Here is a 55,064-nt window from a genome sequence, read left to right on the forward strand (position 1 = left end):
TATTCCCGACACCATTGCACCATCACCATCAGTCTGGACCGTTGACAAATGGCAGGTTGAGTGCATGGATTCACGCTGTTGGTACCAAAATCTTTTGTGTGTCTCAGCAGAAATCAAGATTCATTAGACCAGCCCACATTTTTCCAGTCTTCAACTGTCCAGTTTTGTTGCGCTTGTGCCCACTGCGGCCTCAGCTTTCTGGTTTTGGATAACAGGAGTGTAACCCGATGTGGTCTTCTGCTGTTGTAGCCCATCCACCTCATGGTGTGGCATGTTCTGCATTCTGAGATGCCTTTCTACTCACTACAGATGTAGAGAGTGGTTATCTGAGTTACCGTAAACTTTCCATCAGCTCAAACCAGTCTGGCCATTCTCCTCTGACCTCTCTCATCTACAAGACAGTTCTGTCCACAGAACTGCTGCTCACTGGATGTTTTTTTGTTTTTCACACCATTCTCTAGAGACAGTTGTGTTTGAAAATCCCAGGCGATCAGCAGTAGGTACAGAAACACTCAAAGCAGCCAAAAACAATTACACCGCAGCAGAAATAACTGAGAGCACATTTTTTCCTCATTCTGGTGTTTGATGTGAACACTAACTGAAGCTTCTGACATTTATCTGCTTGATTTTTGTTCATTGCGCTACTGACACCTGATTGGCTGATTTGATAATTACATGGAGAAGCAGGTGTATGGGTGTTCCTAATAATTTTCCAGGTGAATGTATATATCTTTATATTGATTTTTCAAAGTTTATTTTAAAATAGTAATATACTTAAATAAAATTCAGGAACAGCTGTTTAACTCTTTTAGGGCGGATGTCGACTTTTGTCGACAGAAAGGGTTGAGGGCGAATGTCGACAAAAGTCGACATCCAGGGATAGAGGGTGACAATCAGCTGTTAATGGCGACAAATCTCACTGTCACGTCACAGGCATTCCCTCTGTGCTTGGAGAAATGCTAGACTCGTTGACTCGGCAACTAATCCTTGCGTGTGCGTGAGTTGCGAAATGTAAACAATGGCAAGATGGCATCGACATGTGACATGGGAGCGAAGCGAGTGCAGAAAAGAAAACACTCGGCAGATGATATTTTGTGCATTATCGCGGAGTCGGACTCTGATTTTTCAGAATTGGATTTTATTGACAGTGATCAGGAGATCGAGCAAGAGAATGATAAGCAGGCATCAGCTGATCAGACACCAGCCGATGCCGCGCCAGCTGATCCACTGCCAGTTGAGCACCTTCGCGCAGCTGATGCATCTACAGCAAGGTTCGTGTGGGATAAATACACAGACATTGATCCGTTGAGAGCCGATCTAGCTACCGGACTTCACAAGACGGCATGGCTTGCTGTTGGACACGACAGATCACCAGCTGTTGAACTACTACAGGCTGCTCTCTCCTGATGCTGCTTTTCAGCTACTGTCAGACGAGACAAACAGGTAGGCAGAGAAATTTTTTGAATCGCGGGCTGCGGTTGCATCGCATTCTCGTTTTTCAAAGTGGAAACCCACAACAAAAGACGAGATGAAGCGCGCTGTGGCATTACAAATAGAGATGGGACAGAACTGGTGATATAACTTCAGGGAGCATTGGTCCAAACGTGCTTTGTCCCCTGGTGGCTTTGGACAGGTTATGCAGCGTGGTGATAGGTACGTGATGCTGCAAAGTTTTATTCACTTCTGTAATAAACAGAAGCAAATCCCATTGGGTGAGCCAGGCTATAATGCCATGCATAAAGTTCATAAAGTTTCAGAAGATGAAAAGAGGTGACAAAATGGTTTTCATGCGGGCAGAAAACTTGATGGCAGTGGCATGGCACAATGGCAAATGGGTGACTTGTCTCTCTACAGTACACACTAACAATATACAGTGGTGTGAAAAACTATTTGCCCCCTTCCTGATTTCTTATTCTTTTGCATGTTTGTCACACAAAATGTTTCTGATCATCAAACACATTTAACCATTAGTCAAATATAACACAAGTAAACACAAAATGCAGTTTGTAAATGGTGGTTTTTATTATTTAGGGAGAAAAAAAAATCCAAACCTACATGGCCCTGTGTGAAAAAGTAATTGCCCCCTGAACCTAATAACTGGTTGGGCCACCCTTAGCAGCAATAACTGCAATCAAGCGTTTGCGATAACTTGCAATGAGTCTTTTACAGCGCTCTGGAGGAATTTTGGCCCACTCATCTTTGCAAAATTGTTGTAATTCAGCTTTATTTGAGGGTTTTCTAGCATGAACCGCCTTTTTAAGGTCATGCCATAGCATCTCAATTGGATTCAGGTCAGGACTTTGACTAGGCCACTCCAAAGTCTTCATTTTGTTTTTCTTCAGCCATTCAGAGGTGGATTTGCTGGTGTGTTTTGGGTCATTGTCCTGTTGCAGCACCCAAGATCGCTTCAGCTTGAGTTGACGAACAGATGGCCGGACATTCTCCTTCAGGATTTTTTGGTAGACAGTAGAATTCATGGTTCCATCTATCACAGCAAGCCTTCCAGGTCCTGAAGCAGCAAAACAACCCCAGACCATCACACTACCACCACCATATTTTACTGTTGGTATGATGTTCTTTTTCTGAAATGCTGTGTTCCTTTTACGCCAGATGTGACGGGACATTTGCCTTCCAAAAAGTTCAACTTTTGACTCATCAGTCCACAAGGTATTTTCCCAAAAGTCTTGGCAATCATTGAGATGTTTCTTAGCAAAATTAAGACGAGCCCTAATGTTCTTTTTGCTTAACAGTGGTTTGCGTCTTGGAAATCTGCCATGCAGGCCGTTTTTGCCCAGTCTCTTTCTTATGGTGGAGTCGTGAACACTGACCTTAATTGAGGCAAGTGAGGCCTGCAGTTCTTTAGACGTTGTCCTGGGGTCTTTTGTGACCTCTCGGATGAGTCGTCTCTGCGCTCTTGGGGTAATTTTGGTCGGCCGGCCACTCCTGGGAAGGTTCACCACTGTTCCATGTTTTTGCCATTTGTGGATAATGGCTCTCACTGTGGTTCGCTGGAGTCCCAAAGCTTTAGAAATGGCTTTATAACCTTTACCAGACTGATAGATCTCAATTACTTCTGTTCTCATTTGTTCCTGAATTTCTTTGGATCTTGGCATGATGTCTAGCTTTTGAGGTGCTTTTGGTCTACTTCTCTGTGTCAGGCAGCTCCTATTTAAGTGATTTCTTGATTGAAACAGGTGTGGCAGTAATCAGGCCTGGGGGTGGCTACGGAAATTGAACTCAGGTGTGATACACCACAGTTAGGTTATTTTTTAACAAGGGGGCAATTACTTTTTCACACAGGGCCATGTAGGTTTGGATTTTTTTTCTCCCTAAATAATAAAAACCATCATTTAAAAACTGCATTTTGTGTTTACTTGTGTTATATTTGACTAATGGTTAAATGTGTTTGATGATCAGAAACATTTTGTGTGACAAACATGCAAAAGAATCAGAAATCAGGAAGGGGGCAAATAGTTTTTCACACCACTGTATGTGAGAAAGTGCAGCAACAGACAATTGAAAAGTAGGCACCAAAGCAACACGTATTGTAAGGAGTGCAATGTGGCAATCAGACTTTGTATGACTTTGCTGTGTAAAATGTATGTGATATGTATGTGAAATCATATAGTATGCAGGCTCATACAACATGCAAGACAGTAACATTTGTCAAAAGTAAATTTTTGTTGATTTGATATGTTAAACAATTGCTTTGCGTTCTTTTTTAAAAAGTGTTAGTTTTTGGAAAAATATTCAGCCCTGGGAGATAAGAAACAAAAAAAATTAGCCCTAAAAGAGTTAAAGTAAGTAGAGCGATAATTATGTGGTAGTCAAGGTCCACCAATAAACGATCACTTAAATGCTCAGATGATAACACTTTGTGCATAAATATTAACACATGTACAGTTTTGGGCCCACTTAGCATGTTTGAATACATGACAGAAGCACCTGCCTGTTATAGAATTTCTAGTCCTCCTTTACTTTTGTGAGGTTTTAAAAATCTGCAGTTACACTTAATTGAGTATTTCCTGCACATATTCCATTTCAGGTTTTTCATATTAAAGTCACTGCGGTGGGTTGGCGCCCTGCCCGGGGTTTGTTCACTGCCTTGCACCCTGTGTTGGCTGGGATTGGCTCCAGCAGACCCCTGTGACCCTGTAGTTAGGATATAGCGGGTTGGATAATGGATGGATGGATGGATGGATATTAAAGTCAAGGCTGTTATACTATGTGTTTTTTATTTAAGTTTAATGTCACTGTTCTCTGTGCCCACTGTTATGGATTCATTCATACAGGTACAGAGGGGCACAGTATCAGCAGTTAGAATTGCTGAGCCAAGCACAGGACTATAGAGAGCTACAGACAGCTGGAGAATTGAATAGTCAGCCTAAAGACAGACTAGTATATTTCTGGTTTCTGTCAGCACAAAAACCTTTCCTTGTTGGGAGAATAAGAACTGTATGTAGACATTGTGCTATTCCTGTATGTTTGAAGGTGGGGTTTGAGTACTTTCCTGTCCTTGTTTGGATTAAGAGAAGGAGCCTGCACATGGAGCAACCAGTATATAAGAATGGACGCCTACGGCCAACACTTTGAAGCTGCCAGGCGGAAGAGTATGTCTTCCGCCCGAGGCCGGGCAGAAGATTCTGTTTTCTGTCCGGTTAAAATCCTTTCAGCGTGGCGACGAAAGATGACGGACTGCGTAGGCCAAGACACCCACATGCTTGATATGTCTGTCATAAGCTTCCCGTTTGTAATACCACGTGAACCCGTCAGTAAAGAGCTAGATTATCCTTTTGTTCTCGTGTAATCTTTTAACCGTCGTATTGCATGCTGAGGAGGGATCATACCTTTTTATTTAAATTCAGGTTAATTAAAATGCCGCAATGGAAAAGAACACATTTCCAGAGAGCTAATGCCTCTAAAGGAAACAAAGGCGTTACCAAACTTCTCATTATTTTGGATAGATAGATAGATAAACTTTGGCTCCCCTTATCCTGTTTCAGTACAGTTCTGTCCCAAAAAGTGTTTTATTCTGCTGGCAGGGCCATGATGAGAGGGATAAGAAATTCAACAGGAGCACACCCTTGGCCTACTCTCTTGTGCTGTGTTTCCATAAAAAAGCCTTTCTGTTTATTGTTACATTTATGTTTTATTATTTATCTCTGGTTACCAACGCTGTGTCAAGGCTCATGCTATTTGTTTTTTTCCTTTCCAAACAGATCTCAATGCATCTGAAAGGTACGAAGGTAGTAAGACCCAGAAAGGCAGAACTATGAAGATATGCAAGCTGCTCAGGCGTCTCCGTTGAAGAAATTGGTTGATTGACAATATGGCTAACTAATGTAATGGATATATCTAAATTCTAATTCCAGAGTTTATGTTTGTTGTTGGTTGGACAGAAGCCCACCAAACGTCTTTTCTTATTTTAACTGCCTGAAGTAGTTTACAGCTTTTAAATGCCAGTTTGGAAACCTTGCTGTGAGAAAAGTATTCCATTCACAATCACAGATAGTGAGTGGAAAGCCACTCTTCAACAAATGAAGTTTTCAAGAATTTGCACAAAATTATTCACTGCATTCAGCTCCTTTATTTTAAGATGTATTGAGAGATGGAGCCAAACTGAGAATAAAACAAATCTCAGGCCTCCCAGAGCCTCGGGTTTTGAATCGACCATTGACTCAGCTTTTCATTGTTTCTTTACAGTCAGACGCATCTGGAATATCAATAGACCCTTCTTGTCTGTTTGATCGTATCCTCGGTAGATCCCCCACTTTCTCAGTCATAATTCTGATGTTATCCTTTATTACTTTGCTAGCTCGCAACATACTTTTTGTGATCCTTTTTCTTAAATATACAATATTGTCCTGAACGGGTGGCACAATGGCGCAGTGGGTAGCGCTGCTGCCTCGCAGTTAGGAGACCTGGGGACCTGGGATCACTTCCCAGGTCCTCCCTGCGTGGAGTTTGCATGTTCTCCCCGTGTCTACGTGGGTTTCCTCCGGGCGCTCTGGTTTCCTCCCACAGTCCAAAGACATGCAGGTTAGGTGGATTGGAGATTCTGAATTGGCCCTAGTGTGTGCCCTGCGGTGGGTTGGCACCCTGCCTGGGATTGGTTCCTGCCTTGTGCCCTGTGTTGGCTCCAGCAGACCCCTGTGTTCAGATTCAGCGGGTTGGATAATGGATGGATGGATGGATATTATCCTGAACTGCAGGAAAACATCAACTTTGCACAAAGAAAATTATCATAAGTTTTCTGTAAAATACTCACAGGTGGCGCAGTGGTAGTGCTGCTGCTTTGCAGTAAGGAGACTGTGGAAGATTGTGGGTTTGCTTCCCGGTTCCTCCCTGTGCGGATAGCGCTTTGAGTACTGAGAAAAGCACTATATAAATGTAATGAATTATTATTAAAATACGGCAAGCCACCTTTGGATACAACGTCCCTTTTTCAACCAACAAAATAATATTTACATCTTACACGTTTTTCTTCTGCTATTTCCTGATTTCCACTTATTATGATGAAATGTGATGAAAAAATATGCGGACAACAAGGATGATCCGCTGTGGCAACCCCTAACGGGAGTAGCCAAAAGAAGAAGAAGCAGATTGAGTAAAATGGAATATCAAAACGGCAGCAAATGGTAATGTTGTTTAAGCAATGTAGCCGTCATACCTTGCTTTTTATTTCTTGGACTGCTTTGAAAATCCCAATAAAAAAAAATGAAAAAGGCCGCTCATACAGTAAAAGGTGTCTAATCAGTCTATAACACTACATTATCACTGTGAATTACAGCACGGTATTTAACGTTTTACTCGTATTGCTGCCAACATGGTGTAATGGCAAGTGGCCACTGTTTAAGATATTAATATTGCTGGTATTTTGAAAAACAGATTTGCTTACAAAAGTGAGTGCATTTTTTGTACAATTCAGATTTATTTGGAGGTGTATACAGTGCAATGAGATTGGTACATGTGTGTCTCCCCCAGACCTGTTACAGTAATAAAATAGCAAGAACACAGTACTTGATAAATTTAATACAACATCTGACGACACACACAAGCAACACTCATGCAGTTGTCATCAGAAAGGATTTGTGCTTTACAGCCCCTACAAAAAGCCTTTGTGTTCATAGTTTATGGCTATTTCAATTTTACCTGTTGTTGGATTTCACTGTTTCTATGTGCTTCTGAATATTAACTTCTGATTTACTTGCCTCTCTGTACTTTTGATCTCATCCCTGTTATGTATCTTTACAATTAACAAAGTATAATACAATATTTTTCTTTAGGCTCTGGTTCAACCTCTGGTTTAGTCATGGATTAAACTTAAATGCACTCTAATACTGTTGTGAATGATTATATTGTTAATGTTTTTCTCAGATTTAGAGAGAATTTTATTGGAGCACTAGGGGCTTATTATGCATTCATTTTTTATATTAATTTTTAGTTATGCTTTCCTGTAGATAGAAAATATTTTCAACTTCTGTGTTGCCATTTTGTTGTTCTGTGGGCTAAGCAGTTTTCCAAAAATGTGTCTATGGAAAACCAGCTTGGAAGTGTGCTGTTCACGATGTCACCGTCGTGACGGTATAAAGAATGACGCCATGCACTTCCTGGTCATACAAAAAAACAGATACTTTTCTGTTTTTTTGCTTTCTTTTTTTTTTACTTTCTGATATATATATTTTTTTCTTTTCATTTGTGTCATTTCTTCTGTGACTTGATGGTATGCAATGTTCATTTCTTCAGATAAAATAAAACGACTCAAAAGACTTATTGCAGTGCATATTTCAATGTGTAGATTTGTAGTTTAAGATTATTTTGCTTTATTTTCCCAACTGGTATTTTGGTTTTGTGTTTGGTTTAATTGATCGGGGAATCCTGTGGGGGGTGCTCCGGGAGTATGGGGTACCGGCCCCCCTGATAAGGGCGGTTCGGTCCGTGTACGATCGGTGCCAGAGCTTGGTCCACATTGCCAGCAGTAAGTCAAACCCGTTTCCAGTGAGAGTTGGACTCCGCCAGGGCTGCCCTTTGTCACCGATTCTGTTCATAACTTTTATGGACAGAATTTCTAGACGCAGCCAGGGTGTTGAGGGGGTCCGGTTTGGTGGACTCAGGATTGGGTCACTGCTTTTTGCAGATGATGTTGTCCTGTTTGCTTCATCAGGCCGTGATCTTCAGCTCTCTCTGGATCGGTTTGCAGCTGAGTGTGAAGTGGCTGGGATGGGAATCAGCACCTCCAAATCCGAGACCATGGTCCTCAACCGGAAAAGGGTGGAATGCCCTCTCAGGGTTGAGAGCGAGATCCTGCCTCAAGTGGAGAAGTTCAAGTATCTCGGGGTCTTGTTCACGAGTGAGGGAAGAATGGAGCGTGAGATCGACAGGCGGATCGGTGCGGCATCTGCAGTAATGCGGGCTCTGCATCGGTCTGTCGTGGTGAAAAAGGAGCTGAGCCGTAAGGCAAAGCTCTCAATTTACCAGTCGATCTATGTTCCTACCCTCACCTATGGTCATGAGCTATGGGTAGTGACCGAAAGAACGAGATCGCGAATACAAGCGGCTGAAATGAGTTTCCTCCGCAGGGTGTCTGGGCTCTCCCTTAAAGATAGGGTGAGAAGCTCAGTCATCCGGGAGGGGCTCAGAGTAGAGCCACTGCTCCTCCGCATCGAGAGGAGTCAGATGAGGTGGCTCAGGCATCTGATCAGGATGCCTCCTGGACGCCTCCCTGGTGAGGTGTTCCGGGCACGTCCAACTGGGAGGAGGCCCCAGGGAAGACCCAGGACACGCTGGAGGGACTATGTCTCCCGGCTGGCCTGGGAACGCCTTGGAATTCTCCCGGAAGAGCTAGAAGAAGTGGCCGGGGAGAGGGAAGTCTGGGCATCTCTGCTCGGGCTGCTGCCCCAGCGACCCGACTTCGGATAAGCGGAAGAGGATGGATGGATAGATTAATTGATACTCTGGTTATGAGCACTGGCTGTTACTCTATTTTAGCAAAGCTTTCATATTTTGCTCCCCATTTTCTTCTTCTTTCGGCTGCTCTCATTAGGGGTTGCCACAGTGGATCATCTTCTTCCATATCCTCCTGTCCTCTTTATCTTGCTCTTCCATACCCATCACCTGCATGTCCTCTCTCACCACATCCATAAACTTTCTCTTAGGCCTTCCTTTTTTCCACTTGCCTCACAGCTCTATCGTTAACATCCTTCTCCCAATATACTCAGCATCTCTCCTATGCACATGTCCAAACCAACGCAATCTCGCCTCTCTGACTTTGTCTCCCAACCGTCAAAACCTGAGCTGGCCCTCTAATGTCCTCATTTCTGATCCTGTCCATCCTCGTCACACCCAATGCAAATCTTAGCATCTTTAACTCTGCCACCTCCAGCTCTGTCTCCTGCTTTCTGGTCAGTGTTTCTCCATCAGCCACTTCTTCTTCTTTTGGATGCTCCCGTTAGGGGTTGCCACAGCGGATCATCTTCTTCCATATCTTTCTGTCCTCTTCATCTTGCTCTGTTACACCCATCACCTGCATGTCCTCTCTCACCACATCCATAAACCTTCTCTTAGGCCTTCCTCTTCACCTCTTCCCTGGCAGCTCTATCTTTAACATCCTTCTCCCAATATACTCATCATCTCTCCTCTGCACATGTCCAAACCAACACAATCTCACCTCTCTGACTTTGTCTCCCAACCGTCCAAACCTGAGCTGACCCTCTAATGTACTTGTTCCTAATTTTCTTATATCTTTCTAAATTCAGTCAGCAATTGAATTATGAATGATCTCTTCTCCTATCAACATTTGTAACCTGATTTTGTATGAAAGTTTAAATGTGACATTAAAAATCTAATGTACTGTAATCACTTCATAGGTTACACAAAATAAAGCAATGCAGAATTCAAATGATACGTTTCATCACCAGACAGTAGCCTGAGCACAAATAGTCGACTTAAAGTTGACAGTGAAAATACTGATTCTTGCTGTACCGGACACTATTTTGTAACCACTTTTTATTATATCCCTGCTCACAACAAAGCTGACAAAGCAGGTTACTTCCATGTATACACTTTGCTTTATTTCACAGAAAGAGTGCCGATTCAATATAATACACTGTATCGTTCAGTGCACCATGGCTCTCGACTCCATCTTTTGGACAGAAAAGATATTACAGGTTAAGAGAAGAATATCCACAGCCACGGAAAAACGGGCAGCCCCTGCATTGGTCCCTAACTTCCCAGCTAGGTGATACTGTACCCTCTGGATGTGTAAACCCATTTAGGGGTGTGCTTGTGCTCTTCACACTCATTTCAACAAGTCACCATAGTGGCAAGGATGTTGTCCATCTATGGTTAGGAAAAGTCGAAACAAATGGTCTTGTTAAATAATTTAATAGACAAATACGAAAGTTCAACTGTAAGACACTCAAAAACTAACACAGAATCCTTCATTTATACATTAAGGAGTCCTGTTTATGTTTTCCTTGCAACAGTTCTTAACCACAGGATTCATTTCTGCAGAGATATTAACATTCATCTATGTGGAGAAATCAGACATAAACCCAAACATTAAGGAGAAACGTGGCCATTAGATTAAACATCTTAAGCTTAAACTAGTTGCCTTTACTAATGGGAGACTCCAAGTTCTGTGAGAAATGTCTTCCAAGTAACAAGAAAGAAAATATTGCAGAGCTTTCAACTGATTGTGTTGGAACAGACTGCATGATGTATGCTGGTGCTTGTGTGTTTTAAATTACAGTAATCCCATATTGTCCACTTTGTATGAAAGTTTATTTACTTCTACTATTAGTGCATCGTGGGATTCTTGATGTTTCCCTTCAAAAGCTATGTTTAGGTCTAATAAACTACAGATCTACCACTCCTCCACTCTTCCCTCAGCCATTAACGTCAGCCTGCATAAGCTTGCCATTAACCTTCATCAGTGACTTGTTTGCTTGTTCCTCCTGTTATTGTCATGTTCATTAAATATCCTGACATTTTCAAAACACATTATTTGTCCTCCTCTATAGCAATTTGACCTCATCTCTTTCCTTTTCCATTACGGCTCAATTTCTGTGTCTTGTTATTCCATTTTCTTTATGTCACCCATTTGATGCACTAACTGGTGTTGCTGAACACACTGCTGTAAGTAGAATGTGGCTGAGTCAGAAGATTCCAGAATACTCCCCTGTTACTGATAGGACGCTTCTGAAGGGAGAGAAAAGGATAAAAAAAAAGAGACAGGTAATAAGTACTTATAACTATAAAGCTTCAGGCACATTATATGATCAAAATATTTGGAGCCTAAACAAGAGTGTTCACAATTATCAAGTGGATCGAGACAGACCGTCAATTTAAAATGAGTTCAGCATCAACACGGGGACAGAGTTGTAAACTGGTTAGGGGTCAACTTCACACAAATATTAGGGAGATTCTCTTTATACAGACAACCATAGACTGTACGACTTTAGGGACCTTCAAAACTCGACTTGATATTATTTTGGAGGAATTAAGTGGACAGAACTGACCAGTTTTATTGGGCTGAATGGCTCCTTCTCATCTAAATCTTTAATGTTTTAAACCTGAAAGTATTTTACAGAACGGACTGTGTAAGTTTAGCTTCTAGTACTAAAATAACAATGTCTTGTTTCAAACATTTGTGTCTATTGTGTATGTTTCTTGTCTTAGTATCAAGTCAACAATAAATGCTGAAAACCACAAAATAAAGTATTTGACCTTATTTTGCCCTAATATACATTTACTGCTGCAATACTGAAAGAACCATTTGGGGTCAACTTTTGCATTTTCTGTAATTTTCCTCTTTCAACTTTAGCTCTGTGTACTTTTAAAACTCTGCCACTTTTGATCAAAGGTGCTATATAAATAAAATGTATTATTATTGTTATTATTAATAGTTTTGGAACTTTTTGTCTATTGGAGACCTTGCCATACCTGCTCAGAGTTTGCCTTACCTAAGTTGTCTTCTAGTGACTGCTTACCCAGACGGTGTCCCACTTTGTAATACATAATCTGGCGTACAAAGCGTGTATTAGAACATGTCTGCCTGTGACTGTTTGCCATCACCTGCTTCTTTCAAGCTTGGCACCCAGTCACAGAGCAATCTTAAAAACTAAATTACTGCAGAAAAAGTTCATAATTATTTATAACTTTGCAATAATATTAATATTTAGTTCACGTAAATTCTATATTGAAAGGTATTCAGTTATCTGTTCTTATAACCATAAAGAGTGCCAAAAAATCATTGAAATGAATTCAAACTTCCTTGTAGGCAATAAAATGTTAATAACTTTTTAACATCAAAAATCTGAATAAACATTTTAGTGCACAAAAAAAAAGATTCCTAAATACATTTACTTGTAAATGTAACAATTCAACTGAAAAGTGTACTTCTGTTTGTTTTGAACAGAAAGTCAATCAGATTGCCTAATGCATAAAACACATTTCAATTGCCAGTGATCACCAAGTATAGTGTAATGGCAGTGCCCAGCGTGCCCGCCTGCGTTTTCCTGCTCATCACAATAGGTTTGGACTGTGCTGAGGAGCTGTGAGCTCTTACTGAAACATTTAATGCACTGTAACTCTAATTTTAATTAGTTATTTTTTTTCCAGTTTGGAATGGGCCGATACTCCAATCAGGATTGCTTTTTTATGTTGTGCCCAATGCTGCCAGGATAGGCTCCTTCTGCACGGCCACTGCACTGAATTAGAGGGTTTTAGTAATAGGTGGTGGATTTTGCTTTTTTTCCTTACAGTTTTCCCACAAGCGGCTGCACCAGACTTTTGCTTCTTTCATTGTTACCAGGTCCACAACTGAAATTTTAAATTAAGTGACAGTGCAGCTCATGTAATGAAGAACAGGCTAGGATTAGAGTGAGAACTGTGTTAGTTATTACCAAAGTGATTTAAAATATACAAGTGACATGTGCTGACAGCTAATGAAACTGCAACGTGGCCAATGAGGATTTATACACCTGTACACACTTCACTTTCAAGAGTTTAGTTTATTTTAATTTAGTTTAGTTTTGTATAGCGCTCTTTACTGAGTGCAGCTTCAGAGTACTGTAACAAGTTCACAGGTAGAACTTTACAAATTGCTAATTACATGATGAATGCAAATAAAGACACAAATATGTTTATACTGGCAGGAAAGAAAGTGGTTTGAAATTGATTCACATAAATGCCAAGAGTGGCGTTTGGGGGTGGCAAGTGGGGCAACTACCCCAGACCCCGCGCCTAAGGGGGCCCCACTTTTGAGGTCTGCGTGTACCGTTCGAGTAGATTTGTCAAGTTATATTCTCCAGTATATGTATATTTCAGATGCTTCTAAGAGGAACCCTTTTAAAATCCCTCTTCAAGGTCAAGTTCCGTACATGTATGCATTTGAAAACATTCCATAGTCCACCTTCATCGCCCGAAAAGGGTCGCCAATATAATCCCTTCCTAAAATCGGTATAGCCCATTAGTCACTGAATTGGCTTCTGTTTTGACTTGGTAACAATTGATGGCTTGTTGCTTATGAGTCATTCGTGTCCGGAGAGCCTCCCATCGTTTCTTAGTCGAGTCTTTGGTTCAGTTTGCTACAGTAGGCCAAGTTGAAACAGGGCGGGAAGTGTTTGGTAGTGGAATGCGCAGCAACATTTGATTACTGGTTTAGCCGTATCGTTGTTGATGCCATGAGTGAAAGAGATCATGGCGCACCTTCTTAATACATTATATATCGCTATATTTTGATAAAGTCCGCGTGTTATCTTGCAACAATTTAGCTGAATACTGCAATAAGAAAATATGGTGTATGTTAACATTATTTTTATTAAATTTGTGCGCAGGTTTATACAGTCCACACATAGCGGTAACAGCATTTGACATAACCAGCCCCGTGTGGGGTTGGTCAGTCCTAGGCCCCACACACGCCTAAGGCTGCCTCTGCATAAAGAGAGTCGAACAATATCTGTCTGTGAATTAAGTGTTGAACTCTGGACAGATGACGATAGAGGAGAGGAAGGGATGCTCTTTCAATCTGTGAATTAAATTTCAAACACTGTAGCACCACATACTTTGATTTATTTATGTAAAAATGGTGTCTATCAGCATTGACATCTCATAATGCCACTGCTGCTTTGACCAAGCAACAAGATGTCCGAGTATTTGAGAGCCAGAAGCACATTGTCAGACATGGAATCAGTTAATTATAATATTAGATGCAGGACACTATATAGATGTTTATAGGCAGGCAGTCTGGAGTAGTGGTTAAGGCTTTGGATGTCTGACCTTGAGGTTGTGGGTTCAGATCTGACCCTGTGTGACCCTGAGCAAGTCACATGACCTGCCTAAACTTCCAATTGGAAAACCAAATTAAAGACAGACCTCAGTATGTGCGTCTCGGGAACTGCAGGTCTGACATTGTGGTCAGCAGCACAGGAGAGCCGCACGGGAACTGTACTTTCTCCGGTCCTGTTCAGCCTATATACATCAGACTTCCAATACAACTCGGAGTCCTGCCACGTGCAAAAGCTCGCTGACGACACTGCTATCATGGGCTGCATCAGGAGTGGGCAGGAGGAGGAGTATAGGAATCTAATCAAGGACTTTGTTAAATGGTGCGACTCAAACCACCTACACCTGAACACCAGCAAAACCAAGGAGCTGGTGGTGGATTTTAGGAGGCCCAGACCCCTCATGGACCCCATGATCATCAGAGGTGACTGTGTGCAGAGGGTGCAGACCTATAAATACCTGGGAGTGCAGCTGGATGATAAATTGGACTGGACTGCCAATACTGATGCTCTGTGTAAGAAAGGACAGAGCTGGCTATACTTCCTTAGAAGGCTGGCGTCCTTCAACATCTGCAATAAGATGCTGCAGATGTTCTACCAGATGGTTGTGGGGAGCGCCCTCTTCTACGCGGTGGTGTGCTGGGGAGACAGCATAAAGAAGAGGGACGCCTCACGCCTGGACAAACTGGTGAGGAAGGCAGGCTCTATTGTAGGCATGGAGCTGGACAGTTTGACATCTGTGGCAGAGCGACGGACGCTGAGCAGACTCCTGTCAATCATGGACAATCCACTGCATCCACTGAACAAGATCATCTCCAGACAGAGGAGCAGCTTCAGCGACAGACTGCTGTCACCGTCCTGCTCCACTGACAGACTGAGGAGATCGTTCCTCACCACACTATGCGACTCTTCTATTCCACCCGGGGGGGGTAAACGTTAACATTATTCAAAGTTATTGTCTGTCTGTATACCTGCATTGTTATCACTCTTTAATTTAATATTTTCTTTATCAGTATGCTGCTGCTGGAGTATGTGAATTTCCCCTTGGGATTAATAAAGTATCTATCTATCTATCTATCTATCTATCTATCTATCTATCTATCTATCTATCTATCTATCTATCTATCTATCTATCTATCTATCTATCTATCTAAAGAAATGTAACCAGCTGTATCATAAATTTTGTAAGTCGCCTTGGATAAAGGCATCAGCCAAATAAGCAAGTTTTCATTTTATAGGGTCATTATTGCATGTGTCTGCGGTGGGCTGGCTCCCTGCCCAGGGATTGTTTCCTGCCTTGCCCCCTGTGTTGGCCGAGATTGGCTCCAGCAGACCCCCGTGACCCTGTAGTTAGGATGTAGGGGGTTGGATAATGGATGGATGGATTATTGCATGTGTACAGCGGACAGTGAACTCCTCACTTGCATGTGTATATTATCAGGTATAGGATCAGGTGGGCCAGAGTACATTTTGGCAGCTGCTGGCCTACAGTAGGATTGATTTGTGGATGGGGCATCAGTCAAGGTGCCATTTCAATTTGTCACAAGTTTACCTGGAATTCTTATCACATGATAGTCCCAAGTTCCTAAGGTCACTTTTCATTCATCCAGGGATGCAGGAGGATTTCCTCTAGTCCTGGTCTATCCTCCGGTTCGTAGCAAAGACACCAACAAAGAAGATCCTGCAGCTCTGGAGGAAACACACAGAGAAAAAAATCTATTACACACTAAAAACAACACAGATATTTTGTAAAGGAGAAGAGATGCATCACATATCAAACCTTGGTCATCACATGTCAAGCTCTTATTTAGGGTCGACAAATGCTAAGCTTCAAAAAGTCTGCAAGCTCCTTTGAAGATACTGTTTCAACTAATTATATGTTTGTCTACTAAAATGGCTTCCAGAGAGAAGAAAAAGGTGCAATTATAAAATCTTACAAATATAATGCATGTGCAGAATGTCCAGAAGTATAATTTGACATTCTGTTTCATCATATTCACCCTTTTACTTAAAATCGGGACTGTTTATGTATCCATGAAATAAAAAACCACTTCACTGTCCAGTTACTAGGGTGGCTCAGTCATACAGTAAGAGGTGCAAGTCCTGTTCAGGCTGCCATCTTTGTGGAGGTCTCCCCTTCTTTATAAATTTGCACTGCTTTTCTCCATCTACGACATTTTCACATCGCATAGCCAGTGACGTGTATTAGCATATGACGTGTGACTTGGTTGTTTTCAGAGTTTTGTCTTTTTATGTACTATTACCCAACGTGCTGTGGGTTTTTGCCTTTCATCTCATATTGCCTGGTAAGGTTCTGGCTTTCCAAGATCATCGATTGCAGTAAAACAGTCTGGAAAATGAGTCTTCTAATGGCTGTTTTCAACATGTCAATACAGTGTGTATGTGTGTGTGCAAGTACAAAAACACAGTTACGGGTTCAAATATAGTGTATTTTATTACACTAACTACCTTTCACAGGTTCTTCTTCCAACACTCCATTAATTGCAAGCACAATCTAATAATATATCTCCTTCACTCTCCTCCAGGTGAGCCTTGTCCTCTTCCTCCAAGGTAGACAGCGCCTTTTTATGCCAGACCCTGGGAGTAATTCCCGTGTCACAGCACTACACGTTGGAAACACTTCCAGGCCAGGCATAAGTTCTCCAAAACAGGGAGGTCTTCTCCTAGCAGTGGCCCCTGAAGGCTCCCAAGGACCCCAATGGGGCTGCTCTTTCAAAGTCCCATGGACTCCTGGGATCACACCTGAGATGCACTGCAACCTATCACATCGGATGATCTGTATCCAAAACACAGTCTCCCCCAGCCCATCCATTATTCTTTCTGCCTGATTGGGACAACAGCTTGTGGTGTTGTGGGTCCACAGCTCTCTTAGCAAAAGCCACTTTTAAATAAATAATCACCACGCTCGCGGCGCAGCGAGGGGGCGTGGTAGTATGGCTGAAGCGGTTCCCGGGTGGATTCGTGCTGCAGACGTTTCTCACCTAAGTGCACAGTTGGGGGACGGTCCGCTCCATAATTGTTCCCGGGAACTGTTGATTGCCACAGCTGCCACATCCATTATAAAGTTGAAGCCTGAGACAGTTAAGGGTAGAACAAGAAAGGGAGAAACAAGAGAACAGATGTTGTGGAGGAAGTAGGAAGCAGTGAGAGAGGAAGTCGGTGCGGGAGAACAAGCGAGCAAGAGCAGGCTCATGGCAGCTGAGCAGGCAGCCTGGGTGTTTGGCCGACACTTGGCGGAGTAGTAGATGTGGTCGCGACCGTAGAAATTACTTCGGAGAGCAGGAGTGACTGGAAGACGGGTGACTCTCTGCGTAAGGCCGCGGGAGTCGGAACTTGGGACGTGGTGTCCCCAGCGTGAGAGCCTTGGTCATTGGGGAATCCCAAGTCACTGTCGGGGGAGTCGACCGGAGCCAAGGATCGGTAAGGCGACCGACAGTAGAAGCAGGTACTGAGAAGGTCAGCTGCAGAGAGAGAGCGTCTCGCCTGCTGCAGGGCCCTAACGGGAGAAGCAGGTGAAACGCTAATGTAGAAGAAGCACCAGGCTTGTCATTTGTTTTAAAGGACAGCTTCCAGCAACGTTTTAACCTCGTTTTTAAAGGATTGTGTTTCTATTGTTTTTGAACCTCCACATTTCTTTTAAGGATTATTTATTTACTTCTGAATCACTGCACTATTTGGATACTGCACTTTGTTGTGATTATTGTTTTAAATAAAAGCACTTTTGCACATTTTCATCATCTCCTTGCTGTGTTGTTGCCTCACTGTCTAGCTCATCTCGGTAACATTATGGACGGTGTAGGGTTTAAGGGCTCCCTAACAGCCGATGGGAGCGTGGAGCCGAACCCGCATCGTCACACAGCTGGGAACCATTTCTGTACAGTTGAACCATTTAATATGGCCTCCTGGTGTGGCAAGGTATTACACATCTGTCCCGGTAAGGGTGCCAGTCCATCCGTGTCGGCATTCACAAGACGTATACTGTACTCTCATCTTTAATTTGCTTATCTATCTACAGTATGCTTTGTAAGTGTTTGTGTTTGGGTTATCACTTCAAATATTTGCGTTAAATGCAGGAAAAACCTCTTCTTATATAGTTCATTGCATACTGCAATATTCTTAAATTGCTGTTAGTCTTTACTCAGATTAAAGAAACTAGTATGGCTATCCAATGTGGGAAAGACTGTCTTCCTATTCAGTTTGGAATTTTACCTTGCACCCAAGGCCATCAAACCTCAACAAAAATATCCAATTTTAACAAACCGCAGCGCTTTATTTTCTTTACTGCTAGCTGCTTTTCATACCAATCCTTGCACAAATCTTTTCGCTTTCTTTCTGTCATCTCGCTTTTCTCCAAATGGTATCTCTTCCTTGTGTCTTACCTTGGGAAACATGACTGGGAATGAAAATACATTCGTTCTTTCCTGGCTCGAAGGGCAAGTGGCCACTCACAATGAAGGCAAGAGTCAAACCCAAGGTCCAGACAGTTGTTGGGGAGGAGTAGTACCCATGATTCTTCAGGCATTCAGGTGGTGCATATGCTTTTGTGCCTGAGCGTTAAAAGATTTGTTTCAGTCTTGTTGTATTAGTTCTATGAGAACAACATTCTAGAATTATACAAAATAAAAATGGCATCCTACCACAAAACTCTTCATAAGCAGTTTCTTCATGCAGGTCACCACACCCAAAATCAATTAATTTTATTTCATTGGTAGTCAACAGAACCAGTATGTTTGACGGCTTAACATCTCTGTGAAATACTTCCCGAGACTCGCAGTGCTGAAGGGCTCTGACAAGCTGATAGCAGAAGTGACGCGCGAGGGGCTCCCCGATTCTGCCCCGCTGCTTGATAAACGTGTGCAGGTTCTGGCACAGCTCGGGCCTCTCCAGCACAAGGACCACATGGGTGTCTGTTTCACACCAGTCTAGCAACTGGATGACTTGTGGGCATGCTGGGTGCCTGGAGACGAGCTTCATCAGTCCTACTTCAAGTGGGATGGGGTCTGGTTCATCAGGCTGAAAAAGTGAAGATAAAGGGCAACGGGCAAAAAGAGGGGAAGACAGTTTCAGGAAATACTCGATTGTTTGCATCCTACCTGTCCTTCTTCAAGATTATATGGCATTATTATTATTATTATTATTATTATTACTGGCACCCTGTCCAGGATTGATTTATTGCACTTGAGGCTGCTTAGGTAGGCTACAGTCCCTGTGACAATGAATTGAATTATACAGGTTTGAAAATGTTATTATTATTTGTTATGTGTCTGTTTATTATTAATATCACCTTCTTTATTTGTCTCATTTGATATTGTATTGCAGTTTTATTATCCCTCTAAAGTGTTTTGTGATGGTACATTCAGTTAATATGCCTTTTATGGCATCCCACCCAAATTCATATTGGGTGATTGCCAGCTTGTACCATAGCAGCAAATGTTACGTCAAATTAGACCAAGGCATGACAGCATGGTTACAGGAGTGAAACAAGGATGTGCGTCATCCTCTCTTCTGTTCAGCTTTGCCATCGACTGGTTGATGCGCAGCACTAGCAATGGATAGACGACAACCAATTGGAGTCGATGGAATTTGCTGATGATATCATTGTGATTGAGACTAATACACTGAAGGCACAAGACAAGATTAATCGCTTAGCAGTCACCAGGAAGAAGCTAGGATTGCTCATCTCGACCAAAAAAACGAAATACTGCAGGCTCCTCCCTATACATCAACGACAATCACATGGACAATGTTCAAGAGTTCACTTACTGTATCTTGGCTTACACCAGGGCTCCTCAATCACAGTCCAGGTGGGCCGCAGTGGCTGCAGATTTTTGTTCTAACCCGGTTGCTTAATTAGAAAGCAATTCTTGCCAATAATTTAATTTCATGGCTTGTTAGTGCTTTAACACTGCTACTGTATGTCAGGTCATTCTCATATCCTAAGTTTTCTTCCCCTTTCTAAGGATATCATCCAATTAATTTGGAGGTTCAAATGGATGAGTAATTCTCAGTCCTTCACTTTCCTTCCAAGTATTTAATTAAACCCAATAATGCATGATAAATACACACGAGGTGTCAATGGTAACAAGATAAATGGAGAACTGCTGGTCTCTTTTGTCATTTGCATGTTATTGCTAATTAGACAAAGAGCCCGTTTCGACAACGTAAGATGAAACGGGCACGAGTTTGTGTCAGCAGTGTATGAAGAACAAATGATAAGTAACGAAGAAGTTGTTTTGTAATGATTGTAGTCCGCTTTACTCATTACTGTAGGCTTGTACTGTTAGTTGATGAATTTTCCAGGCCTATAGTATAATATTGAATGATGAATGTTCCAGTACAATATTAAATAGTAATAATAAGTATAAGCACCACAAACCTGATATAGGTGTATTGAATGAATGCGTAATTGAATCACATTGCGTAATTAGGCCTCGAGCTGTAGTCGAAATCGCCTTTCAGGCCTCTAGAGCTTTAATCGAAGTCGCCTTTCTCTTTGAATTTTTGCGGCCGTAAATCCGCCGCCTGCTGCGATGTTGGGGTTGGATGTCGGTCTCGTAAGGTTTTTCGGGCAGCTGCGCAGAAGGCGACTGTGCATTCGGCTTCGGACGGACGTGAGTGAGTGAGGAGGCAGGCGAATTATGCATTAAGATTAGGAGCCATTAAAAACTGAGAATACAGCTGTTTAAGACTAAAATAAGCAATAAGGGTTCAAAATCTTAATGAGCGAGACAACTAAAGTGAAGCAGAACTGTTACTTGAACAATAAGTGCTTCTTATTAAGCGATTGGGTTGGAGCAAAAACCTGCAGCCACTGCGGTCCTCCAGGACTGTGATTAAGGACCCCTGGCTTACACTATGGCTGAGATCAAGACATACATTGGCAAGACATCCTCTACCATGAGCACATTGAGGAAAATTTGGGACAATGAGCAGCTCTCCATATACACCAAGATGAAAGTATATAACAGTGTCAATATCCCAGTTCTTCTATGTGGAGCTGAGACATGGTTCCTCATGACGGCACAACGCAGTAAACTGGACAGGTTTGATTCACCCTGCCTACACCGAATCATGCACATACGATTATAACAAATGACCACTACAGATATGATCCAGACTAGAGCTGCCCAGTTGCACATCAAACTACACAAAAGACGCCTGGCTTGGTTCGGACATCTATTACCTATGAACAACAGCAGATTACCCAAACGAGCCATGCAGTGCGCCCTTCCTGGAAAAGGCCGACCACGCCGACTAAGGACAACCTGGGCGCAAAACATTAGTGAAGACCTTCACCTACTGGGTATGAATTGGACAGAAGCACAATCACTGGCACTTGACAAATCTGCTTGGTGTCATCTTATGTACCACAGGGCAGAAAAAGTCATAAGAAAAAGATACAGACATGTATAGGGATGGGAATTGATAAGATTTTCACGATTCTGATTCCATTTTCGATTCTGTTTAACAATTCGATTCTTTATCGATTCTCCTATCGACTCTTATTTTTAAAAAAGGAGAACACACAGGTCGATTAGCTTAGAACTTTGTTTTATATCTTATCTTTGAACAAGACAGAAATTTAGGAGTAGCATGACCTTACAAACCCAACAGTGAGATCTTAAGAGATTCACAGCCTACGGCTCCTCGATGGGGTGCCACGGGGTCCTCAGAAAAAAATTTGTAAATGTAAAATAATAATAAAATAAATATTCTTCTGTAGCAACAACAAAGTATAACATAAATAATTCTGTGGCAATTACACAAGAATGTCCAGTAACATTTACACTCTCCTTTTTAAAAGTATATATGAGCTGAGCACTCAAAAATAAAACTACATCAGCCAGCAACAAATACAATCAACTCAAGTCCAATGGAACTGTGCACTGTGCAATTCTGCAACCATCAACTATGGAGAATTAACAATTCTTTTGCAGAAATATAAGCATATCTGCTTTTTCAGGAAGGAATTTTTACTTTTCCCCGCCTCTGTGAAAGCAGAAGCTACTGGTAGACTGCAGCGAGAACTGCCAGCATCTGAGACAGCCAGACTCTGTCTGTCTCTCTCGTCATGGTCATCTAAATGCAATGCACAATAATAGCAGGTTTTGCAATAAGGCAAATCGCGCTAACATAATATGCAATGTTAGTTGATTAGTTACCTGCCGTATTAACGGAAGAGGACGTGCAAACGTTACCGCTGCTGCTGGGTTGAGATTCACTAGTCCGGAGCGGATCAAAAACACGACATTCATTTAAGGTTATCGCGTGAGCAAATGCTTTTGCATATTCATAGTATTTCCTCCCTTTGATGAAATATCTACTTTGCAAGTATTGCAAGTTGCCCTGTTGTCATCCTTTCTCGTAAAGTATAACCAAACTTTTGAGTGTTTCTGCCGCTTAGGCGCCATGTTTCCTGCTGGGTAAATGACGCTACGCAACGTGGTGACGTCATTCGAGGCGACTGGAATCGATAGGGGAATCGTTTGCAAAAATGGCAAACAATTCCATGGAATTGAAACAGTGGGAACTGGCTCTCAACAAGAACCGGTTTTCGATTCCCATCCCTAGACATGTAGATAAAGGCACTATATACAAGATTCAGTACATACAGTATCTCAGTCTTTACAAGTAAACAATAACAAGAGCTGAACACGATAAAGATATAATTAATAAGTTGAAGGAAAAACAAATTCACAACATTTTTAGGATGATTTCTTTAAGCCCTTAATGTTATTCTATTGCCCTTTAAAAAACACTGTGCCATTGTCAATCAGCGGTGCTTCCCAATGCTGAATGTTCTGCCATTTCTAAGACTTTCCGCCAGTTCGCACACCTTTCTTTGAAGAGTCCTCCCTGCCCAAATACCGAATCAGATTAGTCCTTGACTGCACGACATTGAATTGAATATTGAGCAAACTACTTGTATAAACCCACAGAAGTGGGTTTCTTTAAGGTGTATGAATTGTAGACTAATCTTCCTTTAATTCTTGATTTACATCGGTGAATACTAAAGTCTACAAAAGTGCTAATTTTGTATTTTAACGTATTATGTTTGACTGTATCTTTTTTTTTATTTCATTAAGATAATCGCTTGTCCATATTTTATTATTATTATTACCACGCTTATTTTAACTTCACCTGTTTGTTGTCTGGTACAAATCTTGTAATCGATATTTAACCCGCTTCCTATTGTCCAAATGACGTGAAATTTTGCACACTTACTCACTTCCGATGACAATACATGAATCAATAATCAGCTTCACTAATTGATCAATTAATCCATGTTAATTAAGAAAGGAAATTTTCATATGAAGAATAGTTAAAGATTTCACCACTAGTAATGGATAGAAATATTAAAGGAAGTGTTAAAATATTGATTACAAAATTATACTAAAGCAAACCCAAGACTAAAAAGTTGAAAATAATATAGATATAAAAAAATACTTTTTAAAAACCACGCTTATATTAAGTTAAAAAGTGTACTAAAAAGTAAAAAATAAGTCTCTCATACATCACTCATAAAATAAAAGGTGGGCGCTTTTCATCAATCAACATTCAAAAAACACTTCTTAAAATCTTAGCAAAAGCGCCAACCTTTTATTTTACGAGTGATGTATGAGAGGCTTACTTTTTACTTTTTAGTACACTTTTTAACTTAATTTAAGTGTGGTTTTTAAAAAGTATTTTTTTATATATACACTAGACAAAGAGCCCATTTCGACAACGTAGATGAAACGGGCACGAGTGGAATAGTAATAAGTATAAGCACCACAAACCTGATATAGGTGTATTGAATGAATGTGTAATTAGGCCTCGAGATGTAGTCGATATCGCCTTTCAGGCCTCTAGAGCTTTAATCGAAGTCGCCTTTCTCTTTGAATTTTCGCGGCCGTAAATCCGCCGCCTGCCGCGATGTCGGTCTCGTAAGGTTTTTCGGGCAGCTGCGCAGAAGGTGACTGCGCGTTCGGCTTCGGACAGACATGAGTGAGTGAGTAGACTGGCGAATTATATACAAGATATTTTCCCTGAGCAGTCCGAGTTTGAGGTGCTTCACAATAGCAGAATGTGCTGTGCCCACCCAGGCCTCTTCTCTGGTTTCTAGTTTACCGCCCCCACAATTTAAAAAGTGCTTCAAAGCTACCTCACACCTTCAAAGTACCTCGGCTTCAATTAATTTTCAAACCAGATTCTTGTCCACTGATCCATTCTCAGCCACTACCTCCCACCCAACTGTATCCTACAATATCCCAGAAAGGCATTTTAAGGATGCAGTCCTTCTAATTTCACTCTGGAGGCTCCACTACTGAATAATTACTTTTAAAACATTTCAGCATCTCTTCCTAGATGTCAGTAACTCTCCACATTTTTTCTTCACAGAGTAATGAAGGCTGTTTACATGAAAATGTATAAGTGCACCTACCAGTATCATTGTTTCACCATTCTTTTCAACAACTTTTAATGCAACCTATTTAAAAAAAAACACAATATTACAATTATATTTTTTATATTACAAAAAATGCAAAAGGCTTGATCTGAAATTGTCAAATGGAGCATTAAACAGACACAAAACACATTTAAAAACTTGAATTTCGTTTATACAAAATACGGCCTCATAAAACTAACATACGAGGTGCAGTCGGTAATTGTCTGCACTCTTGTGATAATTTTGTTCGGGTTGGCTGTACACAGTCGAGAAGTTTCAACTTCAATCAGTCAGTTTCTTTTGCTGTTTTCTAGGAGTAAACATGGCCACTCCACTCTCTGTACCTAAGAAGATTAGTGAGCAGTGATCCATTTTTTTACAGGGGGCTGATACCCTTGTCAGTTGTTAGAACCATGGCACGGACTAGGTAGTCCTGCTCCTTCATCGTGTTTAACACCTGTCCAATCATTTTTGAACTCTTCAGTCCATCTGTAAACACTCCGTCTTGGCGTGTCCATATTGTGCAGAAACACCTTCAGCCCATAAAGAGTGGATCACTGCACACTGCACTTCTTTGGTGTGGTTGGATGGACATGTTTACTGCTGGAAACCTACAAGAGAAACTTACTGATCAGGGTCGAAATTTTACCACAAGCACGCCATATTTCCACATGTGCAAGGGAAGAACTGTGCACCCAACCCAAACAAAATTACCGCAAACTCTGAATAATTTTTGACTTACTATCGTATGACACCAGATAATGAGTTGTTTCAAACATGGGACGATTCACTCCAAATGGATGGTGTTAGGGCCTTCTTCATTTGAAAAGTTTAGTGTAGATATTTTAAAAGAATAATTATTGTACTTTAGTATATTATTGTATTGTATCACCTGACTATCATTGCAAATGATTCTCATCCTTCAGGTGAAACCATGTGGTGGTTCTTTACATCATCTCATGTGTTCATTCTGATCTTACAGACTGTGGGTGGTAAACAAAAAGTTAAAATTATGGGCTCAAGAAGCGCATCGTTTTCCATATGCAACGGTTGTGAGAGGCTGAGGATCTTCATAATCTAAGAAGATCCACTCGCCACTGGTTAACATCTTTCAAACTGTATAGGTGAGATCAGCTGACAGTCAGCAACCTAATGGGAACTGGGACACACATTACGTCTCACATTTGGTGAAGGAATGGTTCACAGTGCTAACTCTGTTGCCCTCAGTAGACTGAGCAGACTAGGCTTTAGTGCGATCTGGGCATTGTTGATGGGCATTTTGCACGCCAGTTCTGTGTTTTATTGCTTTTCGCCAAGTGCACTACATTTCCTAGTATGGGAGGTATTTTCTGCAAAAATGAAAATCAAAATTATAAAATGAAAATGCAGTATCTCTCTTTTGCAATTTCACTTTCAAAGTCTGCATGCAAGAATGCTGTAAAAATGAAATAAACCCATTTGCAATTTTATTTTCAGCCTGATCCATTACGAAGCTGCAAAACTGAAAATTAAAATGCAAATAAGCACTGGCGCCACCTGCTGCTCATTGAATTTTCATGTTGTACTTTGCATTTTCATTTTCAAGTTCTCATTATGCAAATAGTGATGGTCAGTGGGCAGGGCTTGGCTATTTTCCTCAATGTTTTTGTCCTTTGTACCTGTAGAGTCACTTCAATCGATAGAATACTTCTCACTTCATAATTGTGAACTTCCGCCCAAGGGCCATTACGGTTCTCAGCACCAACAGTACAATATAAAACTACAAAAATACAAAGTGTCCTGTTTCCACTTTAGTGTAAACTATGATGTAATAAAGGCTAATTTCTGTCATGTTAAATATTCCAATTAAATTGCACATGAACTTTTTCGGAACTACAATTATGTGTGGTCTTTCAGATTTTGTGAGACGGTTTCATTGTGAAGCTCGCAATATGGGGGTGAAAAGATCAAAATCAAGTGACTTAAACACAGTCGAAGTGGTAAGTATTTTATCGATCAAAGTGGCTTTACAGCTACAAAGGACAAAGAATTGTGGGAAATCGAGGTGCAAAACCCCACCCATTGACCCTCACTATTTGTATGTTGAGAACTTAAAAAGGAAAATGCAAAATGGAAATACATTTTACTTTTCATTTTTGCAGCTTCATTGAGGTCCAGGCTGAAAATGAAATTAAAGATGAGAGATTGCATTTGTGTTTAATTTTTGCAGCATTCTTGCACGCAGACTTTGAAATTGAAATTGCCAAACGGAAATTGAATTTTAATTTTATAACTTTAGTTTTCATATTCATTTTTGCAGAAAATACCTCCCATACTTTTCCTACATCTTCCCTACATTTACAAGAGAAATTCGCTTTAGGATGACAGACTATACACTAGTCAAATGTAGGTGTGTGTGTGAACATTGGCAGAAATGGACAGGTGTCCTTTCCAGTACTGGGCTCTCTGCAACTCTAAGATTAGATCATTAGGGTTTAGTAAATGGATGAATGCACATGGATCTGGGTATCTCTCAAGAAAAGATAAGAATGTCTTGAAGAGGCAAAAAATTAGCTCTATTTTTCAGGAAATTAAGGGGAAGTGCATTTAAGAGTAGCACTTCTTCATAAGAAAGGACCATGGAATATGGAGCAAACTACTTGTATAAAGCCACTCTGTAGAAGCAAAAAACTTAGCAAGTGTTAAAAAGTATTGGGAAGACATAACTATTAGTGTGGGGATGTCTGTTTGTTCACTATACAATTCCACATTCCTCAGTCCAATCTCAACAAACCTTTCAACACATATCCCACTTTATTGGGAACAGATCCTAGACTACTTTGAAATCCAAAATTTGCACTCTAGGGCTACCATTGTTGTTGTACTTTTGTTTTTTTTTACTGCAGTGGGTTTAAGAACAGCGCCACCTAGTTACTCACAGCAAGTGAAACACCACAGCAGTCTGAAGCTGGGCAATGCCAGGGGCTGCTGCTAGTATCTATATATATAATTCACTAAGCCGACAGAACAAGCAAGACAACCGTGGGATACGCACAGCATAGCCACGCCCGCCAAGTCACAGAGACCCACCCACCAACGCTAAGACAATGGGATACGATGACAACTCACAGAGCCCCGCCTGCTGACAAAACAGAGCCCCGCCCACCAACAATTCACTAAGCAGCTGACCATGGCACACACCCGACAACAATTCGACGAGCAAGAGCGAAAGCATTTGCCAAGAATGTTTTCATTAATCAAGAACAAAAGTCAGAGGTTCGAAGACGGTCACATACTGTCGTAGTGCCGACCATAAACGATGCCGACAGGCAGCCAACCGGGTAATCAAAGTCTTTGGGTTCCGGGGGGGGAGTATGGTTGCAAAGCTGAAACTTAAAGGAACTGACGGAAGGGCACCACCAGGTGTGGAACCTTTCGCTTAATTTGACTCAACATGGGAAATCTCACCCGGCCCGGACACGGAGAGGATTGACAGATTGATAGCTCTTTCTCGATTCTGTGGGTGGTGGTGCATGCCGTTCTTAGTTGGTGGAGCGATTTGTCTGGTTAATTCAGAAAACGAACGAGACTCCCGCCTGTTAAATATTTACGCGACCCAAGAGCGGTCAGCGTCCAACTTCTTAGAGGGACAAGTGGCTTTCAACCACTGAGCATTAACAGGTCTGTGATGCTCTTGGATGTCCGGTACTGCACGCGCGCTACACTGAATGGATCAACGTGTGTCTACCCGGCGCCAAGAGACGTGGGTAAGCCGTTGAACCCCATTCATGCTGGAGACCGGGGCTTGCAATTGTTCCCCACGAACGAGGAATTCCCAGTAAATGCGGGTCATACGCTCGCACTGATTATGTCCCTGCCCTTTGTACAAGCCCCCCCCACTGCTACTACCATGGTCGGGTGACTTGGTGGATTATATAAAGAAAAGCAGCCGAAACCGCAAAGAACAATGAAAAGACAACGTGGCTCAGAGGTGCATGTGGACTGTAGCAGAGACAAAAGCAAATGAGGTGGTGTTTGGAAAATGAACAGTCAACGTGACTCACAGGTGCATGTGGACTGTACACAGACGGAAATGACTCAGGTGAGGAGTTGGGGGCGGGCACATGAGCAGGCAGTGCGTACTGAATGATGATTGTATGTTGGTTCGTAGCGTGCATTGTTGCAATGTTACTTTTCTCGGTGGTTTATTAAATTACGGATTTTTCAAATGTTCATTTTTTTCCCTGTGCTTAAAAATCATTTAAAAAGCGGCGTGATTATGTGGCGTATGCTACGCCGCGGGTTGGCTAGTACTATATAGTGCTCTAGTGCATTTTTTGTATCATTATATCATATTACCTCTAGGTGATCTATCATAGCTCAAAGATTAGATTACCTCTAGACCCTAAAACATAATGTTAGAAACACAGAGTTAATATGGGTTAGTGAGGTGACAGGGTCAGGGGATGTGAGATAAGACCTGTTAGTGAGTATGAAGAAGAGAAAGAGAGGCAGAGCAATCAAACAATACAGTCAAAAAAGCCTTTTGCAGAGGTGAAGGTAATGGCCAGAAGAAGGAAGCCACAGTGGTGTGTAAAAGAACAGTTGAGCACCTCGAACAGGTTGGACGACTTGTGAGATGGATGTTAATATGTTACATTAATATGTTCTCAATGGAATTGCCGGACTGGTACCCTGTCCAGGGATTGTTCCTGCATTGCACCTGCTGTATTTTGGGATTGACTGCCAGCTTCCCTACCTCCCTGTCCTGGATTTAGGTGTTGGATGGATAGAACTGCAGTGGACCTGTGCTATACACAAAGCTAAGGAGATGCGGAGAAGTTACAAGTTGCTATGGCCTGCTGTGAGGTGAAAGCAAATCAAGGCCATAAGACAGGAACTAGAGTGAAGTTAGTGACGGTTGTGTGCTCTCGCCAAAGGCCCTGAAAACATGGGAGAGTCACTTGTCCTGGGAGATCCTGTTCATGTGCCTTTTCATAGCATGGCCATCAGGCTAATCCTTGAGGATATTAGATTTTTAGTGCTCTGATCGATTTAATAAGACTGCCTACACACTTACCTAAACCTTCTGTTTCATGTTCTCCCTCATTCATTAGACCACCACTTCCCTACGCTGCACCCATGCATTTGCTAACATTGGGTTATAATGAATATTAACGTGAATAACAACTTCACAAACAAGATCTTTGTCTTATTTCCCTCTCTTTAAAAACAAGAAAGAGACAAGATCACACGGAGAGAGAATTACATGATGTAGGATAAAGCAATCAGATGACCAGTTTCCTACCCGCTGCTTGTCAGATTTTCTGATGCCTTCAAAGATGGTTCCTAGGCCCCCATTGGCTAGCTGCTCTCCAATCTGATATTTTTCATCAACGTATACAAATCCTAAACAGAAACAAACACGTTCATGACAAAAATACAGATAATTAACGTGTGACAAGTTCAATCCATTGGTGAATCACGAGGTGTTCAGGTTGTATTGTTGACTCAGCTAACCATGGCAGTGAGAGCTTAGGGTTGAACAGTAATGTCCTGACTCACCTTTCTTCCTTCGTTTCACTTGTTCCTCATCCCCTGTGCTAATGGATGTTTCACTATATGATCCTGATAAATCTATAATAGAACAGTTATTGTCATTGTTCAAAAGAGTATTTGAGTGAGGATTTTGTGTTGCAGAAGTGTGTCATTAAAAAAGACTAAAATTGGTAACTTAAGACAAGAAAACCTTTTGAATATTTAATGTGATATTAGATTGCAGTTCATTAACTCGTTCATTCATTTATAGAATTAACCATAACAAAACGTATATGTTATACAAAGAGATGCGAACATTCCATGAATAATATAGCATTAATAAAATAATATTAAATCAAGTACGTCTATGGCAGCATATTGGTTTACATTGATGTCTCATGGTGTCTCCAGCACCCTGGTTTTGAACTGTTTGTAAGACACGACATGACATCAGTGGTCCACACTGCCTCCTTAGTGCACCTCTCCAGGCCTAAAATTCTCCTAATCTTAGGTCACCCATACACCATTCAGCCCCGCCACCAAAAAATCTTGGGCCCCTGACAATTATGGCTGAGCACCTGAGCTCCTGGCTCCGTTCTACGATAATTTTGCCTCCCCAAGCTGATCGAGTGGCGTACCTATGCTACACTCAAGTTTAACGTCAATCACATTGAAGTTTCGTGCAACCGTAATTAAATTTCTATAATATCATATCGCATGTCGTGTCTCATGATACATGGAGGGTCTGGTAGCTCTGAATTAAAATTTCTAACAGAGTCAACGTATCTTTTTGTAACGTTTTTATTTCTGTATGTGTATCTCATGATATGATATCAACGATTCACAATGCCCACCTTCATCGAAATCGATATTTTTAGCAAGCTTTCCTCTGTGCTCATGTTCCAAAAGTTTAAAATTGGACATATGTTGTTTAGGCATTCAAAACACCTGGGGCCTCATGTATAAACGGTGTGTACGCACAGAAATGTTGCGTACGAACCTTTCCACGCTCAAATCGCTATGTATAAAACCTAAACTTGGCGTAAAGCCACGCACATTTCCACGGTAACTCATTCCTTGGCGTACACAATTTATCCGCCCGGTTTTGCAGACTGGCGGCACCCAGCGTCAAAGCAGTGCTACTGTTCCTGTGTGACCACCCTTTCTTTCTTAGATCCACATTCCTGGCGCGGCTTTATAAATACACTGAAATAAACTGCATATTGTTTATTAGTGTAATGCATCTGATTGTAATTAACCTGTAGCAATATAATGGTCCAGGGAATAGCCATAGTATTCCAAATACCATAACTGCTTTAGCGTTGTAACTCTCACTGCATCTTCTTCTTTCAGCTGCTCCCGTTAAGGGTTGCCACAGCAGATCATCTTTTTCCATATTACTCTCACTGCACCACTCGGAGTATTTATATCACTGTATCTGAGTGGGGACTCACAGCAGCAGCTGATTGGAAAGAGAATTATCGGTACACAGCATGAAGCAGATGCTGCCTGAGCCACAGCAAACGCTTTAGTCCCTGTACGGACTTCGCGGTTTAGAAACAGTTTCATCCCAAGAACTCTAAACGCACTAAATCAGTCCATCAAGTGTGCCTTGTAGAACTGTTTGTACTTATAAGTACAATTACCCCACTGTAAACTTGCACTACAGTTATAATATTGCACAACCTGCGCAACTTTATAAAGTGCGTATTTACATGTGATGACGGTATTCATTTCTAAGACGAAATGCAGCAAAACATGTTGATTATATTATACAGATAAAACTTTAACTTCATTTAAATAATCTGTATAGTTAATTATTAAACATGTGAGGGCACGGTGCCGCAGCGCTAGCTAGTTCAGGGATTGTTCCTGCATTGCGTTGTATTCTTGCTGGTGCTGACGCGACACTGGAAGGATAGACGGATATAATAATTAAACATGTACTATGAAGATATTTCAATGTTCCTTAAAAGTTTTGAAGAATCAGCATTTTAAGCTTACAGATGGCTTCACATCTATATAGCTGATTGTGTGGCGACTGGGTTTTTGGAGAAAGAAAAGTAAGGACAGGAATTGGAGGTTAGTATGTTTGAAAGAGACAGTACTGCTGTGATAAATTATTTCATTGAAGGTTGCGCATGGCGCAGCAAGCCTCTTGCGTGAGACATGAACAAGCACTGCGCCACCGTGTTCCCATGTTTAATAACACGCTTTCATTCCTATCATCATGAAAAAGATATCACGTATACATGTCAGTATTTTAATTATTCAGAGAGCTGTAATATCACTAATGTAATGGATTATGTGTCCTGTCGGAGAAAGAGAAAGCCGTTTAAAAAGCAGGTAGTGATTCACACACATAGAGCACATAGAAGATCAAATACAGAACAAAGCATTTAACATGCCACTTTAGTTAGAATGGGAGTTGAGAAACTAGTAAATTAAACGATTTTAAGATGAAGTTTATGATGTTCTACTTTAATGGCAAAATAAACTACGTGATTAAAGTGGAAATTTCGAGATTAAAGTTGACATTTCGTGCTTTTTTCCCCACTGTGAGCCTTTTTTTTTGTCTGTACCCTAATAAGCTTTCATATGACACTCAGACGGTGGGCTACGACTCGCTTTTTCACGGCGACGTTGATACGTGATTTCTTTTTTATTTCGGGCACTGTGCGACTTTGTGAAGTTGAACCTTCGAGTTTCTCCGACACTCTGTCACTCGAGCAACTTTCTTTTGTTGATTACACCACTGTTTAAACCAACAAATAGTACGTTTTTCCTTTGCCTCCACTTGGTATTCGCTGAAATTCTTATATTTTCTCCCGTGCTTTTCCCATTGTCTTTTCACAGAAGGCTATTTATATTGATTTGCATATTCAAAGAGGCGTAATTCTGGGAGGAGTTGGGGAGGGACAGAAGGCGCGCGCACGTGCGTTACTTTTCACGCTGATCGGGATTTATGTAGTGGAAGAACGTGAAAGTATGCGTGCGCACAGATTCCTGCATCTGGATTTTTCTGTGCATACGCACAATCCCGCTTTTGTGCTTACACCATGTTATAGTGTGAGTTCTACGCACAGTGTTATACATGAGGCCCCTGGACAATTCTGAAATGAAGGAATCTATCATAACATGAAACGTGCCTCTTCTGAATTATAGTTCTGGATCTTGGGATTCCTGATCATCTGTTTTTGCATCAAATTCAGACGTCTTGATCTTTTGTGACGCCAGCCTAATTTGAACACTGGAGGGATTTCCATTTCATTTGCTGCAGCTTTAGCCACCCACTGCTCTGGGTCCCTGACAGGTGACATGGTTGCCTCAACCTGGCGGCGACTCTGCACCATCCTAACCCAAATTGCATGACACAAATGAGAGGGGAGGTGGACAACATTTTTTCAATAAAATGGAAGAGAGCTGAAACATTAGGGGGGAAACATTTTCAAACCATGGGGTAGCAATGACTAAGAAAACCAACACTATGTGAGTGAGGAACGAGGGGCTGCAGTGGGGTCAGAGTGCACAAGTGGTCAGCAGAACTGCCTGTTTACCAGAAAGTTTCAAATATTTTTGTAGACAGCCATTGCACTGGTGAAGGCGAAGCTGAAAGTGTAGGAGCATATTGTTGACATCATGGCTAACAGAATTTTCTTTGATTTTAGATCCTCCTGTTTATATACTTGAACTGTTTCACACTTTACTTTACATTAACACCAGCTTTCAAACACATGTGGAGTGGAGTTAACATTAGCTTGAAAACAGTGAATAGAACAGCGATGGCGAACCTTTTGGGCTCATTGTGTCAAAAATTCTGAAAATGCCTAACTTAACTCTGCCGGCATGTCGCCCCCGCTAAACAAAAGAAAAACAATTCTTCACATAGTCAAGTAAAATGACACCTTTTATTGGCGAACTAAAAAAATGACAATATGCAAGCTTTCAGGGCAACTCAGACCCCTTCTTCAGGCGAGATGTAATCTTGAGATGTAATCATCTTGCCTGAAGAAGGGGCTTGAGTTGCCCTGAAAGCTTGCATATTGTCATTTTTTTAGTTAGCCAATATAAGGTGTCATTTTGCTTGACTTCTCACTACATTCATAATGGCTAACACGGAACAACACTCTAGTACTACTTTTAATAAGAATTTTGAATTGCACTGAAAAAAATATGAAACACATTGCATTTGATTTGACATCAATAAATGGCTTTTTTGTTGCAGAGTTTTAATAGAAAAGTCTGAAATTGATGGTAGGTACTTTGTGCACATTAAGCTCAAGCAAGCATTACTAACTTCATCTGGCAGTCGTTTCTTTTGTCCGTTTTTATGTTGTTTAACGTCGAGAATAAGGTCTCACAAAAGTATAACATGGAAAATAAGCCAGTTTAAGGAGGGATTAAGAGGGGCAGTTGAGAGAAAAATAAAACAGGAAATTATTAGAAATGCGGACTACTTGCCCTTTGCAGAAGTGTAACCATGTAGAGAAAATGTCAGCACTATCCTTTGCAGACTCTTATCGAGACAAAATACCGAAATGGTTTTTGAAGTTAATAACTTCCTTACCTCTACAGCAGTGTTGTTTAGGGCACCTCTGAACTGCACAATCTCGTACATATCCCATATGTATGTGAAAATATCTTGAATGTAATATGTACGAAATACATACGAGATTAGGTTGTCCCGTATACAGTATATATATATATATATATATATATATATATATATATATATATATGTTTTTCATTTTGCAGTTCAGAGCTTCATAGTTTTTTAACTGGATCGTAGCATGCTGATGACACACAGCTGTATTTATTAATAGTACCTGATGACCCCGATTCTCTTGATTCACTAACACAATGTCTTACTTGTATTTCTGTATGGATGAATAGTAACTTTCTCAAGCTAAATAAAGAGAAAACTGAAATCTTAGTGATTGGCAATAATGGATACAATGAGAAATAAACTGGATACATTAGGATTAAAAGTCAAGATGGAGATAAAAAGCTTAGGGGTAACTGTTGACTGTAATCTGAATTTTAAATCACATATTAATCAGATCACTAGGACAGCATTTTTTCACTTAAGAAACATAACAAAAGTTAGACCTCATATATCATTGAAAGATGCTGAGAAATTAGTTCACGTGTTTGTTTTCAGTAGACTAGATTACTGTAACGCAATCCTCTCAGGAATACCCAAAAAAGACATAAATTGTTTGCAACGAGTGCAGAATGCAGCTGCTAGAATCCTAACCAGGAAAAGAAAATCCGAGCACATTTCTCCAGTTTTGATGTCACTACACTGGTTACCTGTGTCATTCAGGATTGACTTTAAAATTCTGCTTATGGTTTATAAAGCCTTAAATAATCTCGCCCCATCTTATATATCGGAATGTCTGACGTCTTATATTCCAAATCGTAACCTCAGATCCTCAAATGAGTGTCTCCTTAGAATTCCAAGAGCAAAACTTAAAAGAAGTGGTGAGGCGGGCGGCCTTCTGCTGTTATGCACCTAAAATCTGGAATAGCCTGCCAATAGGAATTCGCCAGGCTGATACAGTGGAGAACTTTAAAAAACTGCTGAAAACACATTATTTTAACATGGCCTTCTCATAACTTCACTTTAATTTAATCCTGATACTCTGTATATCCAATTCATTATAATAACTATTCATGGTGGCTCTAAAAACTGTACTAACCCCTACTCTCTCTTCTGTTTCTTTTTCCGGTGTCCTTACCACCATCTACTCAAAGCATCATGATGTTCCAACAGTGATGGATTAAAAGCCAGAAGTCTGCATGACCATCAGTATCAAGTCCTTCCGTGAGAACCCTAAATACAAAGAGGACTATTTCACTTATGTTAGGTAGAATGCCCTGCGGGGACTGGGTGGTCTCGTGGCCTGGAACCCCTGCAGATTTTTTTTTTTTCTCCAGCCGTCTGGAGTTTTGTTTTTTCTGTCCTCCCTGGCCATCGGACCTTACTCTTTTTTTCTATGTTAACTAATGTTATCTTATTTTAATTTCTTATTTTGTCTTTTATTTTTCTTTTCTTCATTATGTAAAGCACTTTGAGCTACTTTTTTGTATGAAAATGTGCTACATAAATAAATGTTGTTGTTGTTGTTGGCATAAAATAATTCAATGCACTTCACACAAGTAACGAATGTAAAAGTAGACTTCACACAAATGCTGATAGTGCGCTCATTTTGGAGACTGCAGTTGCAGATATCACACTTGCGCCATGAAAATGAGCTTCCAGTGCAGTGGTTAGAAGTCAACTGAACTGTGCGGCTGCCATGATGACCAATGATGTGCTGATCCAGGTGGTGAGAATCCATTTAAAGCTCTGGGTGGTGCAGGGTCGATTATTTTTGTAATTTCTTATATTTTTATTCGTTCAGTTTCTTTGGTAACTCGAGTCTTGGTGAACACTGGCATGTCACCCAAAACGTTGTGGCGTGTTGTAAGAGTTGAATTTGAATCCTGGTCCAACGGAGTCTCATATCCTTCTGAGCTTATGCTGTTATTTTATTATTCACTATGATAAATGCATTTTTTTGTTATTTTATATAACCCTTAAGAAAAAATGTTATATTTTATGGTATAATCATTTTTCTATATTTTGCTTAGTACTGAGTTTCCTGTTGATGTACCCAGCTGGATTTTAAATTTGGACCATTGTTCTACAAACCATGAGAAACAGGATAAACAAGAAAAAACTCACACGTCTACTAAAATAAGAATAAAAATAATACATTTTAAAAAAGTCACAACACCCTAAGCAAACAGGACTATCAATCAACGCAGTGGACGGAGTTACATTGTCGTCATTTAAGGTTTAAACGTTTGTCATGTCCCGTTAGCAACTGGGTGTAGCCAATCATGTTAAAAGTTTTCTGATTATGCAATAAATTCTATTTTTTTTTTAGTAGTGACCTAATTAACGGATTGTATAAATAGAGCGTAGCGGACACTTTTTTCTTTGCAAAAACACTAATATGACAAGTTTTTGCCTCTTGCAAGATTTAGATAAAGAATAATGATTGAGGCTTTCTCCTGCTTGTGTTTTATTGCTTAAATCGGGGCATTCCAGTGGGGGGGGGGGGGTCCTTAAAATTTTCTTCCACAATGTCACCTTTGACATGCGTGTCATAGGTTCGCCATCACTGGCCTAGGTGTTGAGAGGCAGGAGGACAACACATCTGCAGGAGTGACAGAGAGAGTTAGGGGAACGACACAGCATCTGCAGAGTCTGTGCTCTCCTGTCCGTCACTCTACTGAGGTACTTGACTTGCAAATCAGTAGGCAATGATGTGTGCGCACCCACTGAGGCGCAAAAGATATTCAGTGTCTGGTCAATTGTGGTGGGCCATTATCAGCCAAGTTCTTCCCTGAAAAACAGTGCAGTGCTGCCAGGATAGGTGTTGAACCGAGCGACCTTGACATGAACTAACTGAGTTTTAGATCATTACGAGTGTATAATACTAAACTATATTTGATTCGATCAGTACAGTGGCTCAGTGATGAGCAAGCTTCTCTTATAGATCTTGCAACCTAGTTTCAAATCCAGTTCTTTCTGATTGTCTGTGGGGAATCTGCTCCTTCTGGCTGCATCCACGTCGGTTTTTCTCCAAGCGCTGCCGCGTGCCATTGATGTGTGTCAGGTGCAGTGGCCGTTCTAAACTGGTCCCTATATGTCTATGTACGTAGGCCTGCAGTGAACCAGCACCTGGACCAGTGTCAGTTCTGCCAAGATAGACTCCGCCCCTAGAACCCTGAATTACATTAAATTGAGAATGTACTGTTATGCCAACAAATAATAAATTAAAGAATTTCTATTCATAATTCAGTCAGACCATATTTAAGGGTGTGATAACAGAGACAGCCTTAAATCGTAAAAGAAAAAAACACAATCCCATAGCTGAATAGTCCGTTCTTTCTGATGACCTCTGGTTGATTTATTTAGATAACATTTGGAAAGTTTGATTTCTTCATCTCTATTAAAGTCATAAAAATGTCATTTAAACACACATTTAAGACAAAAAACCTGTGGGAGGCCATCACTTGCCATTTGTAACCTTGGGATAACTGGCAAACCTACACCTTCACTTGCTACATATTTATTAAAAATAAACTTAACCTTGGTCTGAAGAAACAGAGGGCACCAGCAAGTTGTTGTCCACCTTATCCTCCACCTCCTCCTCCTTGTCAGTTTTTGATGACTGAGATGTACCTGACAATAAACGAAATGCCCATTGGCGAACACCAAAGCACTGCATAAGAATCAAAGGTGGACTTGAAGAAGATTTCACAAAGCAGAAGAAGCTCTAGCTTGTTAAAAATGTTAGTATGGCTGACTGATAACCTTAAAAGGAAACAACTGCCTGTGACAACAGAATGCTGGGCTCTATAAAGTTGATCATTTCAACATTTCCCAGAATAAGATAATGGTGTGAGTTCTATAGCTGCAAACCCATCTTGTCTTTCAACTTTCTGAACCTGCTTATTCCAAATCAGGGTTACAGTGGGACATCAGGTGCAAGGCAGTTGCAGAACCGACTGATGCACATAGTCAGACCGGCTCATGCTTGGTCAATTAACCCAACTTCATGGCATGATCTAGAAATGGGAAGATCATGCATTCTGCATGCTGGTCGGGTCCTATGGCTTTGAGCCACATGGCTACCACTGTGGTCATTAAAATAGAAAATCTTCACTCTGAATATATTTCACCAGATGTACCATCCTAAAGAACTTTATATGCTTTACACAAAAGGCTAAAAATAAACAGATTCTTATTACAGTACAGAAGAGCAAACTAAACCATTATGGCCATTTGACAACACTGAGCTCCATTTTTAAATAGAAAGTCATTAATCTAAAATGGAAAGCATTCCAAAGTCACCAACCTTCCTCACAAGAAGAACTACACTAGTAGAGCACCGCGTGGAGTAAATGCAGCTTAACGTGTAGCTCACTGCAAAGGGCTGCAAGCTACGCCAAGAGGACGACATTTAAGACGTTCAGTCTCAAATAAGATTTGTTTTATAGTGACAGCGCACCGCTAGGCATCTGAAGAGGAGCAAAACAAAACTGTACTCCACCTCAGGAAATCTCACCCAGAGAACATCGTCATTTAAACCTGAGCTGATCATCCATTGCTTCTGCAGTATGGTGCTTTTGTTTATTGAGCTATTCTTGTCTTCCAGTTGCTATCCATCACACTACACTGTGGATATCCCACTACTTGTTTTATTTCATTTGCTTTAAAACTTCCCAATCTCATTATAAAGTTCTTTTATACTAGTTGTTACTGCGTAAAACATATATAATTAAATAAAACAAGATTTAAAATCTGATTGAATGATAGAAAAGAAAGCAAATAAATACAATGGAATAAATACAGGTATGCAATAATAATATGAGGCCCTGGAAATTTCAATAGCGAACTAAATAATAGAGGGAATAGTGCAGGATTGTAGGTTCATTTAAATCTTTGCTAAGGTTTGTGTTAGGATGGCTGTATCCACTGGAGACCTGCACAGCAGTTTCACTGGTCCAGCCCAGTTAAAGAGTTTTCTATTCTCTTACAAATCAAAAAGAAACACACACACACACACACACACACACGCACACACACACACAGGCACCTTGTAACATTTTAATTACACACCCCTACAGTTTTTAAAGAAAACAAGACCCTTACCTTCATCAGCAGGGGTGGTGGTGCTGCTCTGATCACTGAAGATATGCATGCCCAGTGATGTTTCCTAGGTAAGTAGAAACTCTTTATTAACATACAAAAATATATTTTTTTAAATCAGAGGACTTTGACAAGATGTGATTTTCAACACAAGCTCTTACCGAAGATAAAGACACCTTAGCTAACAGAGTGAAAGAGCAGCCAAATGATAGATAGATAGATAGATAGATAGATAGATAGATAGATAGATAGATAGATAGATAGATAGATAGATAGATAGATAGATAGATAGATAGATAGATAGATAGATAGATAGATAGATAGATGTGAAAGGCACTATATAATAGATAGATAGATAGATAGATAGATAGATAGATAGATAGATAGATAGATAGATAGATAGATAGATAGATAGATAGATAGATTATATTAATCCTAAGGGGAATTGCCAGTTTTGCTCAAAATCTGACCACTTTCTATTTTCCATTTTCATGTAATTAAAATTCTTTAATTTTTTTTTCTGAATGTTTAGTTTCTACACTGCTCTAATCCACTCCCCGTGGTTTAGGGATTTACCGCCTATCCCCACAAAATCGCTTATCCAGACTAGGATTAATGGGAAGATGGAAACTGTCCCAGCAAGCATCAGGCACAAGGCAAGATCAATCTTTGGATGGGGAGACAGAATTTCTGATTATAGTTTCCATAATTTTCTGAAGTATGACTTACCCCTGCATATTTTGTTTTCATGTTTTCTCTAACGTAACTTGAGTTTTTTTAAATTTGATCTTTCCTCCCTGTTATCTGACCTTATCATCTTTAGAGACTTACTTATATAAGGCCTTTACCTTTCTAAGAAATTGATATTTCTTTGATCTAAACCGGTATTGATTTATTTTCTTGTTATTTATTCATGACTATTCTCAATTCATTTAATTTGTCTTTTCATGTAACTATGCCTTTGACATACTGTAAAGCACTTTGAGCTACATCCTGTGTACGAAGTAAATGTGGCTGTTATTGCTGTTGTGAGGACCACAAGCCCAGGAGATGCTTCTTCAGACAAAGTCATAATTAGGAAAAGCAAAAGGATCAAACCAAGGAGATCGAAATCAAACTGGCAACCACAAACTCAAAGGGCAAAACATAAATAAGAAGTCAGAAACCAGAAAACAAACCTACAGTAGCACGAGGGCCTACTTGAAATAATCAACTACCTGCCACCAGCAAGAATCAAAATGCAGAGCACTCACCGAGGGATAAGGCACTCTAAAATCATCACGTCTTCACAGGTCAAGTCGGTGACGGAGCGACAATCGGGGTCACGTGACACCTCCTAACCATAACACAACCAACAAGATGCTAATCAAAATACGTTTTGTCAAAGTAAGTCAAAATGAAAAAAATAACCACAAATACTGAATCCTGGAGTTAAAAAACCATGGACTGACAAAACCACACAGAGATAATGCTAAATACTACAAGGTAATTCAGTTGTTGGCGAAATTATTAGTGAAAGTGAAGAAGATGGTTACAAAACATGCAATGAATGCTTACTTCTGGATTGCCGTGTGCCTTTGTTGATATTGTAAAGACGAGCGAGATAGTAGTGATACAGAGACATGGCTGAATTTGTTGTTTTCTAGAACAATCACTGCACCAGATCAATAAGTCTGTTGTCGTGTATATGAATAATAATCTTACTGTTTACCAATGGAGCGGAGGGCGGAGTGGTGGCTGTGAGGTTGGGGATCTGCGCCAGCAATCCCATAAATGGCAGAAGTGACTCTACTCTGTTGGGTCCTTGAGTGAGACCCTTAGATTGTAATTGCTCCGTCCTGGGTATGATGTTAACCTGCATCCAGCCCTACAAGCAGGTTATTCAACTTACATGGAGGACTTGGGGGTTGGTGGCAGGATTGGCACTCCAGCCACCATAAAACCCACACCCTGCTCCAGTGTGGTGCTGAGGTGTCACCCGCTGCACTCGGGTCCCAATCCAGGTGGTTCGACGTGTCATCAGCTCATGCTCCCCAACCTCTCTTTCTCTGTTTAATGACCACCTTGTTTTAAAAATGTTTGAGGGGTTAAGTGCATTTCATTTTTAAGTATTAACATTTTAATTAAGAATTATTTTTTGTGAACTTTAAAGGCATCTATCTGCTGGCTAATACGTTTGAAATGGCACAAGGCTTGTGTAAGTCATGCGGATTGTTGAACTGTTGAATTCACGTTCACTGATATTTGTTATTTCATTCCTAATAAAACACTGAATGGATATTTGGGTGACATCCTTCCACTTTGCCACCAGTGTATATTTGCATGGGTTTAGAGCGTAATTCAAAAAGCAATTAAGCCATCAAGGCATGACGAGAGGAGTTCAGTTACGATATGCGAGAAGTCATTTGTAAGGGACACACACCTTAAGGATTACACATCGAAAAGCCCTATGCAGATACACAGAGGGCTTGCAAACTTCAAATGGACACCAACGTGTAGTGGGATTTCAACCAGGGCATTGAGGCACAGTCAGGTCACCACAAACACAACCTAATAAAGGTGTTGACAAACTTGCTAAATAAATACACTTCAATGTCCTGGGGCCACCTCTTCCGATTTCATGTGCTACAAGAACTCAGCCCTGAATGAACTACCAGGATATCGCAAAGCAAACTCTCCAATATGCAGCTGCCAGTAAATGTGACCCACACCTCTTCAAAGGAATGCCACATGTAGAAAGAACGGCAATGGAACAGACAGCCAGGACCCTGAGGGCTGCGGTAGTCCTAACCCCTACTCCACCCACGCTGCCTTTCCAAACATACATCCATCTTAAATATAAAGAACTCCGCTCACTGCGCAGCACAACATACCCTGGTGGGCAGCATCCTCACCCCTTCAGTTCTGCAGAAAAGGAAAGATTTAATCCATGTGCTCAAATGAAGAAAATGGAAGTTCAACCAAGAAGGCTTTGTTTTTATTTAGAGGAGATGGGGGGGTACGGGATGCGGCCTGAAATATCTGCCAAACTGGTGACGTGTTGCCTTTGGAACATTAACATTAGAGGACATTAAAAGACACAATAACTCTCGTTACTCTGAAACAGGGGAAGAATGGAGGCCTCTGCCACAAAGCACATACCAGGTTAAGAAGATCTTCACTGCTCACATTCTGACTAATATACAAGACCATTTTTGAAAATCGGAATCCACTGGAATGCTCGGAGATATGCGAACAAATGCAAGCGCTTTAGCAGCACAGCACTACAACATCTGCAGAGAGTCTAAATTATGTGCCACTCCCAAGCCCAATCTGAAGCTGAAATGCACTTCTATGTCAGTGACATCACAGTGACATAGCTGACTCCAGAATGACATCACAGACCTGACCACGCCCCCTGAGAGAGGAAGAGATTTACATTTAAAGGAGCCGCTCCAAGAAAACGAGTGACATACAAAAAGGGGAAGGAGTCTGGAGAAGGTGACATTTTTAACTCAATTTCATTTTTGTAGGAAAATAAATATATTATTATTTATGCATACTTTGGTTAAGGGGGAAATTTTGTTTTTTTTAATATTTACTAGGTAATAATAAATTATTTAAACAGTAAACACACCATTATCAGAATATAACGGAAGACCACAGGGCCCAGAACAGGGGTGCCATATTAGCTGTTGTAGCCTTGCCATTCTTAGTATGTATAAAAACCAAAATAGATAGATAGATAGATAGATAGATAGATAGATAGATAGATAGATAGATAGATAGATAGATAGATAGATAGATAGATAGATAGATAGATAGATAGATCAATCATTTACGTGAGGACTGGGTCGGTGCATGTCGGCCTGAGAATCTGAGGCAGACATCAACCAATTGTTAACATACTTTTTATAAACCTGAGGGCACTGGGAAGCCAGCACTGTCAGGTGGAAGGCAGATGGCAACCCCGACTTTGGTGTCACTCCAGGCACACTCAGAGGCACCACTTAATCTCACCTCTGTCAGAACATCAGGAGTGCCAAGAGAAAAGCCCACCACACTACACACAGGGAGGAGAACATGCAATGGCCAAAGGCATAAAGATGTAGTCTACCGCTAAAAGGTTTGTTATTCATGTCCTTATAACAAGAAGGAGTGCCTGAACAATACACACATACTGTGGTGAAGGTCAAAGCACTAAAGAGAGAGAAAAGTGAAATTATGGGGAATTTGCTGACAGGACGAAGCAAAACTGTGGTCAGGGACAAGCAGATGGTCTAAATACATAGAGTCAAGAGAGGAATCCATCATCAAATCTAAAGGACAAAAGCACGAGAGATGCAAACCAAAAGTCCTAACGTGAATTTCTTCTTGGAAGCGCACCTTTGGCTTCTTCTGCGCCAAAAACAAAACCGAGAATTTTTAGAATGGGATCCAGAATTGAGATAGCTAAAGCTGCGTGCCGCCATCAAACCGAGATGACTTAACATACAGTGGATATAAAGAATCTGTATACCCCTGCCAGAATCGCAGATTTTTTGTAATAAAACCAAGGGAAATCCTGTCCGAACTTATTCCACCAAATCACAATCTCTACAAAGAAGGTGAAAACAAATCAGAAACTGTTAAATGAAAAAATAAACCTACAAAGACCTGGTTGCATTAGCATGCACACCTCCTAAACTAACACTTAGTTGAAGCCCCTTTTGATTTCATTACAGCACTGTCTTTTGGGCGGCATGGTGGCACAGTGGTAGCGCTGCTGCCTCGCAGTAAGGAGACCCGGGTTCGCTTCCTGGGTTGTCTGCGTGGGTTTCCTCCCGCAGTCCGAAGACATGCAGGTTAGGTGCATTGGCGAGCCGAAATTGTGCTTGTTGTGTGTGTCTGTGTGTCCTGTGGTGGGCTGGTGGCCTGCCTGGGATTTGTTCCTGCCTTGCGACCTGTGCTGGCTGGGATTGGCTCCAGCAGACCCCCGTGGCCCTGTATAGCGGGATGGAAAATGACTGACTGACTGTCTTTTTGGGTAAGAGTCTATCAGTTTGGCATGTCTGGACTTGGGTGATTTTTGCTCACTCCTCCTTGCAATAAATTTCCAGATCTGTCAAATTAAGAGGACATCTCCTCTGTGTGGCTCTCTTCAGATCACCCACAGATTTTCAATAGGATTAAGGTCCTGGTTCTGGCTGATCCATTCCAGAACATTGATCCTCCTTTGATGAAGCCATTGCTTTGTTCATTTTGATGTGTTCTTTAGGTTGTTGTCATTCTGAAAGGTGAAGTTCCTCTTCAGCTTCCTAGCAGATGCTTAAATGTTTTGACTGATACCTGGAGCTATTCCTGATTCCATCCACCTTGACTAAAATGCCAGTTTCAGCTGAAGAAAAGTACCCCCAAAGCATGATTCCACCTGCACCATGCTTCACTGTGGTTATTGTGTTCTTTTGACGATGTTTTGTGTTATTTTTGTGTCAGACATACCTTTTGGAATTATAGCCAGATAGTTCAACTTTGGTCTCATCATTCCACAATAAATTTTTCCACATGGATGTGGGAGACTGGGTATATAAATGTAATGAATTATTATTATTATGTTTGCAAAGTTAAGCCAGGCTCGGGTATTTTTCTTTGCGAGAAAAGGCTTTTGTCTTGCTTCCCTACCTCACAACCCAGACATAAGAAGAATATGACTCACTAGCCAACCCGCGGCGTAGCATGCGCCACATAATTACGTATTGATGAGTGAACACTTCCTGAAAGACACAGTTGTCCAAATGGGGTGGGTTTGAGGATACGACTGTAGGTGAATGAAAAGATGGAACTCTGGAGAGGGCAACATACAATTGTCCATGACTGACAATTGGAGGACCGCCGTCACACGCTCATTCAGCGATTCACATCCGCAACAAACATGATTTTCTTAGATGATCCTGTCGCGTCAGCCCTCGCACTCGAAGCATACACACTGCCTGGTCATGTGCCCGCTCACAAGGGCAACTCATGGAGACCCGCCCACCAACTCTAAGACCATGGCGTGTAAAACAGTTTGCGATGGTGGACACGGTCGTGCGTCATAACCGAAAAGAATAATGAAAAGTCAACGTGGCTCAGAGGTGCATGTGGAGTGTAGCAGAGATGAATGCGAATGACGCCCTGCTTTGTGAGTTGCTGTGTCCGAGTTGGTGGGCGTGGCTCTGCGAGTTGTCGTATCCAATGGTCTTAGAGTTGGTGGGCGTTGCTCCATCCTGCGTCCTCCATGGGGGTCTTGCTTGCACTGGTGGCTGCTTAGTGAATTATATAGATTGTTGTTACATGCAGGGAACAACCTGTACTTGCCAGGAAAACCTGCAGCCCCTGAAGTGTTACTATAGGCCTCTTGATGGCCTCCCCGACCAGTTTGATCTTTTTCTTCTCATCGGTCTTGGAGGGACGTCCTGATCTTGGTAGAGACACTGTTGATAGTTGTTGATGACTGTCTTCATCCTGCTCCATGGGATTGTTAATGATTTGGATACTTGTTTTGTACCCTGTCCTGATTGATACCTTTCAATGATGAGATCCTGTCCATGTTTTAAAAGGTGTTTGCGGACCATGGCTTTTGGAGTATGTTGCAGCCAAGAGGATACTAGAATTATCCGAGATGAACAGCCAAACTTTATCTGAGCTCAGTTGGAGCCACGTTAATTGATGTTAGGTGTTGTTACAAACTCCACAAAGAGCCATAGCAAGGTTTGGGGCAGCCACCTGTATAATTTGTATCCTGGCTGCAATGTCTTAAAAATTGAATACATCACTGATGTGCACAAAACCGAGTCCAAAACAGAACTGAGGGAAAACGGAAAAGGTGGAGGCTTTTAAAGGGGAAGACAGGAAGTGATGTCAAAGGGGTCGAGCTCATGAAGGTCTTCAACCATAGGTTCGAGCCCGGATGTGACATCACAGGGGCCAGAGCCGACAAGGTCTTCTTCCATAGGCTCGGACCTGGAAGTGACATCAGGAGGACCAGGTGGAATCTCCTGTGAATGGTCTGTAGGAAAGGGAGAAAAAGAGTCAGTGCACTCTGCCACATCCCGGTATGCCCTTACTCAAGCCCTTTAGCTGCCTCCCATGCGCACGTGTGTGACAGTGTATACTAACTACTATTTCACGAGACTTATTGGCTAATGACATCAGGTTTTTGGGAGGTTTTCCCTTTTTTCACTAAACAATTTCTGGTTTGTTTTCACCTTCTTTCTATAGTTTGCAATTTCGCTTGGACAGGATTTATCTTGTTTTCTTTTATTTATTACAGAAACATCTACGATTTTGGCAGAGGCGTGTAGACTTTTCATATCCGCTATATCACATAGGTGTAGCAGCAGCCATGGAAGAGATCAGCACAAATTGAATAGAAGTCGAAAGACAGCAGAAGGCAACATCAAAAACTCCAGGGCCCCTACATATTAATCCTACTCATGGTCGTGGGGGGGGGGGGCAACAGCCAATACCAGCTGCACTAAGTACAGGGCGAGAAGCAACCATGGGCAGTGTGGCAGTCCATCGTGGGGCTCCCCTACAGATACAGGTTGCTAATAAACCTAACATGGAGGTCTTTGAGATGTGGGAAGACCTGAAGACACGAGGAGACTAAACACAGAGGTCAACCAGGAGCAGGACTTGAGTGCAGGATGCCAGATCTGTGAAGCAGCGGAGTGCTAACTACTGCGCCACAGTACCGTCCTAATAAAACATACGCAGAGCCTTCAGAAAGTGTTCGGACCCTTCACTTTGTACTCACTGTGTTATGTTACAGCCTAATGCTAAAATGCTACTGTGTTTCACTTCCGTCTTCTATTAATTTGTGTATATTCATGGTGACCACCGAGAGCGTTTCCAGTACATTACTTTATTTAGCCTGTAACATGTATGATACAACTAAGGCAGGTCGAGTGACTTGCTCAGCATCACACAATGTCATTAGCAGGATGTGAAGCCACAACCTCAGGGTTTGAAATCCAAAGCCATCACTGCACCAAACTGCCTTCAAACACTAAACGCAAGGGGGTCAGGTAATAAATTTTCAATCAGTCATTACAATCTAACATTCTAAATGTGCCAAAAATGGACCGAAAATAAAAGTGAATGGCTCTGGCAAAGTGCCATTTCTACAATGTGGCCATCTCGGGAGCGGTCATGGACACCCAAATGTCTCTTAAAAGACTATAGTTCCATCTGCTTCACTTCTCCCTTCAAAGAGGATGATTTACTTTGTCAAAAACCCTTATTTCAAAAAATATGAAACAACAAAAGTAGGGGCGGCACGGTGGTGCAGTGGGTAGCGCTGCTGCCTCACAGTTAGGAGACCTGGGTTCGCTTCCTGGATCCTCCCTGCATGGAGTTTGCATGTTCTCCCCATGTCTGCGTGGGTTTCCTCCCACAGTCCAAACACATGCAGGTTAGGTGCATTGGTGATCCTAAATTGTCCCTAGTGTGTGCTTAATGTGGGTGTGCCCTGCGGTGGGCTGGCACCCTGCCCAGGGTTTGTTTCCTGCCTTGCGTACTGTGCTGGCTGGGATTGGCTCAAGCAGACCCCTGTGACCCTGTAGTTTGGATATAGCGGGTTATATAATGGATAATAAAAGTACATTCCTCTATAAAAAAAAATATCTTAGCATATTCTATGTAAAAAGATGGAGACAGAAAAGGAGCAAATGTTGAAAAACATCACGCCAAAGCTCACCCACTATGCCAACAACTGTCACAGTAAGTGACCAGGCAATGACTTGTGGCATCGATGAGTTTATTTTCATAAAGGAGCTGTTCAGGCTTCTATGCCCCATGCCTAAAGTCAGCCACCACAACAAACTCAAATCCCAAAATCTTTTTCCAACAGACCAAAAATATGCCACTTTGTATTAACAAATGATCAAAATACAAACGTCACTTTTGTGCACTTTGCATGCTGTGATTACAGCCAGCAGAGAGACCTCCACAAGTATGCTATTACAGCTAGCCCCCCAGCACTGACCTATGGGTCACCAGTCTTAACAGCACACAAGCATGTTTAGACATACTGAGCCCTCCATAGTGTTTGGGACAAAGACACATTTTACCATGATTCCCCACTCTGCTCCAGTTTAAAATTATAAAACAATTCATAAATTGTGATACAAGTGCATACAGCAGACTTATTTAAGGGGACTGCAACACATTTTGGTTACACTAGGTAGAAATGACAACACTTTTCCTACACGGTTCCCCCTATTACAGGCCACCGTGATGTTTGTGACTACTCGGGCACGTTTGTATCCAAACATTTTGTGCAGTAGTTGAAGGACTAATAGACCGATGTGACCACTTCCTGCTACACATCCCAAATAATGTTCCTTTCATTCAATGACTTCCAGATACTTCCACTAAAATATCTTCATGATTTGGTGTCATTTTTGAGGAGTTGCCTTTAATGCATGCATCATATCTCTCAATTGTCATTTCTTCCATCCGAGAAACTTAAAGGCTTTGAATGATGGGTCACCAAACAAAAAAAAAAAAAAATTGTCCATATTTTATCGCCCCTCACCTACTGTGAAACATTTTTACACATTTAAGCAAATCTGCTTTCAACTGTGTGCAATTTGTTGAAAATGCAGCCAGAAGTCTTATATTAAGCAGATTCATATCATCCCAGCATTGGCTGCCAATTGAATTTAGAATCCAAAATAAATCCTGGTTTTTACATACAGCACCCACCAGCACACATTAGTGACATCTTGCAGTTAAGATCCAGGATCCTAGGTCTCATTTTTGAAACCACACACCAGGCTTAAGACATGCTGTGATCATACTTTTCAGTCTAAAATGTTCCCTATTTGCAACTTACCAGCTGTTCTGGTACTATCTAAAACTCCATGCAATTTCGGACACCTCTTGGCTTCTTCCAGGCTAGGGATCTGCATGACTTACACAGCATATGCTCACCTAACCAAAGCTGCCTGCCATGGAAAGTAAATGAACAGCATCAAGCCTGCCCACTGAAAAATACAAATTTCAAGATTTGCACCTTGCAATAAAAGCACATGTACAGAAATGGAGACGTAGAATGTACAATGTTCAAGTACAGCTGCTGCACCTGTAGGCTCCAACTCTTGTGCCACTGCATTTTGAACTAGCTGGTCAGTAACTAATGCACAACACAGGTGAACTTTTAGTATGCTGTTGAACATTCCTAACCATAAGGGGTCCAAACACTTTGTATCAATGATGTAACCCCCCACCAGAGGTTAAGAAAATGAACAGCTGCACAATCGCCACCACCAAAACCAATTTCCTATTCTTACCATTTCTGTGCAAGGATCAATACTGTCTAAGCTGTAGTTTCCATACGCGATACTGACCATTAGTGTTTTGTTTTCCCCAAGTAGGAAAATACAAATTAATGAATAAACCTCAGGGAAAATGAGGTACTGTACTATGCCTTAAGGTTTAGATTATACCAACATTAATGCCAATTTAAACACAGTTTAGGAATACACTTATTCTGGTTCTAAGCTGACCATCACTTAATTCTTTGTACTAGCCAAAGAAAAATATTGGTTGCATGTTAACCTTGGTATCTGCTAATCTAAGTCACATTCAAGTTACTCTATATTCCTGGATAAAGCTTTAGACAAGGAAAATACCAATTGTCCAAAAAATGTTTATTTTACATTTAACATTCCATCATTCATACAACAGGTGACGGAATTCACATTTTTGTTTAATCTTCCTCTTCATCATCCGCTCCTCCAGCTCCACCTTGTCCCTTTTTGGCATTCTTTCTCTTCACACGTCCAGGCCTGCCACCACCATATGGTGATCGTAAGGAGAAGTCTATATGCTTCTGGCTGTCCAGCCGGACAACGAAAGATGGAATATTGACAACCTGCTTGCGGACACTAGAAACAAAACAAATTTCAGGAGAAGACAAAACACTGTCAATCAGTTTTGGTTAGACATTTTAGATTTCCTTTTCATACCAGATTGTAATGAGCTATCAAGAACAGTGGAATCCAAAATTAATACCCTCAGCCCCACTCCCCATGGGAAATGCACTAGAACAAAAACCACAAAGACTGACTCAGGAAGCAAGGATGTCTTAACATCCAAGAGGATTATTTTAGTATTACCTGTCAAGTAGAGACTGGTCTGGCTGGAGCCATTCAGATATTCACAAGGTATACGGCTCACTGCCGAATTGACCTTGCTGAAATGCATTACCCTTCGCAGCTGTCAGGCAGCTTAACCACATTAAGGTTTTCAAGGGACAAGTAGCATGCTGGCAGCAACAAAAAGAAATACCATCCCATCAGCAAAAAGGTTTCAAAACTATCAAGCTTTACCTTAACCAAAGGGTCAAGGCTGGAATAAACTAAATTACAGAGAAGTATAATTTAACACTATGCTTAAAATGCAGTATGTCCAATACAATCTGCAAAAAAACTCCAGGTTTGCAATGACGGGAGTCAATGTTTTGAGGGAGTGAACAGAGGTTACATAAGACAGTACTTGTTCTTGCACCACGAATGATTCACACCACTACTATACCACAGTGATACCCAATTACAATGTGTTCACAGGAAGACAAGGGTATACACCACAAAAAGTACTAATTCACTTTGCCACTGCACAGTCATTCAAGCAATGGGAACCACTTAAACCCCAGCTTGACTGGTCATCCCCAACCTACTAAGGCCAAGCTTTACAAAGATGCATAAATTATGGCACTCCACCACACATACCATTCCAAGGGGTTAAGGTAGCAGAACAATGCTTCCAATTTGTTTTTAGCAAAATGGCATTATAGGTTACACAAATGCCTTCCAGTGGCAATTTAACTTGAGCTTTTACCACTGAAACATTAAGCACAATGGTATATTTTAAACTCGCATCACAAAAATCAAACCACTATTACCCAAGAGCTGTGTATAAACAGAAGCAAAAAACCTTTCACCTTCCACAAATTTAGTTACAATCCAAGTTAAGGACTACCAAATGCTTAAAATCATAAGCCTTACCATATACAGTCATTCTACTTACCGGATGTGTCTCTGCCTGATTAACACTCGGGCATGATGAATAGACTTTGCCAAGCCTAACTTGAAGACCTGGGTCTGCAAACGTCTTTCTAAGAAGTCTTCTACCTTCAATCCCAAGATATAATCGAGCTTCATTTTGCCTTCATCAAGCACTCCAATGCGCACCAGACGCCGCAACAAAGCATTGCCTAATGTAGAGCACAAGTTTATGATGATCAGCAGAAATACCTTTACATACATGTCTAAACTAGCAGGACCCTGTACTGCACAAACTTGGGAGTATAAACTAGTGCAACTTTACTATCTTTAAAACTGCCACTGCTATTCCAGAACAAGTACAACATTTACCATAAAACTCTAAGTCCCACAGGGCAAAAGGTTCGACACCGCAGGGACTGCACCCGATTTCATTGCATTTGTTACAATGACAAAGATTCTGATGAATTATCACATCTCTGCAGGCATTTGGTGGGAGTTGGTGTCAAACACTCTTCACAACAGGACTTAATATAAGAGCAACATTTGTCACAGTAACCACAACTTGGTTGAAATGTTAAATTTATTCAACATTCTAATCAACTCTGCCTCATTTTCGGACAGCTCTGCAGGAGCATACTTGTAGAAAAGGCGCCACAAGGCAGTTTAGACTAAAGGCATGTGGAGTTTAGTTGCGTTTTGATAGTACTTCAGGCACCTAAAAGCTAGTGTGCAATAATCTACGTATTTCATGTCACTTACCAGTCAAAATTGGAATTAGGCATTAAAACCTATAAAAATGCAACATTTCCATTTTAACTTGTATGCATGAGATACTTGAAACTGCACTGCAAACGATGCCATGTTTTACAAAAAACTGCCTGCAAAGAAAATTCAAGGCTTGCAACAGTTTAAAAGCAAAAAGCCTCTTGGAAAATAAATCACCCTGCCAACCTAAAAAAAGACTGAGCTGTTGCAGATCTCATTAACGAGGAATTCAAGTGACACCACAGAAAATCTGAAAAACAAATGTAATCATCGATCTGCAAGTCAACCCAAAAGATACGAACAATGAAACTGCATACTTTGGCTGAGCAAAGGACACAAACATTAACTTCAAAGCTAACCTTGTGTTACGCATTTAATACTACATTCATACTTGAAACATGCAAAAGACAGCTTCAGCAAAATGACTAGTCAAATCTGCACACTAAAAAGGTGATTAAAAGACATACCCTCGAAAAGCCGCTTCGGGTCTTTCTCGTCAAGCGTAAGGAGCTCTCGGGCAGCCTTGCGGATCTTTGCCAGAGTGAACTTCACCCTCCACACCTCACGCTTGTTGCGGAGCCCATATTCTCCTGTGAAGAAATAAAAACGAGACGTTACTGGTTAAAAAACGCGCACACCTATCCTTGCCTTCAAAAAATACCATTACTCTACAAAAGTTCAAATACTCGTTACGTTTTCAGAGTCGCAAGCTACTTCAAAATCCGGTCAATATCCATTTTGTAATCGCTCTACTTCTACACGACTACTCCTTAAATGCTCACTCAGAATATTTGTATTATACAATATTCTGCAAAACTTACATAAACTGACAACATCAAACAAATCATAAAATACAAACATGCTCGTACTCACCAATAAGTTTAAGCTCCTGGTCGAGTCGCGACTTCTCAAATGGTCGCCTCGGAGTGACGTACGTCTTACTACACACCCAGGTTCTAGCAACGGGCATGACGACTCAATTGCCTGCATGAGAAGTTAAAAATCAGGCTTGCACGAATGCCGCAGTTTAAACTCAAAACAGCTTAATTTATAGATTATACATTTAAAGATGACTCGTTTTATTTCAATCTAATTACATGTTAAGTGGGATGGTACAGATCTCATTAACGAGGAATTCAGGTGACACCACAGAAAATCTGAAAGAATGGGTTTAATCATCGATCTGCACATCCACCCAAAATATGAACCTTAAAACTGCCACACTCAAGGTCCAGGAAGCGAACGCATAAAAAAAAAAAAAAAATAACCTTAACTATATTATAAGCATCATTGCCACTTGAGAAAGAGTTATTCACATAACCGGACGGTTTAAAATTTTACATTTTAAGTAAAAGTGCCTACTTAACATTTGACTTTTTGCCACAGTCGTTAAAAACATTCAAGTGAAATGTCCCCAAAGTATCAAACTACAGTACATTAAATCATGTATACCGCACATGGCCAGCACAACGTTACATGAGGGACAGGCCAGGCGCCATTTACCATGATAAAAAAAACATACAACAATAAAACTGTACAGCTCCGTAATATACAAACGATACATTAATATAGCACAGTAATATGGATATGTAAGAATATAATCCTAATACGTATATGCACATGTATCATTTTTTTTTTTTAAAAAAACGTTACATGAAATAAGCGCCAGTCTCTAGCCAGCATTACATACCCACGGCAAGCCTCACAAGACGGAAAAGAAAGATCGAGAGCATTGGCCCGGCCTTTTATAAGTAGGACGGACCACAACACCCAAAAGCCTATTCGTGATACTTTCGCCATCACTAAACGAAATGGCCGCAAGGACTTTTGGGAGAAGTAGTTTTACCGCCTTCAGGTTGATTTGAAAAACTTTATTTACACAGGGACCGTGATAATGAGATCGTTAATGCGAGGTTTAGGTTCTGCAGACAGATTTTCGAAATTTCTGTGAGATTTAAAATGTCATGACTTCGATGTCTCCAACTATCCCAGATATAATTTTGATTTTTACGTTATAAATATTATAAACATTGGTAAATAAATAAATACGGAATAAAACAAATAATTGCAAAAATCAATATTTAAATAGGGTTTTATTATTTATTTTTTAAATAGGGATAGCTTCCCCCAATCCTACTGAGACCTCAGCTCAGACATGATGATCTGCCGAATTTAAGCATAATTCTAAGTGGCACTGTGGAAGCGTTATTGTCTTGCAGCAAGGAGTCACGTCCCAGGTCCTCTCTGCATGGAGTTTCAATGTCCTCCCAGGGACTGCGTGGGTTTCCTCCGGGTGCTCTGGTTTCCTCCCTCAGACCAAAGACATTCAG

The 55,064-nt window shown here is 41.1% G+C and overlaps 2 protein-coding genes and 1 long non-coding RNA gene across 4 annotated transcripts; 1 reads left to right on the forward strand and 2 right to left on the reverse strand.

Moving 5' to 3' along the window:
* The first annotated feature begins 6,210 nt into the window (after window positions 1-6,210).
* LOC127526009 (uncharacterized) lies at window positions 6,211-7,572 on the forward strand. Its single transcript, XR_007933633.1, has 3 exons — window positions 6,211-6,270; window positions 6,420-6,522; window positions 6,594-7,572. It is a non-coding gene; the product is annotated as an uncharacterized LOC127526009 (long non-coding RNA).
* A 3,158-nt stretch (window positions 7,573-10,730) lies between these two features.
* LOC127526046 (serine/threonine-protein kinase pim-1-like) lies at window positions 10,731-46,429 on the reverse strand. The gene is made up of 8 exons (XM_051920018.1): window positions 46,270-46,429; window positions 38,396-38,488; window positions 30,020-30,120; window positions 24,730-24,774; window positions 18,944-19,319; window positions 18,686-18,853; window positions 15,838-15,974; window positions 10,731-11,199 (listed from the first exon to the last, which is right to left on the reverse strand). Exons 1-7 carry the CDS (start codon window positions 46,427-46,429, stop codon window positions 15,877-15,879), a joined length of 1,041 nt encoding a protein of 346 aa, XP_051775978.1. The 3' UTR covers window positions 10,731-11,199; window positions 15,838-15,876.
* Window positions 46,430-50,603: 4,174 nt separating this feature from the next.
* Window positions 50,604-54,527, reverse strand: rps9 (ribosomal protein S9). 2 transcript variants are annotated; one of them, XM_028822369.2, is made up of 5 exons: window positions 54,425-54,521; window positions 53,608-53,718; window positions 53,202-53,324; window positions 51,992-52,178; window positions 50,604-50,850 (listed from the first exon to the last, which is right to left on the reverse strand). In XM_028822369.2, exons 2-5 carry the CDS (start codon window positions 53,702-53,704, stop codon window positions 50,673-50,675), a joined length of 585 nt encoding a protein of 194 aa, XP_028678202.1. In that variant the 5' UTR covers window positions 53,705-53,718; window positions 54,425-54,521; the 3' UTR covers window positions 50,604-50,672. The 2 variants fall into 2 exon arrangements, with proteins under 2 accessions (XP_028678202.1, XP_051775768.1); XM_051919808.1 differs by lacking the exon at window positions 50,604-50,850 and adding an exon at window positions 51,076-51,230 and having other exon boundaries at window positions 54,425-54,527.
* Window positions 54,528-55,064: the final 537 nt, after the last annotated feature.

This window comes from Erpetoichthys calabaricus, chromosome 16, assembly GCF_900747795.2.
Source record: "Erpetoichthys calabaricus chromosome 16, fErpCal1.3, whole genome shotgun sequence".
Taxonomy (NCBI): Eukaryota; Metazoa; Chordata; class Cladistia; order Polypteriformes; family Polypteridae; genus Erpetoichthys; species Erpetoichthys calabaricus.

Coding starts and splice junctions, on each gene's coding strand:
- rps9 (XM_028822369.2), bottom strand. CDS start 53,704: ATGCCCGTTGCTAGAACCTGGGTGTGTAGTAAGACGTACGTCACTCCG. Junction 52,179..53,201: donor CCCGAAGCGGCTTTTCGAGG/GTATGTCTTTTA, acceptor GCTCTACATTAG/GCAATGCTTTGTTGCGGCGT. Junction 50,851..51,991: donor ATCAGGCAGAGACACATCCG/GTAAGTAGAATG, acceptor TTTTGTTTCTAG/TGTCCGCAAGCAGGTTGTCA.
- LOC127526046 (XM_051920018.1), bottom strand. CDS start 46,429: ATGGAGCAGGATGAAGACAGTCATCAACAACTATCAACAGTGTCTCTA. Junction 19,320..24,729: donor ATGGTGAAACAATGATACTG/GTAGGTGCACTT, acceptor TCACTTTTTCAG/CCTGATGAACCAGACCCCAT. Junction 15,975..18,685: donor TCCCAGTCATGTTTCCCAAG/GTAAGACACAAG, acceptor TGTTTCCTCCAG/AGCTGCAGGATCTTCTTTGT.